This window comes from Balearica regulorum, chromosome 1 (genome assembly GCF_011004875.1).
Source record: "Balearica regulorum gibbericeps isolate bBalReg1 chromosome 1, bBalReg1.pri, whole genome shotgun sequence".
Taxonomy (NCBI): Eukaryota; Metazoa; Chordata; class Aves; order Gruiformes; family Gruidae; genus Balearica; species Balearica regulorum.
In genome coordinates, this window is record NC_046184.1 from 46,079,769 (window position 1) to 46,151,857 (window position 72,089).

Below are 72,089 nucleotides of genomic sequence, written 5' to 3' on the forward strand. Positions count from 1 at the left end.
TTTTCTTTTCTTTTCTTCTTTTCTTTTCTTTTCTTTTCTTTTCTTTTCTTTTCTTTTCTTTTCTTTTCTTTTCTTTTCTTTTCTTTTCTTTTCTTTTCTTTTCCTTTTCTTTTCTTTTCTGTTTTCTTTTCTTTTCTTTTCTTTTCTTTTCTTTTCTTTTCTTTTCTCTTTTCTTTTCTTTTCTTTTCTTTTCTTTTCTTTTCTTTTCTTTTCTTTTCTTTTCTTTTCTTTTCTTTTCTTTTCTTTTCTTTTCTTTTCTTTTCTTTTCTTTTCTTTTCTTTTCTTTTCTCATTTCATCTCCATTTCATTTCATTTCATTTCATTTCATTTTCTTTGCTTTCTTTTCTTTTTTTTTTTTTTTCTGCCTTGCCTTGCCTTTTTGTTTTAAGTAAGTACTTGGATTCTCTCTGTTTACTGTGCAGACAGAGTCTCTATGTCTATTTCCAACAAACTGCACTTTATACCTGTCTCTGAAGTTTCAAAACATTCTTCAGTGGGTTTACATTTACATTTTTGGTTTTTGCCATTGGCTCTCAATACCAATTGGGTAACGAGACTGTTGAGACCAACATGATCTTAGTCAATCTTTTCTTAGAAAACAGTTATATAGGTGTGCCAATGAGACAAATAGTGAGGCAGCCAAGAGAAGAATGTTGAAACTACTGTACTTTTCTGAGCAAATGTCCTTTCTGGAGCTGTGTACCCTGACTATGAAACTCAACAGGTTCCATTTGTAACCTATTGAGTTAATATACAGGAAGGCATTAATCTGTAAATAAGTTTTTGACAAAAAAACCCAACCCAACAACCCACCTTGATCATATAGATTTAAATTAATTTGGCAGAAATTAATTTGACTGAGTTCAATCCTTTGTTACACCTGTGCCAATCCAGGAGATTTCTTTTATTGTAAATACAGTAATCCACTGTACAAATTCTTTCCACTGTTCTTTCTTGTATCTTCTCCTAAAAGGCCTACTTACTTATCCTTTTTTTAATATAGCATTACCATGCCATAGATCATAGATCATAGAGCTTTGCCTGAAATACCAATGAACCTTAAGTACCTGAAAACACTGAATCATGGTGCAAAGATTAATGTCATTAACTCATATTTCTGTAGGCAGACCAGGTGGAAGTTCAGGTTTTTTGGTTCTCATTAAATGGTATGCTCAGTTTGCTGTGAGATTCCTCTTTCTTTTAGAAAGCAGAGGAAGAGGAATGATGACTGTTTTATGAGTTTACATGTGGCTGTACCTAATCACACCTGGCATATGCACTTCTTCAGTTAGCGTGATAGTAAAAGAAGATGAATTTTGATATGTTCACAGGTTAACAAATATTTTTAAAACACAGTTAGCTGGATGGATAAGCCAAACTTTCGTGAATGTAAAAATTTTATTAAGGTGAATTTGGTTATAAAGTTATTCTTAACATATTAGCTAATTATTTTTCAATATTGCATATATATATATACAGTTAATAAAGAAGCATGTTGGGGCTGGAATACAATGTTCATAATTTGAGCAGCAACACTGTCCTGGGACAGTCCTGCTAACTTCAGTGTAATTTCACAGAGAAGAAAACACCCTTATGCTCATGAATGGATGTCTTAGATTTCCGCTTACAGGCAACATGTGGCGAGTATCAAAAAGCTATTTCCTTCTAATTTTCAGCTTGAACATGGGAGATGTTAAATGATATAATACAGAAATCTGCAATATGAATATATTGGCTTGCATTATGGTGAAGTCATCAGGTCAATGAATGTTGAAATACATCTTCACAGAATAATTTTATTATTCTTAAAAATATTTTTTTGAGACAAGAAATAATAAATAATATCAGTAGACTTTGTAAGAAACTAAAATTTAGTAGTTTAAAAAGATGTTACAGTGAAAATCCAGTAGATCTAAAATTTGTATTTGATTTCCTCTGTAGAGAGATCATATTTCAAAAAAGAAAATTTCTTTTCACTCCTAAGGTAAAACCATAATTTTATTGGAATTAATGACATTTTTATCCTAGCCAAACAATTATTCAGTTGATATACTGCTAGACCATAGTCCTTGTAGTGTCTATAGCTAATAACCAAACTATAGCTTTTTACAAATACTCTGCCAACAGCATACAGAAAGAACAAATAGCACAGGATTTTTTTTTGCAGTGCCCGAGACACAGATTGTAACTCAGTCACAATCTACCTTCTGCCATCACCGCTGGGTAGAATAGACCATAATACAACAGCTCTATACTTCATGCAATTATATGGCCAGGTGCCATTGTGTTAGTGCAGTTACATTCTTGGGTAAAGAAATAATATCAAGGCTCAGCCTACTCTCTTCACACCATTATGGAAAGGGGAAGTAATGGCTCTGCAGAGGTTGCTTTCCCACCTCGTAAATGAAGGATGCTTTCCCACTGGTAATGCAGAAAAACCTGCATAACAGGCCAAAGGGAAGGTTGCTGAGGTAACATTAAGTAGAGCTGAGCAAAAATTGAAATTACTGTTCCATGGGAAAATTCAGCTATTTCAACGCTTGGTTTTTGTACCTAATTGAGTTGAAAAATTGGAACTTGTCAAAGAAGAGTAAAAAGCTGCTTTGGTTGTGAAGTAGCGACATTTCATTTTGTGTTAATACAGCATTAAACTGCATTTGTCTATTGTTCTATATTGCTATATACATCCCTCACATACTATATCTGTAGCTATATGTTCCCCATAATGCACTGTACACCTCCATCCCATATAAGATTGCAGTGGATCACGGATTTCAGAGGGTGCTTGACCAGTAGGCAAATACTTAAATTTTGATGGTAATAGTCTGCCAGTATCAGTAATAGGCATTCTATGAATGAATAAATGCAATGCATACAAACCATTTGCAAAAAGGTATTACTAGTACGCATGTGAACAAAACTTGATTAAAATAGTAAGGTAATAAATCTTCACATATAAACTCTAAAAAGACTCAATACATGATCCAACAAAAATCCTTTTCTACTTCTGCCACTTCCTTCCTCTATTTGGACTTAAAAATTGCTATTAAACATTCTAATATAAATATCTGGACTGTGCTTTGAGCCGTTGTTTCTTTGCAAGGAGGTGGAAAGAAACTACAATCTAGTCCTGACAGACAGTTGTACCATGAGTAGCACAATCATCAAAAAATATCACCATGCTTACAGTCGCTGTAGTTGTGCTGTAGAGAACTCTGAAGAGTTGTGTAGTAATAGGATAGCTTAGCTGCCTGTGAGTAAAAGATATCCAGTCAATTTTTTGTCTGCTAAATATTTTCCTAGAAAAAATCCATATGGCGCAGCAAAACCACAAGGGAAATTATACTTTTTTTAAAAAAAAAAAAGTTATTCCCACTAGAAAAATAGCAAGGCCTTCTGTTTAGCATTATATTTATGAGGTAACTTCAATGAAATCATAAAAGTATTATCTTATGAACTGCAGAAGCTTTCATTTATCTTTCTGCCAAATCACTAAGTGGCCCACTCTTTCAGGTGTATTGCAAAAATGGAGTCGAGTTCCTACAATGAAATTGGGTCAAAAGGAATGGGATACTTGAATGACATAGAGCTTCCTTTGTAGTGGGGGAAAAAAAAGATTGTTATATAGATAATTTCCAGCATTTTCTTTGAAACTTTTATGTGGGACATGTCATACAGTTAATGTACTCAATTCAAATTTCCCTTGTTATATGGTACATAGTGCTAAAGCATATGGACAGATTTTGGATTTACTTTAATGTCGCTATGTATATGAAAATAACAGCTAGATATTGCAGATGACATAGTTCGTACAAATATCAGTAGCAATTTTACTGCCTTCCTTTCCCGTCTCTTTCTCCCGCCAAAACAAGCACCTAATTTCAGAATGCCTTCCTGGGGACAATTTCTTTATTAAAAAAAGAAAAAGGAAAATAAAGGTGACATCCACAAAGCACTATGGAGTTTTGGAAAGTTAAATGAAAACATTAGGGTGTAATTTTAAAATAATTTGAATAATTTAAGAATATGAACCACCCTCACAGTCCTAGTTTTTATATTTGTGGCTCATTTTTATTTAAAATAGTCGATGAGTTATTGCATTTAGATGGCTGTGTTTTCAGATGAGAAGCTCCTGCTCTGAATATTGTCAATGAGGATTCCAGATGAATTAAGTATCTGTTGGTAAAGTGTAATTTCCTACTCAGAATGACTTTCCCACAGAAATAGTCAAACAGTCTTCTACGTACACTCACCAAGGAGAACTAAAGACGTAGGTTGTAATATCTTATCTGTATACATGGAAAGCTGACTAAGAAAAGTGATTTCTTTACTTCCTAGACAAGTGAGTTTTCCTTAAAATATTTTTGCAGAATGTTTTTTGCACTTACCATTGAACTCAGTTAAAAAAATTATAAAGATTTTGTGGGTTAGCTGCAGACCTCATTTTGTGGTGTTATGTCACTTGGCAGAGTCTGAAGACAACAAACTGGGGATAAAGGTAGAATTGCAATGCAAATAGAAGTAGAATAAATGGGAATACATAGCGAATATACGAATGTGGGAGCTAGGCTTTGTGTTGGACAATGAAGAATTGCAACATCTCTTTTATCGGAATGACTGGGCCCCTTAAGTGGAAAAAAGAAAAGTAGAAATACTGGAAATTGTGAAATACATGATTCCTGAAGGGTCAGATGTAGAAGAGCAGAATTTTAAATGTGAATGTTTAAAGCAGACCTAACCAGATCAAAGTTACCTATAAAATGCCTACTGCCTCTCATGAAAGGCTGTGCATTCAATACACAGAGTGAGCTACTCTGCTACATTTGAATACATTTACACTTTGGAAGAAACAGCTAGATGATGAACCACACATCAGTGCCTGAAAGAATATAAAGAAAAATGAAACTGTAGGATGGAATTCTTTCTTTCGTATTCTCCTCTTTCCCCTATGTAGATAGGGGGATAGATATGCAGGTATGTCACTCTATGTAGATAATAAGAGAAAAATAATTACTAACCTTAATCTTCCTTTAAGTTTTGCATGGGCAGTAGGGGGTGTCCTGAATGCCTGCGTCTTTAAACTTCTCTGAGGATGCCTCCCTACCAAAGAAAAGAGTTTGAAAATTCAGTTGTAACTGTATCTTCACAAGTTTCTCTGGTAACAATCAATCAACATCTGATAAAAATGAGTGAAGAATATCTTCACAGTTCTTCATTGAGACTTTGTTTAAAAAAAAAATAATCTGATTTTATTCAACTGTTTTGATAATTTATCAAAATTATATTAGAAATATCAAAAAGACATTTGTCACTGTATTCCTCTATTGTTTCCTTGGAAGGCTGAATGACTGACTATGTGACAAACTTTTCAATGACTAAACATAGGCTATATGAATTTGAAATGGAATTAATTCAATGCATGTTTGCAATATTTATCTATATATTTCTGTGTATAAGCGGGGTTCAAAAAAACCCTCAGAAATAGTCACATTTATTAAAAATGCCTACAAAGCCATAAACAGACAGTATGCAAACATATCCTGGAAAAAGAATGTATGTTAATTAATTCATTGCATCTGTAATAGCATTACCTCTTATTTAATTGCTACTTCATGGAGAATTCTGTCATTTTTTCCATGCAGAAAAAAATTACATACTGTTAGTATTGACAGCATTTATTTGGTAGACCATATCTGGAATGGTTAAATCCTCCCCTAAGCTAGAATCCTTGGTAATAATTCTCATTGTAGAAACTTTAAAGTTAAAGTCTCTCTCCATATCCAAATCAAAAGCATATAATATGATATTTTGTTTAAGACTTAAGGATCTTATGACTCTTCATTCTGCATTCTGAGAATCAGAAAAATTCTCATTGTAAATATATGTAATGTTCTACGGTTATGCAGGCAATAGTAGCAAAAAATTACAGCAGCAGTAATACTTTATTATTTTCTTGCATTCAGAATCAAATGTCAAAGTAGTAGAGATTTTTCCCATCATAAAGCTGGAAAATAAAATATCTATTCGGTGACTCAAAATGCCTTCTAAACCAATATCAAGTTAAATGAATAATTAATAATGAACAATTAAAACAGCTATTTTTTTCCAATTCTGAGACAATTATAAAATAGCTTTGTGAGACAAGCTTCAAGATTAGGTATCAAATGAATAGTACCAGATGTAACAAACAGAGAACTGTTCTGTAGTTATTCCTACATTTCATAATACAAACATGGAAGTAATCCCCATAGCTATTGAATTTTGGAAAAAAGTCAAGAATATTAGAGTGATTTGAAAAGAGAAAGAAAAGTAAGAGTAGGACAGAGTAGGTTTGGAAGGTTTTCTGTAAGCTGACAAAGAACATCTCATTTCTCTTGTTATACAACACGTAATAATAAGCAATATTTGTGTGGTAAACTGATTCATTACAAGTAAGAGTGAAATTCTAGCATCTCACTTTCTGTTAAATCTCTCTGTAATGCTAGGTTAGTGTGTGCATAAAAATGACTGAGAAAAAAACGATGGTACAGAAAGCCTTGACTAGCATTTTAGCACCATCCAAAGATGTAGCAGTATTTGGAATACTTGGAGTTCACATATGCTGTACACTCTCCTTTTAACACCCCCATCTGTTGTCTCCAAATAGGTAGTCATTTATTGCTTTATTATACGTTGAATAAATGAGCATCACTCCATCTCCTTCCTGTTGGCTCTGCAACAGTGAGTTGAATCCAAGATTCCTATTATCCATTCTTTCATGCCCAATTGCTTTTGAGGGTAAGTGAATGGGTAATTTCTTTCATTCCAATGTGTGTGGACTCAAAGTCTGTGTAGCAGGAATGTTAGAAGAAAATTCTTTCTGTCATCTGGTACATTGCTACTAGAAAGAAGCACTTATTTATAGTCCGGCAGGTTCCTTTAAAAGACCAGTGTGCAGTACTGGTATTGCTCAGACATTCTGGAGCAATGGACTTCAGGGTGGCCCAGATTCTGCAGAAGCACAATATGCTCATAGAAACTGTTTCCATGTGTAACACAATGCACATGTCTTTGCTGCTTATAGAGGATAACAAACAGATGGTGCTTCATGTTTTTAATTAATAATTTGGATGTTCTGTGATCCACCTTTATTTTTAATACATACAAACCCCAAATCTCTCAATTTTGTCTTATTTTATCAGATAGATACTGCAGTCACCCTTCTGCCTTCAGATTTTTATCAGTGGTTTTTTTGTGGGTTTTTTTGTTTTGTTTTGAACTTAAGGAACACAAAAATGTGACTTTCCCCTATTTTCTGCTTCTGCAGCAAAACTCAACATATTCTGTAGGCATACTACCTCTTAATTTTTGCTGATTATAGATATTGGCTGACAATGTGTATGTTCTGAAAGTTTGCATTCCATTGCAATTCATATATGTTTATCCAACACTACAGCAAGGCTCTGTAAATAAATTTGAATAAATTTCCAACAGAAACTGATATCAGCTGTTATTAGTGGTGTGTGGAACATCGTTTTTGCTTATAAAAAGCTTTTAAGAATATGAATGATTTCAATTATTCTGGGTTGCAAAGGTTGAGTTTTTAAGGGGAATCCCTATGGGGATTCTGTGTTGGATGTAATTCTTCTCTGCAACATGCAGAGAAAAATGCATTCCTTTGGGGATCCACCACTACTGAAAATACTGGGTTGCTAAGCTGAAATGATAGAAGTCTGAAAGAGTCTAGCATATCTATTTCTCTGTCTTTGGTACCCACTAAATTTATATATTGTGTTGATGAAAATATATGGATACAAAACTTCTTTTTCCATTAAGTGTAGCCATGTTATCCAAACTAAAGAAAAAGGAGGCAAGTGCACTATAAATAGAGAGAAATGAAGTTTCCATCTAAAAAGTTTAGGAAAGAAAGCTGGTTTCAGTGGGCCTTGAAACATGATTTTTTCGAGACCCATGAGACGATATTAAATAAGAAAACAAAATGACCTTTTTGTAAAGAAAACATATTTTCTAGTGCAAGGAGACAGCACATTTTATCTTTATACACTTGTTCTTTTATTTGTTCTTGAGGGAGTCAGTATAGGTCTTTATCTCTTCTCCTTTATGCCTTTTCTGCAGTAAATAGATCTAATACTTTTGTTTTCACAAGAATCTGGTTTCAAATTTTTATTTGTCTCTTTTCTCTCACATCTTCTTTAAATATTTCTGCTTTTCCCTTCTGAGGAGTCCAAATGTTTCTGTTTTCCTTGCTTGCTCTGTTTCAAAACACAGTCTTGTCCACTCCATCAGTTTCAGTTCAGATTGATGATATAATGTACTAGACATTACTCCAGATAAAATTACCAGCCTATCCATAATAGTGTTTGTCCAAACATGGGTATCAAATAAGTGCAAAACCTCAGCTGCTCCACATAGCTTTTCACTACTGTAAGCTCATTTTTCACATGTCTACCAGCCACTATCCTGGGAAGGATCCTGAAGTATGGACTTTTTCTCTTCCCCTTCCCCTTCTCCTTTCCCTTTTCCTTTACCTTCCCTTCCCTTCCTCTGAAGAAAACCAATATTTTTGACAATTACCAATGCTGAAGTATGTGGAAATTATTATGGCATTACATGTTCTTTTACATTCTCACTAAAAGCAAAGGGATTCACCATGATTGCTGCAGGTATACTGGATACCAAAGGATTTAATAACTGATAATCTTTTGTTATTCATTGGCAATACTTTTTTAAGTGGTAACCAATTATTAATTCCTTTATTATTCACTGAGAAACATCATGTTGAATTTAAGTTATCATGGACGTAGATAGAATAAGTAATCCCATGTCAGTGTCTCTGTAAAGTGATTAGGCTTGTATTACTATTCATGCCAACTTCCTTTTCGTTTCTTTTGATTAAAAATAAATTGAGCTGATGGTAAGTCTGGAGGAATTGTGTATATGTGTGGTGGTATGTGTGGGTGTGGGAATATGCCAGAATGTGGAAAAGGAATGGGTTCAGGATGGAGTCTGCCTGTGCTTGTATATGCCTGTATGTGTGGTCGCGAGAAAGTGGGTATGCGTGAGGATGTGAATAAAGGAAGAGAATGTAAGTAAAGACTATGTATGTGCACGAAGTAAAGAAGGATATAACATGAGGTAAAATCTAAGGATTACAGGATCTGATTATGCCAATACGTTTTTATATCAATTCACAAGGACATTGTCCTTGAGAGATTCTTTAATCTTCCCAATTGCTTCCTCAGCTAAGAATTATGCATTAGCAGCAAAACACTAGAAAGCCCTGAGACTGTGCTAAATTGTCTAGATCAGAAATGGTTTGAATGAAGGCGCCAATATTCCTGTTCTGCCTCAGCTGCATCCGTCTCTGCCAGAGACAGCAAAAGATGAATTTCATATATGTATGTGTGTATATGAAGAACACGCATCGTTACCTGATGTATTCTTCTAGAATGTTAGTAGCATGATGATCAGAAATTAATAACGCCTGTTATTTTTGATTTATGTATTTGGTACTACTTCTATGAAATGGGTACTTGCTTTAACAATAGTACTAGAAATTACTAGACACAAACTGTGGTCCTAAAATGTGAAAGAATTTTTTATTGCCTCAGAAGCCTATATCTTGCTTGAGAATTTAAACCATTCTTTAAATAGCAAATAGATTCTAAAAATAAAAGGAGATGTTGAAATGCCTGTAAAATGAAATATTCTGAACAAATTTAATTTATTATTTATCTGAGTAATAATAAACATAAAAAGAATAATGACTTTTGGATTATATCCACTTTCTTAAAAGAAAATTCAGTTACATCCATCATTGCTTTTTTATTTCACCTACATGTTAAAAGTCTTCCCCCCCCCCCCCCCCCCCCCGCTAAAATCATTTATATGCATGGTTGCTTGTTTCTTTGAAGGACAGGTGAATTTAAACTTAAGTGGCATAATAGGATCTCAAAGCAACAGCAGAAGAGTCTGAAGTTAGTTGAAGAATGTAAAGCAAGCATGTCTAAAGTTCACAAATTTATATATTCTTACCATTTGTCTTATTTAAGTGTGTCTCTACAGAGCTCATTAACATAGTATGAGTAACCAATGCACTTCATTTTACTTTCAGAGATTTCTGTTGGAGACAATAGAAATATTAATTAGGCAGGTCTAGTAACTCCATGACATACACTTTCTGATCCGTGAATATTACAGAGGAAAGGAAGTTTTGATGTCTGAAGTCTTAATTGATGCACATGAAAAGGGCATTGCAGAGAATCTTGGACTGCTGCTATGTTTACTATTTCTATTCTGCATTTACTGAAAATGATCCTTTGAGCCAAAAAAAAAAATTCAAAAACGAGAATGAGAAAATGGTTGCTACTTCACATTTCAGTCGTTGCTTTCTTATAAGCTTCTCCCTCTTTTCTTCCCTTTGGTCTGTTGTTAATAACAGGCTTTGATTCACCAATGTGCTGTCCATTTCTTAGCTGCACTGACAACCCAGTTTGCTGAACAGAATACTAAAAACATTTCTAGTACCTATTTGACATTTTCAGTGTGAAACAAGCATTGTGCTAAAGGCCATTGTTTTAAAATCACTTCACCTTCAGAAACCATTGAGTCTTGAAGGATTCTCAATCAAAAGCAAAAATTTGCCATCCTTAGGATTTTGAAGATATTTGGTGGCTTAACTTAAATAAATGTGCTATTCCATTTTCCTTGAAATTGTGCAGCATCAATATTGTCCTGCCAAAAATGCATGCATCTGTGAAATCTGTGAAGTGAGTAATATCACAGAATTCCAGCGCAGCTGAGGTTGGAAGGAATACCTGGAGATCATCTGGTCCAATGTCCCTGCACAATGCAGGTGCAATGAGAATGGGTTACTCAGAGCTGTGTCTAGTTAGGTTTTAAATATCTCCAGTATGGAGACTCCACAACCTCCCCGGTCAAGGTACTGGAGTTGCAATTGGTATTCATACCAGAGGATAATTTTACCACATGACAGTAGCTCTTATAACTGATGAATCTATGAGTGTGAGTTTGTTCTTGTGCTTCCATTGTAGGAAATGTGACTACGTAAAGGCAAAAGTAAAGTAAAGATGCTTTTAAATTTCTTGTCAGGGAGATCTGCCTTGGCTTAAAACTGGCAGAATCAGCTCTGCCTCCATCTAGACCTCACTGTCTACTCAGTTTGTGCTGTCAAGGGAAGGAGGGCTTTCAGGAGAGCAAGAAACTGCAACACGACTGAAGAGTTCCTTCAAATGTTTACTACACTGGTAATAGCTAGGAGATATCAAATTTCTTTATAATCCTCTGTGAAGAAGTCAGATATGTGACTATTACTGTCTTGCAAAATGAAGAAAGAAACAAGATAAAAGTTGCAATACGAGAAGAGAAAATGAAAATTCTGTTCATTCTTCATATGGCATATTAAATTTTGCTACAAAGCAATGTTGAAAGCCTGGACTGACATGGGACAACAATTTTATCCTCCTGTAAATGGAATGTGTTGTTAAAAAAAAAAAAGTTAGCAGCTATGGAGGGCTTAAAATTTGTATGTTTGGATAAATTTGCAAGTCACTTGGTGTTCATCTTTCTTACATTCTCTCCCATGATATTCTGTTCTTTTCAAAAGACAATACTATACTGAGTCGTTATTACTTAATGATGAAAGCACATACACTCTACATATTTATCTAATCACGTATAACTCATGATTCTGCAGAAGCGAAATAGCTATTTTGTGAGATGAAGTAATATCATAAATATATTTCCAGTACTTCTTGTTTCTCCTCAGAGCAGAAATACTCTATTACTGTGCTTTTTTACTGCTGAAAATGCAAAAGGTATGTACATAGAATATCAGCAATATTTTTGAGTTATATTAGCCTTATGTTTGATTTTTTTATAAATAATAAAATCCACACTTATATTTATCAATATGTCAACCTTTTTTAACATGCCCTTTTATGGCAAAGAGGATTAAACACAGAATGAAACAATTTTTACAAAAATACTGTTCACCAGATCTGTTTTCATCTTAGAAGCAAAATGTTACCAAATTAGTTTTGGAATTGACAAAGTGCTAAATTTTCTTTAATAATTTACAGCAATATATTACTCTTTGATAATTAGTTCAAGTATGAGATGTAACTATGTGTAACTGTTAATAGAGTAGTTTAGTTTCAGATGTAAATAGAACCAAGCATATGACTTTTATGTAATAATTGGCTGAAACAAGTTATGTAGAATCATAGAATATTCTGAGTTGGAAGGGATCCATAACGATCATTGAGTCCAACTCCTGACTCTATATAGGGCAACATAAAGCATACACCTGAGAGCGTTGTCCAAACACTTCTTGAACACCGACAGACTTGGGGTCATGACCACTTCCCTGGGGAGCTTGTTCCAGTGGTTGACCTTTCTCTGTGAAGAACTTTTTCCTAATATCCAATTGTTACCTTCCCCTGATGCAAGTTTAAGCCATTCCCTCACACCCTATGTCTGGATATCAGAGCGAAGAGATCAGCACCTCCATCTCTGCTCCCCATCATGAGGAAGCTGTAGACAGCAATGAGGTCATCCCTCAGTCTCCTCTAAGCCGAACAAACCTAGTAGCCTTAGCTGCTCTTCAGCTCCTCGTGTCATGCCCTCCAGTCCTTTCACTCCTTTGGACACATTCTAATATTTTTACATCCTTCTTATATTGTATATTGCAAACTGCACAAAGTACTTGCAGTGAGGTTACACCAATAATGAGTATAGTGGAATAATCACTTCATTCAACTGGTCAGCTATACTGTGCTTCATGTACCCCAGGATATGGTTGGCCCTTTTGGTTGTCAGGGCATATTGTTGGCTCGTATTAATCTTACCATCAAGCAAACCAATCTATGCATACATCCAGGATTACACTGTCCCAGGTGTAGAATCCATCATCTGTCCTCATTAAATTTCATATGGCTGATAATTGCCCAGCACTCTAATCTACCAAGATGTCCGTGTAAGGCCTTTCTGCTCTCAAGGGGATCAACAGCTCCTCTTAATTTAGTATCGTCAGCGAATTTACTAAGTGTGCACTCAGGTCCTGTGTCCAGGTCATTGATAAAAACATTGAAGAGAACTGTCCTTAAAATTGAGCCTGAAGAACACCACTAGTATCTGGCTGCCAGCCAGATGTTACCCCCACTTGCTACTGCTTTTTGTACCCAACCATTTAAGCAACTGTTCACCCATTGTATTGTGTATATGTCTAGCTGTATGATGGACATATTGTCCAGAAAGATACTGTGATAGACAACATCAAAGCTTTGTTAAAATAAAAACCCTCCGTGTCCAACCTTGTCATAAAAGGATATTAAGTTAGTAAGGTATGACTTACTAAGGCAGCTCTGCAGACAGTTTTCTTATTTTGTCTGTCCATACCCCTGGCTGGGATAGAGTTACGTTTTCTTACTAGTGGCTGCTATAGTGCTATGTTTTGGATTTAGGATGAGAATAATGTTGGTAAGAAACTAATATTTTAGTTGTTGCTAAGCAGTTGCTTTTCAGCTTCTCATACTGGCTTGCCATTGAGAAGGTGGAGGGGGTGTGCCCAAGAAACTGAGAAGGGACACAGCCAGGACTGCTGATGCAAACTGGCCAAAGGGATATTCCATACCATATAACATCATGCTCAGTATATAACTGGGGGTGTTGTCCAGAAGGCAGCATGGTTCAGGAACTAAGTGAACATTGGTTCCGAGTGTAAGTGCAATTGTACTGTGCATTGCTTATTTTGTATATTCTTTTATCATTACTATTATTCTCTTCCTTTTCTGTCCTATTAAACTGTCATTATCTCAACCCATGAGTTTTAGGGGAGTGAAGGAAGGGCTGTGTGGTTGTTTTAGCTGCCTGCCGGGTTAAACCTTTGGTTAAACATCACCAAAGATTTTAAACTCGACCCTTTCGTGATCACTGTGGCCAAGACAACCACCAATCATCACTTCACCCATGACATCATGTCTATTTGCAACCAACAGATCTAGGAGGGCACCTTGCCTAGTCCTCTCTCTTAGTACCTGTATAAAAAGTTATCATCTTCAACATGCTCCAGGAATTTCCCAGACTTGCGGGTGTTTGCTGTATCATAGTTCCATTTAACATCTGGAAGTTGAAGTCACCCATAAGGACAAGGGCAACTGATCTAGAGATTTCCCTTAATTCCTTGAGGAAGAATACACTGGAGTCATTGTCCTAGCTTGGTGATCTATAGCAGACCACCACAAAAATATCAACTTTATTAGCTCTTCCCCTAATCCTTACCCAGAAGCTCTCAACCATGTCATCCCTAATTGCAAGTACTCTGCACTCCAGCCCCTCTTATAGCACTACCCCTCCATCTCGCCTACCCTGCTTCTCTCTTCTGAAGAGCCCATAACCTTCCATCACAGGACTCCAGTCGCAGGACTCTTCCCACCAAGTCTCACTTATGCCACTGACGGCACAGCCAAAGCTTCTAGTTCCACTTGTTTACTCCTCACACTGTGTGCATTAGTATACAAACTTTTCAAATGCACTCCAGTGTACCCAGCACACCGTGGGGCTGAGTGAAAGCCCTCCATAGTACGTTGTCTCTCAAACATTGTCATGCTGTCCCGTAGCTTACCACTAGTATGCCTAATTTTATCACTTCCCCCCTTTGAATCTAGTTTAAAGCTCTCTAAATGTGTATGTTCACATTATTTCTTGTAGTTTTTTGTCGATTGGCACAAAATACAAAATATTGATCACTGACATTTTGATCTTTTCTTCCTTTTACTTGCTATTGAGGTTCTAAAAGGATTCAGCAGAATCATTCCCTTTCAGCAGCATGTATTAAAAACATTTAATATGATACTTACAAGTATCATGTCTATAAATACAAAAAAAAATTATTACACTAAAATTTAATACACTAAAAATTATACAGACTTTTTAAAGCAAAAAATGAAGCTTATTGAAAGCTAAAAATGAAGATAATTATTTTGGTTATCACATGAAAGTTGAACTGCTGTCTTTTTTACCATAAAAAAAAATCTAACTTCTTTGATATTGACAAGGTTTTATCCACATTGCAAATTTCTCTTTTACTTTCATATGTTAAAATGAAGTCAAGAAATTAATGCATTTTTGCTGGAAAAGAGCCAGTTAAAGTGTTTACAAGGCTAGAAGGTGAAGGGTCTCTGTGTAATGGGAAGGGATGATATTTCTGTCTCATGAACACAATGATTTAATTCTTTGACCTGCTGTTGGCAAGAGCTGATGTACGGTGAATACTTTTGGGTCTGACACATTCATTAAAATAAAACAACCCCCAAACCCCTCTCTTGGCAAAAGCCAAAGAGAAAGTTGAATGTTTAACTTGCACAAGATTCCCTTCCCCTCAGATGATCTATAATGTGACTTTGAAGGTTGACTTAACCAAATAAAAGGTAAGAAAAGGAGAATCTCTTTGCTTACCTTCCTTGTCTCACAGAGGCCATACAAAATAAAAAGATAAGGAAAATATTTTGAAAGGGTATAATGTAAACATGGGCAGCTGTTTTAGACATCGCCACATGTGCACAGTCAAACACACATCAGAAAATCCATGCTGAAATTCATTTTTGTGGCCCTAGAAGAAAGGTCAGAAGGTTTAGATGTTAAAAGTAAGTTAACTCTTTGCTTATTTGACCATTAAACTGTCAGCATGAAGCTATGTTTTAGACTTATGATGGTCTGAAATCTTAGTGGTAAATGAAATCTGAAGACCTATTAACCTGCCCAAGACGTGAACCAGAGGCTGGTTCAGCTTCATCGCTAACTGCACCAGGGCAAAGGAATGGGCAGTAAGAGGTGAGAAAAACATCTGAATCTTATCTTTGCTTGGCAAAGTTATGCGGCATAAATGTCAGTGCTAAGTTTAAATCAATAATGTATCTTTACTGACATTACTATGAGGCTAAGTTGATTTCACATGTTTAACTTTCAAATGCTTGCAATTTTCGTTTTATGGGTTCATACTAAATGTAAGTTATGAAAGGGCATTTAAGTAGTTAGCTCAGTTCAACCTATTTGCTTTTGAAAATTATTTCAAATTTTTACTGTCAGTTCATATCACCATAACTTTAGTTGCATGTATTACTTGAGGAAATTACAAATCTATTGATTAAAAATGTTACTGCAGAGTTTGGGTTTTTTTCCCCAACTTTTCACCTAGCATTGAAACAAATTGTTTGGAGGTAATGAAGGCCACAAAGAAACAAAGCAAAACACAGTTGTAATACAGCTATGTTATATAGTGTTGTATCTGACTTTCTCAGTGGTATGTGTTAAGTTGTAGTATATAATTTGTTTGGTTTGCTATTTAAAAAACTAGATGCAACATAACTATTAGAAATGAAGCACAACTGTATGTACTATTTTCTTGCAACTACTTAGAATATTAATCAGAAAACCTTAGCAAGATTATAAACACCAAAATACAATAAACATCAAAGCAGTCAAATAAAAAGCAATTACAATGATCTATAATTATTCTCAGCATGTAAAAAGATGGAAACAGATTATTTTTTTAAATGCATAAGATAAAGATACAATTATGATAAATAAACCAAGCTCACATTAAGAAAATCTGCATCACCTTTGTGTACAAGAGCTTCTGAAATCCCTGTTTTAAACATACTTGTCACGGTTAGTTCCTTTTGTCCTTTCCTTAAGTTCCTTTGGTCACAGCATAGGTAGGCTGTCAGCTTGCCCTGAAGCATAGCCTATACTGTGCATTAAGTTTTTACTCTCACTAGCAGGACACGGACGCAGACGTCTCAACTGAGTCTCACATAGCACAGCATTGGACTACCAGCCAGGTTGTGCTCCTGGTTTAAACTCTGTACTCTCAAGTGGCTTCAGTGACTTCAGGAGCTCAACATGGATGTATATCAGGATGACAGAGAAAGGAATCTTATCCCTTATAATTACCCTAATCCTGCTTTAGACTATGACTATCTAATAATTTCTGAGTTTTGGGTATTTTTTGGTATCCTTTCTTAAATGCTCTAAAGGACATTAAACTGACAGAAGTCACCACTTGCCATGAAGAAAAATAAAATGTTTTCCTTAGGAAATATCAGGAATGGAAGGAATGAGAGGCTCTATAAACAGTGTAACTTACTTTTCAGTCAAATATTAATTCTCCTGGCTTGACAAAACCCAGAGGGGTCTATGCGGCTTGTGAGATGAGTATGAAAAATATCATACTTAGGATCAAGGATTCATTTTCCTGTGACATGCACCACTTCCCAGTACTGAGTTAAATCAACCCCCGGACTGAGGAAGCACAAAAACTTCCCTCTCTCTCTTAATAGCACAGTTTCCTTTTTTTCTCAATATACACCTCATTTCCAGCTAAGATGTTCTCCCTTTCAAACACAAAATATGCCATAAAGCAACTACATAAATTGCACCACCTTCAGAAACTTCACAAATAGAGGGACAAATTTAGCTGCTTAATTAACAAATTGCATATATCTGAGACTGATGTCTGTCATAGCATTATAGAATCACAGAATGGTTTGGGTTGGAAGGGACCTCAAAGATCACCTAGTTCCAACCCCCCTGCTGTGGGCAGGGACGCCCTCCACTAGAGGGTCACTGTCATCACAGACAGGCAAACATCCATATCATAAAGGTCTCTTCCCTGTAAAACATGAAACTGCCTGCTGGGAATAGTTAGTCCCTGACCCATACTAACCCTTGAGCTGTGCCTGGGAACTGCATTAAAGCTGGGTATGGGCTAAAACTGGTTTAGGAGCTGTTTTAGCAATTTAATCGAGATGACAATCAAGTTTCAGAGCCTGGAACATTCTCTGACATTGCTTAACTTATTAGTATTGACATTGCCTTCAGGATTGGTGCCTATAGCACTTTAGTTTGCCGTAGACATTGGCTATATCTATGCTAATGAAAATCATGATGATAATAATAAGAAGAATTAAAATGTTAGACCTCACTCTGGGAGAAGCTATGTAAAAACAAGCTCTCTGACTTCCTCAACCAGAGTAACTGTAACCAAGATGCTCTTTGGGGATCATCACTGACACTTCTTATCTTCCCAAATGTGCAGAGACACAATACAACAACTGGGCACCAGTCTATAACTGTTTGAGAGATTACTCAAGTAGTTTAATATTATGGATGATTGCTTACCTGTATAGGTATCTATATTAGTAAACTAGAGAGGGACAGGGAATAGTTCTGGATTATTGGAGAGTTTAGATGTGACCGCTTTGTTTTGGATAAGATAAGAGCTAAAGAATGGTCCTGGGCTCATTTTATTTGGTACTGTAGCTGCACCTGCAATATCTAATGTCTACGTGATAATGTCTTTAGGTGGTTAAAGATCAGATTTTCTTTCAGAATAAGGCTCAAGTACACCCATCTGTGGCCCAGATCTGTTATCATCCTGCATCCTGTTAACCTGACTTAGAAGCAACCTACCCACTGCTTACAGGAGCAAGATCTTGCTCACTGGAGCTCCAACTGAGCCCCATGTGCTGAAGTAGCTCTTCGTGAGTTGCAAGGTGTCTTTGTTTCTAGGCCTACTGAATTCAGAAGAGATCTTGCCTCAGCAACTAGGCAGCTCCTGCACTTGCTAGCTTCTCATTGCAGGAAGCTGGAAGGCTGTCTCTCTAACACATGCATTTCACATGTCTGCGAGACGGATCCGCTGTTGGGATCACTAGCTCCTACTCAGAAGCAGCCTGAAAACTCTCCTCCTATGAAGAAAGATTTTTCCTCAAGATGAGAGTTTCTGGTTTTCAGCTCTCAGTGAGTTCAGAATTTCTTTAAGTTCATTGCCTCTTGCAGGTCAAAATCTTAGTTTTAAAAAACTAAGTTTTAAAACTTAGCTCCTCTAAGGTCCTAGTTCAGGGGAAGCCAAAAACGGTGTCACTTATGAAAGAAAGATAGCTTGATGACAAGCACAAACTCATAATGTAATCCAACTTTCCTCATGAGGAAAACCAGGAAAATTAGTGAATTATATTTTGGTGTAGTACCACAGTTATGCCATGCAGCATGAGTATTTTAGCTCTGATTCAGTCTCTGTTAGTGTTACAGCTTCCACCCTGGAACCTCAGCTAGGTAAAAAATAAACTCTTTTCCATATTGAAACAAGGCCTGTTAAGAGTACTTATGTTGTCTGTGTAGACATATCTAATACAACCAGTAATTTCTGTAGACATATTAGCCTTTGTGGTTTTGGTGATGACACTAATAACACCTCTCAGTTTAAAAATATGGCTTTCATTGATTTTTTTAAACCACCTGAATTAATATAACATCTTAAATAAATTAATTAAATAACAAATGATTCCTGTTTTTATTTCTATTCTGTCACATTTTTTTCCCCTCTTGCCCACAGTGCTTTCTTATGTGAAACACATACACCATAAACATCTCTTTTCCAGATAGTGTTCAACAGCAAGTGCAAGTGCAGCAGTGGAATGTCAGTGATCTGTTTCTAAGTATTGCAAATACAGTCTTGCTTCTTCAGGTGACAACAAAGAGATGGGGGAAGGCTGTGAAAGAACTACCTAAATCTACGTAAATATTCCTTACCTTTCAACTGTGTTTATCTTGCTTTAATAGAATATCCAATAAACAAATAGAATTTACGATCAGTGAAAAGCATAAAATTTTAGAAAAATCACACAAATAAACAAACAAATACCACCTCAATTTCCTATCCTGAATACAGAATTTGGCATTTTTTTATTCATTATAATTCATTAATGTTGATTATTGCCATATGGAATAAGTTGTTACTGTATTAAAAGAACTTGAAGTGTTACCAGATATACTCTATTAACCTCTACTTTACCTGAAGATAAAATTCAGTGATTCAATTTTATTTGACTGTGCTAAAGTAAATTAAACATTTGATTTGAAAAATAAATTCTTTTGAAACTTTTTACATCTTTAAATAAACATCTAAAAAGACTAAAAGCTTTTACAACATTGAGTCTTTCTGTAAACGTGACCCCCCAAACAAACATAATAGATCTTTAGAAGACTGTTATGCTGTCTGTAGTGTTGATACAATACCTCAAGGCCCTGTTTGCACACTATTTTATATTTTCACTTAATCCAGATCTGTTTTATTTCAGAGTGTAATCCTACAAAAAGGTGGCTCATAGCAACAAGGCTGACACTGAGTCTTAAAGTAATTGCCACACAGCAAAAAGAAATGTTTACACACTACACAGAGAGACTTTGTACACAAAGGAGATAAAAATGAAATGCATAATGAAATCTATTGACAAAGGATGAAAAAAAATTCTTTTGCCTCGGTGACCAGTTCAGAAAATGAGTGAAGTTTATAATCAGGACAAAAATGTATTCATACTAAAACTTAGGATTTTTACTACGAACAGGAGAAACATGTATGCAACATTACTATGGAATTATTTATTTATATGTCCTCGTATTATCTTTTTTTGGGGGGAATTTATGTTTTTATTCACTGTAAAAACTTGATAACTATCCCAGAAATAGTGACTTTTCTCATCCTTTAGGTGTGAAATAGTTAGTTCTGTGTGATAGGAGAGTCTCTACACCTGGCCTTTGTATAGCACACCATTTTTTTCTTATTATCTTTCTTCTTTCAATACCTAGTGTATTTTGGTGTTTAGATGGAAGCAAGACTCATAACATACTTATTTTCTTTCTTCTGTAATTTAAAAATACAGTTGATATCTGGACATAAAGAAATTTTCTCAATGCAATTTATCAGAGTTCCTGGAAAGTGTTTATATAATTGAAATAACCTTCAGTTATATGGAAAGAAGTTGAAATATCCTTCAGTTCTAAAGAAAAGGAATTGTTTAATGGACATGTATTGACATCATAATTCCACTTTGTCAAGGTACAAGTTTTTCTTCCTCTCTCATACTTTTAAATGACTCCTATCTTGGTGGATTGTGTAACAGAAATATGGAAGTCTTAAAATTGGATTCACAAGTTTTCCTTTAACTGGAAGACTTATAATCTACCCTGTGTGGTATCAGTTAGGACAAACATTCACAGTTAAGAAGGATATTCTCTGAATATTATGGCTTTAGTTATATGATTCAATACTAGTAAGTTATGAAAGCTTGAATTTGTATGGGAGCTTACTAGACTGAATATTTTCATGTGGGTGTTCACATTTGGTCTCCATGCATTTTGAGTCCACTTTCATAAATATTTAAATCAGTGTGCTATTTAATTCAAGCAGTGTTGTTAGTATACTTAGGAAATGTACTGAGATGAAACAAATAAGAAAGTGAAAAATAAAGATATTGATTTTAAGCATACGTATTTTGTACTTAGACTGATAAGAGACATTGAAAATGTTCCCAAATAACTTTTTGCAATCTGACGGCTATTTATCAGTATAATAATTGTGAACAATACATAATTGTTTTTCGAATTTCTTTGGAGAAATAAAATTTTACCCAAGGTATGCAAAAACATTAGAAACAGGTTGAAAATTTCAGAATTACTGGAATGGTAGAATTTAGGATCCTAATGTCTATTTTCTTTCAATGGGCTTAAATACTTTTAATATACTACCCAAAACCACTATTGTATCCTTTAGAACTGTACTATGTTTTTCTTTTTTTCCTAGCAGGCTTTTGGTAGTCTTAAAGGTTTGTGTTTAAAAGTCTTGGATATTGTATTTATCTTAATCTGCTTACTGTTCCACTGCATTTTGGAAATTAAATGATTGGGGGTTTGGCTTTCTTTTCCCTAAAAATAAGATCTTTTGCTTATGCTGCATACTTCACAATATTCATGTTCAGCTCAGTTAAGCTATTTTGTAACCCTTCTTTTCAAGATAGTTCTTACCCTTTTAGACATATTTATGATCTTTAGTATTATTTTCCTTTGCTATGCCTTTCTTCCTCATTACATATACCTCTGACTATCTTATCACTCTTCACTGAATTTTTTTTCTGGCAATGTAGAGAGAGAAGGAAACAGGGCATTAGTCAATGAATCCATCAGCTGGGCAGAACAACTGGCCAGGACTCCCATAAACACGCTGAATGGTCATTCACTCTCTTGTAGCCGCTATAAAAAAATTCAAAATTCTGTTATCAGATGTTTGCATAGAAATTCCATTGACTTTATGAGAAGTTTGAGCACAAATGAAAGAGTGAACTTGGCTCATTTAACACAATATTTAGAACACTTCTGATGAAAATTTGCTGCTGAATATGCAGCAAACTTTGCAAAGTTAAATATCTCATCCATATTGTGTATTGCTTTACTGCCAAATCTTATTCTTTAACTAGAATGAAATTACCAAAGTACCATCTGCAGATCTAAATATTTGGATACCTCTCAAGCACATTTTGGATTCAGTGTTGCCAACGGCAGCGATCATTTTGACAAAACTGGCATTTAACTAATAAGTGTACTGGATCTGAAGCACAATTCCACTGATAAAGAGCAATACAGTTACAGTCAGAGGGTTGTCATAAATTTTCTAAAACTGCATAACACAACAGGTGCCAAATTTTTAATCATCTTTTAACTATCTTAAAAGTTTTGCCAGGGGTATTTATCACATTTGCAGAACAGATAGGCTTTGCTAAGGAAAAATATTGCAATATTCATCTTAACTATAAAGATATTTGTTCTTCAGAGAGGCAAAGTTGGTTGGAAGAGATAAGATCTTTTATTGGACAAGAAAGTGTAGTGGAAAAAGGCAAGATTTTACTCTCTGAAGACCGCCTTTAGGTGTTCTGACTTCTTGTTTGCTCTTGTCACTTTGTGTAAAAACATTAGGTTATTTAAAAGTATCTCACAGTATTTACATATAGATTTTAATTGGTTTTCTTTTAATCAAATTAATATGTCACATTTTTAAAGAGAATATATTATAATCTAAGATGAGAAAATAGAAGCAATAAATGCTGCAGGTTTGAGCTCTGGCTCAATAAATGGTCTTTTTCCTATCTTCTACATCTCTACAGTGTATATTCTGCTCTACAGATGTTTTGGTACAATATAATTTGATAAGGCATGTATGTCACATGTATATCTTATACCTGTTGGAGACAATATAATTTTCTCCATTGGATCTAGACAAGTAATCTATACAGTAAGAGATTTGTTCTGGCTATTTATCATAGAATCATAGAATCATAGAATGTTTTGGGTTGGAAGGGACCTTAATCATCTAGTTCCCACCCCCCTGCTGCGGGCAGGGACACCCTCCACTAGACCACGTTGCCCAAAGGCCCATCCAACCTGGCCTTGAACACTTCCAGGGATGGGGACTCCACAACCTCTCTGGGCAACCTGTTCCAGTGCCTCACCACCCTCACAGTAAAGAATTTCTTTCTAACATCTAATCTAAATCGACCCTCCTTCAGCTTAAACCCATTACCCCTTGTCCTGTCACTACACTCCCTGATAAACAGTCCCTCATCATCTTTCCTGTAGGCCCCCTTCAGGTACTGGTAAGCCGCAATTAGATGTCCCCGGAGCCGCCTTTTCTGCAGGCTGAACAATCCCAACTCTCTCAGCCTGTCTCCATAGCAGAAGTGCTCCATCCCTCTGACCATCTTCGTGGCCCTCCTCTGGACTCGCTCCAACAGCTCAATGCCTCTCCTGTACTGGGGCCCCCAGAGCTGGATGCAGTACTCCAGGTGGGGTCTCACAAGGGCAGAGTAGAGGGGCAGAATCACCTCCCTCGACCTGCTGGTCGCATTATTAGTTATATCTCATTGTTTTGCTAAATTATTCTTGTGAGAAAAATTATTTTCTTACTTTCTATTAATAACAGTACATAATATCCTGCGTAATTTAAAATTAAGTATCAAAAGGCATGAGCCAAGGAAACCATTTTGAAATATATGAGGGACAAGGAGGTCATTGGAAGCGGTCAGCATGGATTATGAAGGGGAAATCATGTATAGCCAACCTGATTGCCTTCTATGATGAGATGACTGGCTCAGTGGATGAAGGAAGAGCAGTGGATGATGATTTCCTTGACTTTACTAAGGTCTTTGACCTGGGTCCCATAAACTTCCTCATTGACAAATTGATGAAGTACGTACTAGACACTGAGGCACCATAGATAGTGAGGTGGATTGAAAGCCTGTTGAACTGAATGTAAGAAAATTCTTTTTGCTGGTGAGCATGATCAAATACTGGAACAGGTTGCCCACAGAGGTTGTGGAGTCTCCATACTGGAGATATTTAAAACCTGACTGGACACAGCTCTAAGCAACCTGCTCTAGTTGCTCCTGCTTTCACAGGGGCATTGGGGCAGATGATCTCCAGGTGTCCCTTCCAATCTCAGCTATTCTATGATTCTGTGACTGTGCGAAGGACTTATTTTTCATACGTTGCCTACATAGTCTTGAATACAGAAATTCGTAAGGAAATTTTTATTTAGTTAGTCTTACTGAACTTGCTGTTTTGTTGTCAGTAGTAATACTTAAACATTTGCTCTACTGCCTGGCTGAAATGCCTCCAAAGGTTGTGTACAAGACGGTCAGGAGAGGCTGGTGGAGTTTTTAATGAGAATATCATGACAGAGCAAAGAGATAGTAAATTAGAGGCAACAATGTTTTCCACATTTGTCTAGGATTAGAAGAAAATCCTTGTTTCTCTGACTTTATACCATTGTCATGTAATATACATAATGTGATATTACTTCTGTTTCCTCACTAGTTGAGTGCACAAATGATTCTGGCATGAATACTTTGTATGTACTTTTAAAATTGCTTTCCAAAACATCTACAACTCTGAAAATTACTTTTCTGCAATTGTTGAACTAGCAAATTTGATAACAAGACTGCTCAAGAAAAGCAAATACAAAGGTTGGTGAGTATATCTGAAATGCATTAACTTTGAGTGAATTTTGGCATACAATGCTCCGTTCTTCATTCTGCTCTAATAAATTTGATAATTATATTAGCTAGCCAGATTTTCATAATTATATATTGTGCAAAATTACTTCTCTGCTTCATACTTGGTCCTTGAATAGTTTTACCAAATCTTCTTGCAGATAAAACTGTCTAGGTGGGATATTTACTGACACAAATTCCAGGAGAAATTAAAGTCTGACTTCAGACTTTAATTTCTGACAGTTCTTACAATAGGACTTTCCAGCATATATTGGATAGTGGGTTTGGAGCTACACTGATTTAAATTTAAAAAGCCCAAAACAACTAAATAAATAAATCTGTATTGTCATAATTTAAACTTCTTGAGACAGAATGTTTTGCTAATGGCAGAGATTTTTCTTTCTCACTTAGTCTGGAAAATCTATATGGCCTGACCATGCTTCATCACTAGAGCTAAGTTGATTAGCTGAGGTTTGTGCCCTGAAATGTTAGCTTCTTTGTGCTCTTTTCAACAAATGCAATGACAGGTGATTTTAAGCTTTGATCTTGCAGATCTGGTGGTCTATTCCACTAAAATAAGCAGATGTGTACCCAAGTAAACTGAAAGATCACTCCCATTTGTAATGGCATTCATAAGTAAAATCATCAGATTCACTGAGTAACCATTGTCCTGGAATTTGTGTAGATGTCTGATGAGTTTGGAGCATATTCTTCAATGAAAATCAAGCTTTTCATTCAGACTTTGCAAGTATACCAAAAGCTATGGAACTTGTAATGATGTCCCCAAATAAATGTTCTTCAGTGCACAAAACTTCAGCAATTGTGAGAAAAGAAATACAAAATAGGTTGTGCTTCTCGTGTTACTTTTGCTTATGAAAGGTCATATAGTGCTGCCTTTTTAAAGATTTATTTTATTATATCTTTTTCCAAGTACATAAGAATTATCTTATCACCTTAGTGTTTAGTCAGCACTGTAGAGTAAAGCAGATTCTCCTAAATGACTCCAGTGAGGATAAACTGTTTAAAGCTGGGAGCTCACTCATTGTTTAGACTACTGGAATTACATTTACCAGATCTCTCATTTACTTCTGAATATGAACTACAGTTGCCAGGCACTACACCTCCTAAAGGAAACACACTTGACCCATCTTCTGTGCAAAGTGTTAGTTTTCTGATATTGCCAATACAGAGAAATTGCTTAATTTCAAAGTGAATCTTCAGATGTGCTATATGATCTTCCTGATCATTTTAAAGAGGAAAAGGAACAGCTATTTATTGTATGAAAGAATGCAAAAATACTGTACATAAAGCATGAGTTCAGTTACCATCTTTTTCAAATTAACTCAATGAAGGAATGATAAATATTCATTTTCTCCTTTTCCACTGGCACCAAAATGTAAATACAGCTAATTATGGCCTTCTAAATGCAATTATTAATCAGTTTTGTAGCAACATGTTATTTATACCCAGATGTATGCAAATGTTCAGGTTTGTTTCCCAGATGGGTTCATTAAGTTACAGCAATCACAGAAGTTGAACAAAGGACTGATCTGTGCTCTGTTATCAATACACAAATACACAAAATTCCCAACAAAAAAAGCAAACAAGTAAAGAAAACACACACACATGCATATGCATATATAGACACATACACATATACGAAATACCCAGTCAACTTGTATTAAAATAATATCCAGGAGCCGGTATAGAGCAGCCAGACTAATAATGCTCTAGGAGATTTTATTTATCTATTCTATGAAAATATTATCTGTAGTATCTTCTAAGTAATTTGTGACAAGAGGAACTGCAAAAGCAAGACCATCGCAGAACACACGTGTGATGCATGACTTAGGGCCTGCTCACCAGCTGCCAAGGGGGTCTTCAGGCGCCCTCTCAATTTTCATGCTAGACCTTGGCTTCTTAGGGTGTGGAAGAAGCCCCAGCTTTGCCTCAGTAAGAACTCCACTGTTCTAATGCGGATCTTGTGAACATCGATTTCAGCAGTGAATCCTGAAGCTTTGGAGAAATCGATTTTAATACATCTGTTCCTTTGGCTTTCCTTTTCCCTCTTTAATGACTCTTGTGCTTATCTCCAGGCAGATATAATCTTGTCAGATTTTAGACTGTTCCGCATAAATTTGACCTACTGTACCAAATTACTTTTTAAAGGGCTGTGGGGTTTTTTCCCTCTACAAGACTCAATGTTTAACAACATAGGTATGAATGGTAGTAATTAGACATCCTTTCTTTCATTGAGGCATTAGGCTTTCCAGATTAAAAGAAGTTGAAATTCTAGTGGACAGCAGGTCAAATTATATTTTTTCAACTGAACAAAGTACATGTTCGTTGTTAATTCTGAACATAGCTTTCCACTCTAGCATGCTATACCTCAATTGTTTAAAGAAATATAAAATAGAATATTTTGTTAAATGCTGTATTTTTTGTTATACTTTGTTAAAGCCTTTGACAGGCTCTTACTTGGGCAGAACAATACCCAAGTGTATATACCTTATGTACCAGTCATTCATCATAAGCCTTTTTACCAACACTCCTTACTGAGTGTCTCAAGATGATAGTGACAGATTTCTAATGGAGTTTATGGACACTTTTTTCTCCTTGATTTCACAGTTCTGTTTATGGTAATTTGAGGAGTTACCTAAGTTCTATGAGTATTCTTTCCATTAAGTGATACACACCATGTATTTATCTTAAGCCTTAATACCATAGAATGTTTTTAAAATGTAATTAAATAAAGGAAAATCTTAATTCCTCATGTGGTCATATTAAAGCTACTATCCTGCCAGGCATGAATATTTACAAACTGTTTGGTTGTTGACACTTTATGATAGATTTCATAAATCACAGGTGCTTTTCTTATATTGAGGCTATTAACTCAGTCTTGATATTTTTCTGTTATTTGGTGAATCACATAAAGCAGCTGTTAGGTAAGACTGTAATCTCTTTGATAATGATCAGCATGTAAAGCTTATCTTCTAAAGCTCCCTTTATTGTAACAAGTATAGAACCAAGGAACCTAACTGGATACTTCACAGCAAAGATTAAAAGAGTTAGGACCAGTTAAAAATAGTTCTTTGGAAGTACAAAGTTGAAAGTCTGGGAACCAACACTGTGAAAAAAGCTCATAATCTTAAAGAAAACAAACAAGTTGACCTTTAAGGAAAACATGAAGTTTTTCAATAAATTTCTTTTTTGTGGGGGAGGCAGTGTCTTTAGATACTGTGATTATTGTTTCGTCTTATTCTTCATGGACTATTTAGATAAGGATCCATGTTCTCATAAAATATTTTAAAATAATGTTCTATATTAAAATAATGCACTTGCACCACACAATCAAGAAAATCCTCTGTGCAGGTCAAATGAATTATGGTGTATTTACATGGAACTTCTCTAAACTCACCTAACATATTTTATACCCATGAAATTAAAGCATCTTAAACTTCTCATCTTCACAAGTTTTCCTTCAGCTGTATCCATGCAAGCCTACTGACTGTGGTAGTATAAGATAAGATTAAGGGAAGAATTTGGTCTGACATTTTTATCATTTGTTTTATTTTAAAAAGATATATATGAATACACTCCTTTTAAATATTTTGCAACTTCTTTGACTCCAACCAGTGAAAAGCTACCTAATGGAACTGGTCACATTACACTCCAAAACTCCTTTAAAAAGTGCAGCCACTGTGGTAGATCAGAGACAGTTACTACCTCTTCTGGTAAGCTTCTATAACAAGCTCTCAATTTATCACTATCTATTGGTTTCTAATTTCTACATCATTAGAGAACCAACTGTCCATAGTATTAAGCAGTTAGCTTGAGTTAACAGTATCTTAAAACTCTCTGCATGAAGGTGGCAGTCTGTCAAAAATTTTGCATTATTGTGATGACTGAAATCTCACTTAGGGTGAAATAATGTAAAGTTGTCCAGCAGCTGCAGTCTTAAAACTGTTACATTATACAACTACTTTAGGTGCTCAATATAGCTGAGATGATTTATCCAAAAAGAAATGAAAACAGAGTTCATATTTAGCTTAAGGTGAAATAATCCATTGTCAGAAAAAAATAACCATAATATATTTATTTGCTCTCCTCTGCAAGCAAGAGAGTTTCGGACACATTTACTCTATCAATAACTATAAATTAATTGATGGATATTTTGGCAAATAGTTCTTTAAATTTGCTTAGCTTCAAGGAATTATTTTTGTATTTAAAGTTTGTAGGAAATTGGTCTCTAACCATGTATTTCAAGTGCTAAAAAAACATTTAAAATCCAATTGCCGACAAGGGATGACTAAGATCTTGTTGCCAGCTCTTAGCACACGAAATGTTTTCGCACAAGAGAAGAAATGAGTCAAAGGTTAGGAAAACTTATTACCCTTCATAGAAACCCAACAGGTTTTTTTACAACTTTTAATCAAAGCCAAAATAATGGACCAGATATAAATACAATAGAAGTGGTGTGACAGTACAAAGAACTGGTGGGTAGTCTCCACTAAGACTTCATTCCCTGGGATGAATCTCAGCTACACAAGAATTCATAGATGAGTACTGAAATTTATCATCTACTTTTTTTTTTTTTTTTTTTAATCATAACAAAGAAAACAAAAGAAACACTCTGGAAGCTACATAGTGAAAGATGAAATGAATAGAGATTAGAATTTTGTCCAAACCAAATCTTGTAGTTGGCCACCCCAAAGTGAGAATTTCCGACTCACTTCCCAGTGACAGCTCTGTCCCTGTCTCCAGCTTCTTAGTGTGTCCTAACAGCCTGCTGGTACCTGTGGAGTTATCGCTCACTGGACATTTCTCAGTAGACTTGCTTTTACTTCCCAGGAGGTAACCCCTCACATTTCTTGTGCATTTGTGTTGTACCATGGTAGGACCTATCTCTTGCTATGTGACCTCATGTGCCAGCCACTGCTCACTGGGGACATCCCACAGAGAAGGTATAGCTCTGCACCGTAGGTGAAGGATGTGCTTGCTCATAGGCACCTGGTCCCATGCGACTGGCTGTGGGACATGCTTCCTTTGTTGTCATTTGTCATTGGCATTTGCTGCCATTTATCTCGTGTTGAGAAAAATGAAACTGGGAAGGTCTATGCTTCAATGCATGTTGCCTATGAAACTGGCACTTGGAGTCAATGAAAGGAATCAAGTATTATAAAAATGACTAAATCGTTAAGAAATGGCATCAAGAGACAGATCCATTTTTCCTCTTTTCTAATTTTTTCTTATGGTAGAAACAGTAACTCTGGCTAGGACTCTAGTCCTAGGACAAAACATACTGATTTATACTTGCTTTGGGTCTGCTCCAACTCTCAGGGAACTCATTGGGAACTTCAATATTTTAGTGCTGTAAGAACACACCACTTCCTAAAAAGGTTCACATGAGCAGCCTGCTGAAGTTTGCTTTAGGATGCTTGTGCCTGGATAGAACGGCTATATAAAAATCTGCTTTGTAAAGTTACATTTTTCTGGAAAAAATGAGTGTTGGCTAATCAGCTTCCAATTCTGAGCTTATAAAAGAGTTTTGGAGTTTGAGGTGCAACTCTTGTTTTTAATTTCTTAACCTTAGCTTTCAAGCATCTTTTGCTCCAATGCAATCTATTCTCACATGCCACTTTTTTGTTACTGCAATAGAGCTATTTTTAAACTCTTCAGTCATCACCATCTGTAACACTAGTTCCATTTCCTAAGAAATTGCTGACATCTGTTTAAACAGTGATACTTCTCCATCTACATGGATATTTAACTCAAGTTTGTTATTGTGTCAAAGATACTAAGTCTTGAAAAGATACCAGCTTTAAAGCTTAATTACAACTTTTTAAACACTGATGCATTAGCATGAGAAGGAAGCGTTTGTCCTCATACAGGAAGTAGGGCTGAAGTTCGTTGAGATTGCTAGAAAAAAAGATGCAGCTGTCTAAGGTTCACAAGGTGCCTGCAACTCCAAAGAAGGAATACATGGACTGAATAGACTCAAAGCTTTATTTTGTTTGTAAATTTTGTGGGGCACTGCTGGGGACATCAATCAGAGCTCACCAGAGTTAATGGCAATTAATCTATTTATTTCAATGGATTTTTGGTTAGGTCTTTGGACAGCTGAAATATTAAAATTCCCAGCAGTAGCCTTTGACAAAGGAAAATTATCTTCTACCACTCATGACTTAGGTATCACCTTCAAGCAATAGCAGATGCCTGAAGCTATTTCAGAAGTTCCCAAGATAAGGTATTGAATGTGTTACCTTTTTTTGTTTCTCATACTGAATTCTTTAAAAAAAAAAATAAAGATAAGAATTGTAAAATAAATCCTCTCTTGGATAACTGACAGTAAAAGTGTGAGAATTCTATATGTTTAATGTGTTTTTTCTGACTAGACTTGAACGATCCTCTGTTCAGAGCTGATATTTGCAGTATCTGTGTCTTATGTTTGCATGACACTGTATTTCTAAGTTCAAAAAGAAAGTTTAAAAAGAAAATATTTCTATTCATTGTTTCTGTGAAGTAGTTCTCATTAGCAATTCATACAGTACACATATGTGCCCGTTTCTGATCTGATGAAAATAGAAAAAGACAAGACAAAGACATCTAAACTTTTACACATATGCTAAGTAAAGAATCTACCGGTTTTACGTTTCTTAACTAACTATAAACTGAAGTTACTGCCTTACGAATTAGACATTGTAATTAATTGTGTAAGCACTACTTGTCTGTATCAATACAGAATCAGTTCAGATTAAGCCAATACTATAGGCAATCAGACTTAATCTCTTAGCAGTGAAGTGGTGTAGGAAGGTTCAAAAGATTTAAAGATTTAAAGCATCTGCACTGTGAGGTCTCTATTCAGCAGCTGAAAGGAAGTGAACAAGGTCATCACTTATTGAACAATTTTCAGTTTGATTCACAGAGCTTGTCTGTAGATCTTTTTTTAATTTAAGTAATTTTCTGTCCACATGACACAAAAAAACTCCCCGTTAGCACATATACAAAACAAGGCCATGAAGTACTTTTAGAAATGGCACTCCTATTTCTGTTAAGCTGATACAGAATCACACAGAAACATAGAATCACAGAATGGTTTGGATTGGAAGGGACCTCAAAGATCATCTAGTTTCAACCCCCCTGCTGCGGGCAGGGACACCCTCCACTAGACCACGTTGCCCAAAGGCCCATCCAACCTGGCCTTGAACACTTCCAGGGATGGGGCATTCACAGCTTCTCTGAGCAACCTGTTCCAGTGCCTCACCACCCTCACAGTGAAGAATTTCTTTCTAACATCTAATCTAAATCGACCCTCCTTCAGCTTAAATCCATTATCCCTTGTCCTGTCACTACACTCCCTGATAAACAGTCCCTCACCATCTCTCCTGTAGGCCCCTTCAGGTACTGGAAGGCCACAATCAGATCTCCCCAGAGCCTTCTCTTCTCCAGGCTGAACAACCCCAGCTCTCTCAGCCTGTCCTCACAGGAGAGGTGCTCCATCCCTCTGACCATCTTCGTGGCCCTCCTCTGGACTCGCTCCAACAGCTCCATGTCTCTCCTGTACTGGGGCCCCCAGAGCTGGATGCAGTACTCCAGATGGGGTCTCACAAGAGCAGAATAGAGGGGCAGAATCACCTCCCTCGACCTGCTGGTCACACTTGTTTTGATGCAGTCCAGGACACAGTTGGCTTTCTGGGCTGCGAGTGCACACTGCTGGCTCATGTTCAGCTTCTCATCAGTCAATAGCCCCAAGTCCTTCTCCTCAGGGCTGCTTTCAATCCATTCCTTGCCCAGCCTATAGTCGTGCTTGGATTGAGCCGACCCACGTGCAGGACCTTGCACTTGGCTTTGTTGAACTTCATGTGGTTCGCACGGGCCCACCTCTCCAGCCTGTCAAGGTCCCTCTGGATGGCAAATCATTGATACATCACACAGCGACCACATGCTTGAGGTCATATCATGTGTAATCTAGTATAGCTAACTTAAATTCCAGCTTAGCAGAAGCCATTTTTACTCTGATCTTCTTGCATAGCATAAGTCACCGGTTACCTGTCACCCAGTACCTAGCCTTGTGAGGTCCCTACATTTTCTCCCATTTTCTGTTTCTCATCCATCTCCTAATTCTTTCCTCTGAATTTCATCACATCTTACTCTGAGAATTTCACAATATAGTTTCTTTGCAAAGAAATTGAAGTTGAAAATGTACGCAAAGGATTTAACTTGGATAATGAGAAGTGAAACAAAAAGCATGATGCACTTGTGAAATTTTTAGCAAAAAAGATGAATCTCTTTTTCTCCTATTCAAAGAGTACTCCTGAGCCACTACCATTCAACTCTAGAATCCTTTTCAGTGTCTACTTTTTTAACAAAAAACTTTTGAACTTGAACCTACTTGACAGCAGCTCTTAATCATGTAGGCAATTAGAGCTTTTCTCTGTAGACTATAATTGTTAATCAAAATTAAGACTCATTTGATGGATCACTTCACCCTGATATCATCCAGTCTTCAGTCTTCAGCATCATTACTTCTGTTTTGGTGCTACATTTAGAAACATGGCATGCTGAAGTGAAAGCTGGGAGAAGATTTTAAGTGTTTTAGCATTATAATACACATACATTCATTCTCTCGTTTCCACATTTTTACTTGTTCTTTCTGCAAATCATTTATGCTCTTTGTGTTCATAACTGTTTTCACCCCTTATGGTGATTCTAGAGCCTGACTTTTCAGCCTCCTAGAAATAAAAATTACTAGCTAGTTTATATTTTCCAAGTTGTCAAAGAACTGATATATAATCTTTATAATATATTTATTCTTAAAGTGCTGGTTGGTGAAAATCCAATGTAAATTGATTAATTAAGTATCATACAGTCACTGAAATCAGGGACAGACTGGAACACAAGCCAGCATGAGATTAGTGGCACCATAAGCAAAATGCTCTGTCTGTGCTTTTGCCATTTCTGCTTGTACTTAGTTGGTCCTGCATTTCCCAAGACAGAGTTGTAACCTCTTTTTAACATCTAGGAAGCTCACAAAATCAAGAAATGTTCAGATACAAAACAAGATGTCAGTAATCATAGAATCGTAGAATCATAGAATCATAGAATGGTTTGGGTTGGAAGGGACCTTAAGGATCATCTAGTTCTAACCCCCCCTGCTGCGGGCAGGGACACCCTCCACTAGACCACGTTGCCCAAAGGCCCATCCAACCTGGCCATGAACACTTCCAGGGATGGGGCATCCACAGTTTCTCTGGGCAGCCTGTTCCAGTGCCTCAATACCCTCACAGTGAAGAATTTCTTTCTAACATCTAATCTAAATCGACCCTCCTTCAACTTAAACCCATTACCCCTTGTCCTGTCACTACCCTCCCTGATAAACAGTCCCTCACCATCTTTCCTGTAGGCGCCTTCAGGTACTGGTAAGCTGCAATTGCTTTCTGGTCTCAGATTTATTTTTCCATCTAGTGTAATTTCAAATAACTAAATTGGAAGCAGAATTTAGAGCAGTCCTGAAAGCCAAAAGCTTTTTTCTTTTAGATTTTCTTTCCATATGATTCTCAACTGCCTTCTTGTAGAAGGCACCACTTCAATTGCTGTAATTAGTGTTACTCTATTGCCAATCCTGAAGGATCTTACTGCTTGGTCAGGTAAGATTTTTATCTCCATACTTAAGCAAGACTTGATGACTGAATCTTGAAAACACCCTTACCATAGTTTCAGTTTCTCTGCTGTGGAATTCACTTTTGTGTCAGCCAGAGGTCAGAGAATTTTTTCTGACCTTTTTTTTTATTGTTGTTCTGTCCAAAATTGTTGTGGTTTTGAAAATCTCATTGGCTTAAATTAGGGGACTATTGTGTGTCTTAAATCTCATCACTGTTTCTTGGATTTTTTTTTCTTACTAGGAAAGTGGAACTACAGTGGCAGCAACATCCCAGGTGACAAACTAGCTGGTGTTTGGGAACCTCTTCAGCACTTGTGAATAAAATCTGACGATGTGAAAACATCATCATGTATTTACTCTCTGCAAAACTAAATCTTGTCTGTCTATCTGTTTCTGGTATATTTAGTAAGGCCTTATACTGTTTTGATAACTTAGGAAAGTCTGGTCTTATTTTACTACACACAAGTTTTAGATGTCTAAGGGGTATATCAATAAAGAAGTGAAATGTGACCAGTCACGCTTTAGTAAATGTTATTACTAAGTTAATTTAACTTTTATGACTGTATCAATGGATTTCTTATTATAAGAAAAGAAGAAATAAGAAAAAAATTCCCTTCTTGGGAATCACACATTCCTTCTATTTTTCTTTTGCTCACATTTCTCTTTTATTTACTGCCACCTGTTCCTAAAAATCCTGTTGTTTCATGTTACTTGGTGATTTTGTCACCATGGAGTCCAAAGCTAATAGCCATCTTACTCTACATGTAATATTGAACTGAAAATGTCTAGAAAACAGTTTTCCCTGCAACCTTCCAGCATTTTTTATTACAGGAGACAGAAATAGCACAGAACAAACTTTGTAAATTTTCAATAATTTCTAGCATTTGGATTAGAACATTGCTGGGAGTACTAACACATGACCACACACATGAAATGGAAGAGGACTTAAATTTGCTGATTTTTTGGAAAGTTTTGAAACATTTCACACATCAGAATTTGTGGTTTAATATTTGTAACAAATTGTATTTGGTTTCATAATTTATAAAATTATTTCTAATCACAGACCTAAACCTGCAAAAGTAGGGTTTTACCTGTGCCGTACTTGAATAGATGCATTAATGGTATCTGATCTATAGGTGTTTTTTTTTCTCCCCCACAACTAAGAAAAGTATTTCCAAAAATTCTGAGCATAAACATAAATTTTGTTTTGTTTGAATGAATTTCTGATCAAGTTAGGCATTGCTAAAATACAAATCATGGTAATAACAACAGCAATATAAATAGTAAAATTCTTAAGTAACTAATATACTTAAGTGTATTTCTATACAAAATGCTTAGATGAGATCTTCAACTCCCTAAGCTCTCTGGATTCGAACTAGGCTTGGATAAAAACTTTATAGCTGTGTTATCACAAAACCAGGAGTTAATCAAAATCCCTACTACTGAGCCCTGAAATGAAAGATAAAGTACAACACTATGCTAATGCAGCTGTACAGGAAGAGATTAGTTTTATCTGTATACGTATGAGTAGCCATGCACTCAGTAATGGTAAAGAATACATGTTCACAACATTAGTCTTTAGACTCTCAGTTAATGTATATTGCAACCTTCACCTACAGGTGGGTTTATACTGCTAACTCAATTGCTGAGCAGTGCTAGATTTTGGCTCTGGGATTTGGAAATTGGCCCTAGAAACTGTGTTACACAGCTGTTTATTTTACGTAAAATGGTAGAGGCATTTCATTGCAGAACATAAAGAGCTCTGCATTTTCCAAACCAGATCTGTTTCTATTCTTTCTTTACCTCAATTATAATAACATTGCTTAAAAAGGTTTTGTTTCTGTGATTATCTACATAATACAATTAATGCACCTATAAAAAGCATGGTGTATTTTTACTTATTACTATAGTACATTTCAGAGACAGCATTTTCTCATGATAAAATTTACTTTAAAACCTTTCCATTTTCCCAGTTTTATTCTGCTTTAAATCACAGAAAATTGCCCATAGTACTTGGAAGTACAGGTGGCTGGTAAACTATCAGTCTCTGGATGTAATAACAAACTATGAAGGAAAAATCTATTTCCGTATGATTACTGTAATTCAGATAGTTTCACCGTGTGGGCAAGAATTGTGAATCCATACCACATAGATAGTTTACTTAGCAGCAATCATCCTTCCTAGTAAATTTTCTTCAAGTTAATGTTTTGTGTCCGATATAGTGCAATAGAAGAAGATAGCAGGTGCAAAGAATTTTTGTGATTAGGCCCACACATCTTTGGATTGGGCTCTAATTGAGTTTCCTGGAAAAAGAAAATAGCTTCCAAGGATCTGCAAGTTCAGCCTGTGAGATATCAAGAAACACAACCACGCTCAAATAACCCAGATACATGAAACTAATCTTATAGTTTACAGTTTCTACAGAGAATTCCTGTTGGCTTATGAAAGAGTGTATTTGTAATAGCAAAATGATTTCTATTATAAATTCATCTTCCCAGCTTCACATGATCAAATTTTAATAATTGCAAGGCTATAAGTGGCTATTTCAATCTTTTCTAGTAGTTCCTAGGCTACATAATTTCCCTAACAATATTGTTTTTCAAACCCTTTCATTGTAGTTCTAAGTCACCTTTAAATTTCACATAATTTAAAATTTAAGTAAATGTATTTTTTTCTTTTTTTTTTTTTTAAGGCAGGCAGCCTTGACTTTTTTTTAAAATGCATTTTGAGAAGATAAGGCTACAATTACCCTGATTATACACATGGAAAGTAAAGACAGACTAGCCTTCTAATGGAACTTTTGAAGGCTTACTCATCAGCTACATATAACAAAGCACATACATCTTCCAAGTACTGTCTTGGCTCAAGTCTGTTTAGTTTGTGAAATTTGAGAGATCACAGCAGGTGTTAATTGCAGGCCATTCTGGGATGTTTACCTTGTATTACCATTCAGAATAAATGGAAGAAACATAACCATGCTAGAAATTTCCAGTGCAGCAGGCCAAAATTCAGACCATTTACCTGAAGTTCTGTGGCTTTACAGCATATTAAGAGCCCTCTCTGAGGTTAGATTTACATGTAAAAGTTCTCATCTTTTATACAGCCATCACAGCTAATTTAAGAAAATTTAATGCTGTGAGCTCTTTTGAAGCAATATCTTTTATATTCTTGAAATTATAACCCATGAAATTACTGTTTTCTTTTGTTCTGTGATTGTAGTGTTTTCAAGGCAAGTTAAATGTGTTACATGCTAAGTCATTTGTTATTGGTGTCATGTCACACCACAGGAAAAATAAACAGAATTTATGTTTTTATAGGGGATTTATAATCCGCTTCCATTAAATAGAAGCTCTTTGTTTTCATTTTCATTTAATTTATTTGATTTCCTACATTTTAACAAAATCTCATATTGTCCTTTCCTTAGAAATAATAAAGCAGTCTTTAGATGTTCTGACATGTGCTCAGTAGTACTCAAGGCTATACTGTCTGCCCAGAAAACTTAATTTTAAGTTAGCATGGAACTAAGGAAGAATATAGCAATTTGAGCTTTGCTCCTTTAAAGAGAGGATATAAAGACCCTAAATAATTTCAGAAGTATTTGAATATTTCCACAGTCTCTTTTCCTCTCTCAGGAACATGTGCTGCAAAGACTTTCCCTTAAGGAATTCCATACAGAGCAGCTCTGTTAAATACACTCCAGAGGAGACACTGAACGACAGGATGACTGTTTCCTATATTCTTGAATATAGTCTGTCATTTAATTACAAAGTAATTCCTCTTCTCTTGCAGTACTTTTATTTATGTCTTTACTGCCCCAGAAAAAAAAAATAATAAAAAAAAAATATGGGAGACTCCAGTTCTGAAGTGATGCAGTTTTGCCCTGTGACATTCCCTTTCCTGCTATACCAGACCACTATTACTGGTAAAGTGCTACACAATACAGGTTTACAAACCTTTTGGCTTAAAATCATTCCTTTCTTCTGCTGTCAGTGAACTTAAGGACTCAGCTGCTGAAAGATGTTCAGCAGATGCAGCTCCCGTGAAGTCAGCACTCTACATTTTAGAGGAATAAGATGTACCAGAGGACAACAGCTTCCTTTTCTTGAATCTAACCCTGGTGACTGCAGAAAGCCTCACATATTATGCCTAAATGCAGGATGGGTTACATTCCCACTGTTTTTCTTTGAGCTTTCAGTGTCATGCCCTCCATTTCTCCATATGCCACTAAAGTCACTTCACCTGGAAGCTGAGAATAGAAGGGGTAAAAACATTTCTGAACAAAATCCCATCGTGTTATTCTTCTGTTACTAGTGGTATCCTTATGTTACCTCAGTATTTCTTGTACAAAATGTGAGACTTTTAATTGTCAGTATCTTATTCAGGGCCTCAAAAGTGGTGAAAAGGCTTCTGGAGACACAGAAAGAATAAGAAACTAAAGGTTTCAGGAAGACTAGAGCTGTGATTTTCTGTCCACTGGTGAAGTCTGTCCTAGATGCCCTTGTTGGCCCTTTGGAAATCTACTCTGTCCTGAATAACAAAATTTTCTAAAAACTTTGATTCTACCCTGATAGGAAGTATGGATTTCCTGTATTTCTTAACCTACAGCTTTATGGTTATTCTTAGGATATCTACTTGATGAAATATGCTCCTAAAAAAAGATAAAGGCATAAGTGTCTTAATTTGATCCTGGAGCCAGCAGGCTTTAACGGGCAAGACAGAACAGCAGGAAGCTTCTCTCCCCAGCGCTGGAAGCAAATGGATTCGGTTACTTAACAGATCATCTGGGGTCCATTTGGGATGCCCTTGGAATTACGCTCTTTTCCCTCCTCAAGGAGACTGATGACATTGAAAAAGCTTTGTTGGCCCAATGCAAAACATATCTTCCACTGACAAAATTTTACATTTGTTTCATTTTGCCTTTTTTTGAGAATCTAGAGTTTCATCTATATTTCATGTACCCAAGAGTTATGTTGTACTTGAGTCCCAACAGGATTTTAGAATTTCAATGAATCTCTTTCCAGACAGAAATTTTGCAGAATAGTATTTAAAAGCAAAGGTAATTTTAGCCTGTCTGAAGAAGAGTGTATTTCACAGCCTCTGAAATAAATAGCAACCCTTTCTTAAGCAATGTATGTTACATATGTTTGAAAGAATATTTACAAAACACAAGAAACTAATTTACTCTTTAAAGTAACTAAGAAGGTCATATAAAGAGAACAAAGGAGATATTTAATGCCTATGAGCTTTAATGAAATCATACCTCCTTCCCACTCCTGTGAATTGTCCAAAAGCTTTCTAGTGATGCTATCCCTACCCCAGTTCCACTTGTACTGTCTTTGGAGAGATAGTAAAACAACTAAAGATTCAGTAACCCATGAATTTTTTTAACATTCTATTAGTTTCCTAATATACAAGATCTTAGGACATTAAAATTAATTTGACAGGAAGATGTCTAAGAAGACTTCAAAAATCTCTCCTGAACTTGATTTTGGCCCTCATTCTTCTCTTTTGATGCAAATGCCTCAGGTATAGGCTAGTCAAAGAATACAACCTTTACAAGGCTTCCAGAAAAAAAACCAGTTAGAAGTAATAATGTATTTTTTTTATCTAAATAGCTATTGGGTAAAGACTAATAAGAATGTTATGTGGAGATAGTTATGCTGAGGAAACTACACTGTTTGCTGCTGTGCAGAGATCCTGACTGGAGATGTCTCTGCTGGGAGAGACTTTTGTACAGATTTCTCAGATGGTGCTGGTAGCTTTGTTCTGGGGATCAGGAAGACACTGTAGACAGAGTCTACTAGTTCTAGCTCCTATCAGTTCAGTAGGTTTTGCATTGAACTACTTTTCATTTGTGAAATGTAAACCAGCAGGACAAGTTTTAATAAAAGCTCAATAAATAATAGAAATTAAAAGAGGGGAAAAAACCAGGATGCTGCATGTGAGAGTGTTTGTGTTGGTCCAATTAACATTCCTGAACATAAAAGCAAAGTTAAATCATTAGGCAATATTAATTCCTCCAATTCCTCTTCCATATGCTCTTTCAGCTTTCAAACATTGGATGTGACAGTCTGTTCAGACATAGCATACGGTTCAGTATAAATACAGTGCTTGAAGCAAAGCTTTAAACTCACAATTTCTCTTTGAAGTAAACAATATGTTCATAAGTGAATCAGATACATGTTCTGTAAGAGTTTCTGAGCAACCCTCCATATTTAGATCCAAAGTCAACATTCCCACAAAGCTTCATCATTCTATCAGAGAGGGAAACTGCGTGCACTTCAGTCATCTAGATCGTGTCATCATGTTCTGGGATCAAACCACTGAATGAACCTATCTGTATGACACTTCAGGAGAATCTTGGCCTTGCTAAAGATAATGGCAAATTCCCAATGATGTTTAATTTTTGATTTTATAAAGCCTCGTTTGCTGAATTTTATATTCTAAAATTCTAGGGCTGTATTTATTCCTCCCCAAACACCTCCCCCCGCCAGGATCCTCATGATGGTGCACTCTAGACAAACAAACAAATATGTTGTAACATGAACAATATAGTATGATCATGCTTAAACAGAAATAAAACAAAATAGGAACAAACCAGAAAAGGCAGAGAAATGCGCCTCTGTATTCTAACAGTCTTTCTACTCTTTTATTTGTTATTCATTTTAAGGAATGAGGCCTTTGGGAAGGAGCTTTTTTCTCATTTTATGTACCACATAATGTACCATATTATATGGCCCAAGTATGTTGGCCATCAGGCACTCCTGAGATGAAACTAATAATGAATAATGAGCTAAAATTTCTGTATATTTACAAAAATAGAAGTCATGCATGCTAAAACAAAAGGAGCCCTTTTTCAGGCCCCAGTAAAACTGTGAATTGTTCAGGATTCTATATTTTGCTTTAGTTTTCCCACCATAGTAGGATAAAATGTCCAGGGATACAGATTAGTACGCATGTGGAAGCACTGAAATATAATTTATTTGTAAGGCAACTACCTTAGTTTTTGTAATTCACTTAGGAATCTGTGTAAAGGTTTTGCATGCATTAAATTATTTTTTCACATTTCATTCAACCCACAGTGGGACAATCAGCTTTGGGTTTCAGCTGTGATTCAGCCTTGATCACAGCACATTATTATACCCACACAACCGTCATTTGCTTTTCTTTCTCCAGCTAGAGATGATTGTGTTGCTTGCAGTTTTCTTAATTAAAAATCTGCTTATTTTCACTGGACTTTTTTTTTTTTTTACTTAGGTTAAGAAGATTAAAGGATATGGCAAATACACAATTTGTGACTGAAATGGAAAGTTTTCTGGGAAGTAAAATAGAAGTGAAGTGTTAAGATTAGAGGTTAGTCTTCCCCTCTGCAAGCGTAGCCTGGTACAGCACAGGCCATATTTTCAGTGGAGATTTTATTGTTAGCTGTAGCCACCCACCTTTTCATTTGCACAGCATGATGACCATTTTCAAGGAATTATATGTGCAGATAAGCAGGCTAGAAAATAGCATGGATACCGAGAGACCAGTTGTACACTTGAGCAGCAGATTTTGTGAAGCAGCTTCTGTATACAACTTAGTTACAGAGTCAGCTCAACTTGACTTTACCAACAGCTGACATTTTACAATCTCATCCTCCCGGTTTTATAAGAAGTTAGTTTATACAGTAGTGGGTTAACACCCAAATATCTGTTCTGTTCTGCAAATTGCACATGCTCTAGACAGCATGCCTTCTATGCAAACAGAGGGAATACATAGTTTGTAATTCCCTTCAAAAAAAGGGAAGTCATGAATGGGCATGTATTTTATTTGGCATACCTTGTGTCTCCACAGGAACAGAGGACGAAACATAGCAAATCACTAATAAGACTCTGAACATGCAAATGCATGGGGTGGCTAGTATTGGTCCTCTCTGAAGCCGCATGGAAAGATCACATGAAGACAATGAAGAGGTTATGTCATGCTTCCCCTTTTAAAGTACTTCTTGTGCAGTTAAAGAACTTTATGTATGGGACATGTGAATACATACCTCTCTTCTGCTAAGAAATATTGAATCTGATGAAAGCACTCAACAGAACTTATTCAATGTCCTAGAGTAACTCAGAGATGGATTGTCTTCACTTGTTCTCTGTCCTTCCTGTCAGCACTGCAGTAGTGTATATGAACTCTTAAATATTTCTTACAGATAAAAAGTTTTGTGTGTTGGACAGTTTATTCTTTTTGAATCTATTCTCAACTACAGCCAGGAAAAAGCAGAGTTGGACTTGGGATGCAAAATTACTAGATACTTAAGATAGTCAAGATAACTGAAAGGGGCTGTAACTGCCTCAACTTTTCCGCCTGATGCTTATGTCACAATTTAAGAAAGTTGCTTTTGGCACTTGCTCCCCCCCCCCTTAAATATGTGGGAATTAAATTGAAATGGTTTTGGTGCTGAAGGAAAATATGCCTCTAATTGATATGGAAACTTGCTTGTTGAATTTTTTTTTTCCCCAGGAACAGAAGGAATATAAAATAAATGGTGACCTAGAGAGTAAGAGGGAATGCATATCTAAAAAAGGTACTACCTTGGATCAGAGATCTTGGATAATCAACAGCTGTGAATCAGTCATTTAATAAAACAAGTGGTAAAAAAGCTGTTGATCTTGACTAGCAAGCATAGAATGGTCTTTTCAGCTGCAGATACCAGGTTTTGGACTTCCATCATTGCATCATTGACTATGCTGTTATGACAACAGCTGCTACAGTGTGAGATACTGGACTGGGGACAAGTGGGGCCACCCTCCTTTTTTTGTTCTGTCTCTGTGTGTGTGTGCATGCTGGTAGCTCCCAGCTTCTGTCAGTGAAAAGTCACACTTGATTTCTGGATTTTATGTGCTTTGTTTTTTTCTATCTCCCTTTGCATTTGAGTAATGAGACAGATGGAATTGTGTCCAATTGTTTAGTGGTTGGACTTGATGATCTTAAAGGTGTTTTCCAACCTAAATGATTCTATGATTCTATGAATCACTAGTGGGCTTGCATTGACCTACATCTACAGCGCTAAACAGAAAGTGCTAGAAATGTTTGAAGACTTCAGCATACTTGATGTGCTATAAAACTGGTGACATTAATTAAGAAGGAAAACTGGTAAGAACTAAGAGGAAAACTGTATTTTTCACTGAAGAGATACAAATGTAATATTGCAACCTCTAAGCTAAATCTACATAGCAAACAGAAATAGTATAGAAAGAGTTTATTTGAAGAAAACAGATCATTGAAGGTGGTATCTTTTTCATTCAAATTATTCATAGCACAATTTTGTATTTATTTTTATGTTTTAGTATGTTTTCTAGGTACAGCAAATATTTATTTTGCTATGAAGACCCAGGGTATTCTCCCTATGAGAATTCTGCTGGCAACAACTGAAACATTCTGCAAGGCAGTTTAGATTTATACAGTTTATATTTTTAAGCTGTCTTCCAAAAAGATGCAGTTCCATTCTTAAAATTTTTAAAATGCCTCTACAATGCCAGCAGTTCTTAGAAGCAGCACTGCAGACAGCACTGTAGATATGGTGGTTAAATTCCAGCAGCAAGACTGATGAGACAACATCAGAGCCCACAGGTGATATAACACATGCAAGCATTCTATGAATGTTTCTAAAAGTCAAAAGAGTATTTGTGGAGACCCATGTGCTGCTTCAACTCCTCTTAATCTTGAGGTGCAAGAAAAAAAGATTGCTATAAATGAGTTTCTGTTGTTTACATTTGGCAGATTATTTTGAGCTTTGGGACTTCATAGATACTAAGTGTTCCAGATCATTACATCAGTCGGAAATATCCTTCTCATTATATTGAAGTTTTACTTATTTAAGAATCTCCCACACAAGGAAATACAATATTATCCACAGAAAAAGAAACTACAAGCTACGTGAGCAGAAGGGCCTCCAGGACAATGAATTGCCAAGTGTCTTCTGGTTTTTGTTGATTTTAGCCAGTAAATGGATTATGCTTTGTTGTACTCTGAAAAAAAAAAAAAAGTTAAGATAATGATGGATTTAAGTGTACCTCAGCATCATGCTTCCTTTTAAAAAAAATGTCAGTATAAAAACTTTATATCATGAGTTTGCTACTCTCAGGCTGATGATGAATGAACTCATGCAGCACTGCTGAAGGTGGTTCATCTCATCTGTAAATGTACGTATATAACAACATCTGGGTAACCCATTACTATGTCACACACAGAATATCAAGTTAGAGGGAAGTGGCCGAAAATTTGAAAAGCAAAGGAATGGATTTATTCACTTTATGAAAGGCTAAAGATTTGAAAGCTAATTCTTTTAAAAATATATTAAATATTCTTTAATTCCTAGCAGGGGAAATAAACTACACTTCAATTTTAATCTTTCTGTTTGTTTCACATCAGGCTTCCCAATGAGAAACAATTTTATGTCAAAATTTCAGCCTATCATATGAAAATTTCAAGTCTATAGGAAAACCGTTTTTCTCTAAAAAACCTCAAAACCAATCTGATAAGACCAGGCCTAATGATCTGTATATTCAGTTATTGAAAATCTCTCACATACCATAACTGTAAAGTTAAATGAGGACTTTAAAACCTATTTTAAATTGAAAACTATTTATTTTAAATTGTTTGCATCTAGCTGTCCTAATGTTATCCTGCTATAAAGTGATGTTTAAAGCTGTAATTTTCGTAACTTTTAAGGGATGTACAAATGCAGTTCTGATAATTTTTAAATTTTTTCCTGTGGATTTCACTATTTTACAAAATTGTGATAACGAAAATAGCAAATATATGGAGATTGTAAAGTAAGCACATTTTGTGAGATTTAAAAAATCATACCTAAACTGCTGACGCACTTCTTATTTTCTTCAACCTCGACTACCTAAATGCCTTTAAAAATGTCTCTCCAAATCCTTTAGGCAGTTTTCAACATTTAATTCCCCATTTCTCTGTTTCACATCACAATTCAATCTTTTAAGAAATAACAAATATGTAAAGCAATCCCAACCCTAACAGAAAAATAAAAAAAATATCCTAAAAGCCTTCAGAAAATCCTCTCCCTGTACTTCAGAGCAATCACAGCAGTTTATATCCTTTCTGTAATCACAACATCATGCTTTAATATTAACAAAGTGGAGTTGTACCACAGATTCAATCTTTATTTTGAAAATCTTTGCAATATTCTGGTATGTCATCCAAATTAATATAATTGGAATAATAGCTAATATTCCCAATGTAATAGAAGAAATAATTTCCTTATGAATCTATAGCATATCTCAAATCAGTTTTCCCGGTCAGCTTTGAGTATGGTTTCTAGGAATTCCTGTATCTGACCACAAAAAAAATTAACATATAACAGGAGTCAAATTATAGGCTATATATCAAAAATGTCAATGGATAAATATGTTTTTGAAAGAGCTGTTCTACAAAATTAAGACACAGTGTGTTATGTTTCCTGGAAGCATATGTTTATGTTTTCTTCCAGCACTGGCAGAAAAGTTTGGGAGATTCAGATAACAGCTCTTTCTTCTCTTGTAATGCATGGTTGAATCATTTTTTGATGTCATGTTTTTTCCACGCCTGTTCACTCAGAAAATTTTGCTGCTTGCAACAATATATAAGAGAGGCTTTGTGGCTGACTGCCACAAATTCTTTTACTTTATCATAATATTAGCATGGGCAAAATTAATGGTCCTTTATTTCAAGCTCCAAGACAAACAGCCTTGTAATGGCAAGGATTTAAATAAAAAAAATGATAGATTACACTTCTGTTGTAATTCTTTGAAGGGAATTAAAACTTTATTTGGAAAAAGGCCACAGATTTTGACAAGTGCCTGTAAGCAATTACTCCTACAGTGTCACAAACTTCCATTTCATGGAAAAGTGTTCTGTAAAAGATGCTTCACTGATAAATTTTTAACTTCTCTGGATATTTTAGTCTTCTTAACATAATTTTGATTGTGTCTTAGAATGTAAGATATTCCATATCTATTTGATAATAAAATAGGTATTGTTAGTCACATAACGAAAACTTTAGCCAGCTTTGCTTCTTTACTTGGTTACTTTGTGTTTTATTCAGATTATCTTCCTATAACAGGGATAAAAAAAGGATATATGTGACCTTCTTCAGTTCTTACCACTTACAGTCTGGTGTATTATTTTAAAGCAAAATGGATGGCAGGTTTTTTTTAGTTACAGCAGTCAGAAAACTGCTGAATACTTGATTTATCCACCTGTTTTATGAGCATTACCACCGGTATCAGGATAAATATTAGCTGATGGTAGTAACACCTTAAACAGTTATCATTAATACAAGTTTGAGAAGATGTTTATAAGAAATACAAAGTTCATCAGAGTTTTAAGGTATAAGTCTACTTATACTTTTTCTTCTGGTATGTTATTCACACTGATGATACTTTGACAATTTTTTGGGAATCCCATACACTTTTGATTTCTATGGAACCTGGTTACTCCTTTTTCCCAAACTCACCTTTGCATTATCTTTTAAAAAATCTATCTCGTATTTATTATTCCTGAGTTTATCTTATCTGATTTTAAATCCCTCAAAGATGTAGGCAGAACTTTGAACTAGTTTCTAGGTTCCCATTTTAGACCAAGGGGAGATAATAGGCACTCTGAAAGGGATGTGTCTGAGTCATAGGAAACTAGATAGATAGATAGGACTGTGGACATATGGGTGACAAATGCCTTTGTGGGAGGCAGTTGAAAACTATGGTAGATATGAAAGGTTATCTCAAATGGCATTAGATAAATATCTGGGGCAAAAGATTTGAGCCCAGACTCCCTAGCTTAATGGTTATGGAACATTGAGAAGATTCTGCAGTCTTCTCATGGCTCTGTCTCAGTATTTAACGTTATTCTCTTTAAAAAAAAACCAAACAAACCACAAACAAACTAACTAAACCCCTTCAATTTGCTTTATTTTGTATAGTGGAGTTCAGGGAGAATGAAAAGTTAGGTCTGAATTCTCTCAAAATGGGGAGAGAACAGAAATGAAGAATGCCATGTTTTGAACAAACGCTCTAAACCATAGGAATGGATGACAATGAAGTGAAAAGAGAGGAGACAGCCCACAGTAATTTTTTGTTTACACCTTGCAAAGACCCACATCCCAAAGATGTTCTTCAAAACTGCTGGATCTAGCAGCAGTTTGTCAGGGAATATAACAGTTTGTCAGACAGAACCACAGGTATGATTTCAGGATACTTTTAGGTAGGTAGGAAGGGAGGGAGAGAGACAGAAAGAGGGAGATGCCTAGTTGTGTATCTAGATGGTTTTTGCAAGCAAACACCACTTGCCTTGCCTGTCTCTGAGTACCACAGCTGCCAGTTGGCTCCAAAATGATTACATTGAGGAGAATCCTGAGCCTGTATGAGAAATCCCTCCTCTCCACCTTTTGTTTTTAAATACATATTTTCCAGTACCTTTTATAATGTATTGGGTTTAGTTATTGTTAGTGCAAAGAATGAACTAAATCTCAAGTTAGCAGAGAGAACATGTACTGTCTTAGTTGGCCTCATGTAGTCACCGTAACTACACAGCAAACTAGTAATTATTCTTAAGAATGTATGTATTCAGATATTACTTCAGGATAGTTTCATGTATTATGCAATTATGCAGACATATTTGGATCTAAATGGATAGGAATTAGAAAATGAATACATTTCCACAATGTATTAGCAACCAATGTCAACCCTGTGTCTTGGTTTTCTTGGACGTTTTCTTTTTCTGCTTAGACACGTTGCCTGACAACTCTCCTTTTCCTTCCCCACCAGGAATTCAGCCATTTGGTTAGGGTTTTTGAATGCCAGGGCATGGCAGCAGAAGCAGATGAAGCAGCTTTGATTGCGCTCGCTGATCTGTGGCCGTTTCATGACCCAGATCATCTGCACAGCTCACGTGCTGTATCTGCCACATCAGGAATAATTGTTCATCTGCTGTAGGGTAAGTAAAAATACACAGGAGGCCTGACAGTAAAACACAATGCCCTCTGAATGTATTATAATGAATTATCAGTCTTTTTTAAGTGTTCTGGATGTGTTGGATCATTATGAATGTACTACACAATGAGTGAGCTCATATTTCTATTCAAAGACAGAAATATTGGCAACTTAAAAACATTGACTGCTTGGTTTAATATTGTGTACATGTCTAGATATGTATGTGTATGCATGTGGACCACATGTAAAGCATATGACCTATGTTGTCCCTTAGTCCAGTTTCATGGAGCTGCATTCCAGGTTGTTACATTGAGATTTGAGTTACTGGAGGTCTGTGTACACAAAGTTTTTTTAAATTGTCATTGTTTGCTACACTATGTTTGCTTTCCTTTTTAAAATTGTATTTAAAGAAGTTCTAGTTGTCACTCATGATTGTGGTCATTAAAGCCTTTTCAGTATCTCCCTATGGCTTCATTTTCCATAATAATTTCATATTCATGTCTAAGTAACATATAAATTAAATATAAAAATACTAATTTACTTAAGAACATTTTGCTAGCTTTGTGGGGTTTTTTTCTTATTTTTAAACCTCAGCAAATATTTGTTGATAAATAATTTCACAGATTTGGGTGTTTGTTTGTTTGTTTTGTTTGTTTGTTTGTTTTTCTTCTAGAGGAAAAATCATATTATATTGATCCCAGAAAAAAAGGAGAACAAAAAAGAGGTAGATGTTGCACTCACCTTGTTCTATTCATATGATTGCTATTTTGAAGAAAATATGTTTTTGGTTTTGTTTTTTAAAGATAGATAAAAACAAAGAAGGAAAACCTCCCCAATTCAAACATGCCATTACAAATTTTAATTTTGCCTGGAGTTTCTACATTGTGAGTACAGGAAAGATAAGGCAAAAGGCAGAGATGAACGGAAACTCTTTTTTTCTAAATGATGAGCCAGGACAGTAGAAAAAGCATATAAGTGCACTTATTTTTATTGGATTTTACTTCTCCAGTTCCAAAAAATATTTCCTTTCTAAAATCTAATTACTTGTTTTGTTGGGGTTTTTTTTCCCCACCTGGTTCAAAAATATATATTTACATTGTTTCATTTTACTAGGCCTAAAATATCCCTAATTTGAATGAACTTCATTACTCATTGAAGAGGTCATCTGTCAGACAGAAGTTTGTGACAGAGCTGACTGTTCAATGCTGCTGGGATGCTGGTATTTCATTTTTTATTTTTTTTTTTAAGAAAATGAAGTTTCACATCTGTAGATGTTCATGTGGAAAGTACTTCCTTTTAGCATGAATTTGGATTCCCAGATCTGTTAATGGGGCAAGAAGCAGGGTTAAGATTCTTCTAGGATTTATTCTCTTTGCTATCCTTCTATGTGATTTTTACTGACTGTTTAGTTGCCATCTCTTGTAATTGCATTCTCAAGATACTAGGTCTGGTCACAAACTCAGTTTAAAACATAAGTTCTTCCTTCAGAACTATGTATTTTACCAGGAACTAGGGAGGGTAATATAAGAAGCCTGTTTATTTATAAAACAATAAAGCCTTTTGTTGCCTTACCTTTTGAGTCTTCTTAAATGAAGGGCAACTACTTTGATGCATAAAGATAGACATAATTTTAAATGCTCTGTCATAACAGGGTGTTAATAATGATGCCTAATCTCTGCCATGATAGCCTGTCACTGCTAAAGTCAGCAAGTATTTTGTCATGGGTCATTGAAGTCAGGACTTCAAGACTCATCTCTCACCCCTTCGCCTAGCTTTCAGGGACTCACACAGGAATACAATTAGATTCATGACAGCAGGACAACTTCTTTGTAAAAAACATGTGAAACTGGAGATGACAGTCTCTGATTTTGTTCAAACGCCCTAGACCATACTAAAGTAAACTGGTAAAACTGGTAAGTGTGCAAACAACTTCTCACTGACCATTGAAGGAGATGTATAGAACAGTGAGGTCCTGTTTTGCTCATCCTTTATTGGTTACCTAGCCAAACTTGGGAGTACAGCTACTTTACCAGCCCAGAACAGCAGGACACAGCCATGGTGTCTGGGAATAAGACTGCTGCTCATCTTTCCTTGAAAACATGAGTGCAGGAAAAGAAGAAAGAATAAAGATTTATTTAAAAATGTTTTGCATAGATTGTTGACCACTTAACAGTTTGAAATCCCATTTAGTTCCTGTTGTTTTCCTCTCTCCTCTTCTGCTTAATTATGGCCAAAGGCTTTAGACTTTGTTCAGTTCAAAATGTTGTCTTCAATTTTTAGACTTCCTCAGGGTACCTCCTTTAACATAATTATATTTTTATATTGAAATGTTTTTAATAGAAACCCCATTTTTCAAGGATTTATTTAGTCAGCTGCAATTTAATTTGTATTAGAGTTTATCCTGGTATAAATGCTTGTTTACCTATTACTAATAATCTATGTGTCTATATCTACAAATCCAGAACAAGTTTGTATAGCATTGAAAAGGAGTGTATATTTATGAAATAAACATACACAAAAATATTTGAAGTATCACAGTTTTGATAATTGTTTTAAATATATCAGAGTAGATTTCCCCTCAAGCCTAGTGACATTACTTTGTACATGACTTTTTAACTGAATAAATAGGAACTATAAGGTTAAAAACTATGAAGTCTGTAGGAAAAGTGGCTTAACCCCTTTCTGGAAAATGTGTTTTATTAATACAAGAGATGTCCTAAAAATATGAGAGGAAATTAGAGTGAATTCTACTTGATTTATATTTAGGCAACTACTATAGACAGAATAGACCCTTATTTTCTACTCCTTCTTTTTTCTCATTTGTGAATAGGCCAGTTGGTTCAAATAATTTAATAAGCCTTCATGAGAAAATGTGAAAAACTGACAGTTGAATCTTATCTTGATGAATTTTTCAGTTAATTTCCAGCAGATTTCCAATTATGTCCAGTAGCAATATTGGAGGCATCGTCCCCTCAAATTGGATGAGAATGAGGAATGTGAATTTATAAATAAAGGTCTGTACTACAGCTTATGCTGAAAGGTAAGGAGCCCAAAATATGTCTTTAAGGACATATAAAACAGCCCCCAGGAAGTGAAATTAATATTAACTGAAGCATAGATGTATAGATACAGCAGGCCTGCTCACAATGTGTTTACTTATGTGGGTGCAGGCATCCAGTTCCTGTGCGTGCTTTCTGAGCTGGCTGGATTTGCATCTAGGAGCCCCTTAGGCATGACCTTCAAAAAGACATAGGAGCTTGGTTAACCCACCTACATGGCATCCAGAAATGTCTGGGGGTTTCTCCAGGTTGCTTGGAGGCAGCAAGAACAGCCTGAGTCTTCCTGCATAAACATGAACATAGACGAGCAAATTCATTCAAAAGGCTATCTTGGATTTTCATCTTCTCTGTAGAAGTCATTCTTTGTTAGTTTATTTCGGTATCTCATAATTATATGAGATAACCAGCCCGTCAAAAGAGGCAATTATCCTGCTGTATTCAGCGTTGGTGTGGCCTCACCTGGAGTACTGTGTGCTGTTCTGGGCCCCACAATTTAAGCAAGATGGCAAGGTCCTTGAGTGCGTCCAGAGGAGGGCAACAAAGCTGGTGAGAGGGCTGGAAGGAACGTCCTCTGAGGAGAGGCTAAGGACTTTGGGCTTGTCCAGTTTGGAGAAAAGGAGGCTGAGGGGCGGCCTCATTGCTCTCTGCAGCTTCCTGAGGAGAGGAAGTGGAGAGGGAGGTGCTGAGCTCTTCTCCCTGGGATCAGGTGACAGGACACGTGGGAATGGTTCAAAGCTGTGTCAGAGGAGGTTTAGACTGGATGTTAAGAAGCATTTCTTTACCAAGAGGGTGGTCACACACTGGAACAGGCTTCCTAGAGAGTTGGTTGATGCCCCAAGCCTGTCAGTGTTTAAGAGACATTTGGACAAGGCTCTTAATAATGTGCTGTAACTTTTGGTCAGCCCTAATTTGGTCAGGCAGTTGGACTACATGTTTGTTCTAGGTCCCTTCCAGTTGAAATTATTCTATTCTATTCTATTCTATTCTATTCTATTCTATTCTATTCTATTCTATTCTATTCTATTCTATTCTGTTCCGTTCCGTTCCGTTCCATTCCACTCTACTCTACTCTACTCTACCCTACTCTAATTGAGATACTAGGATTGTGGCATAGTTTTTGCCTTCTGTTTATCTATTATTACTCCTTGACAAAATAAACATACGCTATAAAAACAATGCAAATGAGGTTAGTTTAAACTTGTTACAAAGTCATGTCCTCCACAATCTCTAACTGTAATTATGGATACAAATTTTAGAACCCATCTCCACTGGACTTTTTACAAACTTAACTGTGCTATTGTGATTTTTTTCTTTTTTCTTCCTCCTGTGCAAAACAAAATGATTGATTTAGTTCAAATTAAAATCCTCTGATGATAGATATATGAGTTTTTGTGTGGAAGTCATAGAATCGTAGAATGGTTTGGGTTGGAATGGACCTTAAAGATCATCTATCTTCAAGTTAATGTTTATTAAAGAGATATTGTTTTAACAGTGATACTCCACTGTGTAACTGTCAGTAAGAGATGTGCAAACTTTATCTTTTATCATTTCAGAGAGTCTGTGGCATATTTCGCCTTATTTTAAGCTTGTTTCAACAATCTTATATAAATATATAATTGTAATATCAATTTCAGTTGAAACTGTAGTTTTATTTGTTTTATATGTAATAATTTGAGGTCTTAGTTCAGTGGGACTTAACCAATATCAGGAATTCCAAAGATGAGAATCAATTCAATATTAGATATCTTAATTTAGATGCCTATGTGCATTATATCCCCACATATGTTTCTAGTATCATTTAGGATGTGCTAAATTATTTGAGATATCTGCATGAAACTGGTAGGTAGGGCATAGGCTCGATGAGAAATATACATTCTTTGGAATGTCAAATTTCAGTATGTTGTAGGCATCTGACTGAAATCAGTCAATACCAGTAACAACTTGAAAAGCTACACATCTGAGCAGCTATGAGATTTCTAATGTATGGTGAGCAAGATCACTCCCTTCACTCCACTGCCTGCATTTGTTAGATTTCCATTGTCTCTACCGGGAGTTTAGACGCTCAAGTACCTCCTAATAGATGCCCTCCCATAGCCACATAGTTTTAAGTATCTTCATGAGGAGCTGAATTTCACTACAGGGTTCAGCTTTCTAAAATGGGTGCTTAGTGTTATTTTATGTTCTGCAGTGAGATCCCGCCTAAGTGCAGGAACATCATAAATCTTGATTCATATTTTCCAGCCCCATTTGCCAGACCTCAGAGACCCAGGACCAACTTAGATAGGACTAGATGTCCATGTTTAGGTTACTGAATCATGCCCCAGGTATCTATAATCTCAACCACTGATGAAAAATTTTGTTGTATAAGGAATCTGCTGAACCTGACGCCTGAAGAATGCTGTTTGTGTGGCTTTCATGAAAAATTATAGCTCAGTCCTTCATCACTTCTTACTGATGTCTCAACTTCTCAGCAGCAGTGGAACAAATGAAGTCTTACACAGACGTGTTCATGTGTCTTGGTGTTCACCAACTAGTAGGCTGTGATACCTTAGTTTATTTTTATATTGCAGGAGATTTTTAGGTGGTTTCCAGAGCAGCTTAGCATTCAGGATCAAACAAGAACAGAAGCATCATCCTGGCACAAATCAGACTGAACTGATTCAAAAGGATAGCAAACTTCTTGGCAAACCCAGTTTTGTTTTTCTGTTAGCAGTACAAACTTCTCGTGAGATTTGTGCAGGTTGAGGCTCCAGTGCAAACTTTTTCCACAGTAGCATCAAAACTAGCTCTGTAAGAAACAAAAAAGGGTCAATCATTCAGTTATGGAAGCAAAAGGAGATGAGGGACAATTGCTTCAGAATGTGAATGTGTGGGGTTTTTTTTGGTTTGGTTTTTTTTTTTTTTCCATTTTTTTATAGATTTAATAGATTATTAATATACTCCCAGATTCAAATCCTCCCCAGATATTCCTTCATTCATATGCCTGTGCATATCAGTCTATGCAAGAAAGACACACACATTCCAAATAGTGAACTGGAAATGTAGGGATGGACTGCATAGAGAGTCTGCATGAATTACCCGATGTGTGGGCAGACAAGGAGACGACAGCAGGTTAGAGCCAACAATTTTAAGAGTACCTTATGGACTTAATTACTGAAGTTCAAAAAGTCTTCAAAAGCCAATTAGAACTGCTATTTGTAATAGCTAAAGCAATTAATATGGAAATATAGCAAGAATGAGCCTTTTAGTTTGAGAACCCTGAGGAATTCTTTGTTACAGGTCTTTCAAATCACTTTCAGAAATTTGGAAAGAAAATTGAATGGGGATTTCCTGCTGTTGTGTAAGATAAACAGAACATTTTTCTGCATGGGTAACACATTGCAGTTGCAACACTCCATAGTGAAATCTCGATTCTGAGTGAAACAAAAAGTTGCAGGAAAGGTATAACTGAAGACTACTAACATTAGTCATTAGCTAACAGCACATTTGAGAATCATTTACACTGGGAGATGATTATTGTCTATTAATAACCTTATTAAGGTACTACCAGACAGACAAGGGATCCTAAAGTGGGAAAAATAGAACATTTAATTCCATCTATTTGGAAACTAGATTTAGTAGAGGTAATAACAGAAGTAGTTTTGCTGTATCTAAGCAGTAACACAAAGTATTACTTTGTCCACAGCAAGATCATTTAAAAAAAAAAAAAAATTCTGATAAAGAATTTCATTATTGTCTTTGTAACCTCTATTCCAGACTTGATGTCTGTTACACCATCAGGTACTGTGGCAGCAGAAATAGAACACTATTAACAGAAATGCATGTAAGTTAATTTCAGAAAAGGGCAGAGGTCTCTCCATAGCTATTTCCATCTTTCTTTTCAGATTAAAGTTAAATACATTCTTTGAAGAACTCTGTGAAAGACCTTCCAGCACTCTAATGCAGAATGAAGACATGAGGCATGCCACAGTATGTATTTTTTCAGGTATCTCTTTCAGTGAATCTATTGGATGTGTTGTTTGAATAAAATACATCAGCCTCTGTCTAATCTATGGAAGCAAAGGCAAATTGTAACTTTCACTCTAGTCAGCTATTATTTTCAGTATGATCCATAGGTTTCATCATTTACTGAGGTCTACATGAGATTACAATGGCACATGCATATATCCAAAGGAACACTTACAAGAAAACTCCAAAAGAGATTAAAAAGTCCATCCTTCCTGACAAAATCCAAGATGTCATCCACAGTTAATTGGATTCAGTGCATACCTCAGATATCTGTTAACTTGAGTATATTTGGGCAAATGTCCTTAGTTTATCTAACTTAGCACAATACTTTTGCATAAAAATGATCCACATCCTAGTAAAATTTTCTGTACTTGTCTTGTTATTTTTTGAAAATCCCCTCTTTTAAGGTTTCAGTATGTACCTAGTCATGGAGATGTAGTTTATACTTCAGATATTTGGCCTGCATGAACAGTTTTCTGTCTTTGTATGACCTTCAGAATGAGTCAGTGACTGTTGTAACAAGAAGATTACCTCTTTTGAGCACTGAAAAACATATGAAATATGCTTGTAAAACAATTAAATGTTTTGCCATAAATATGGACATATGCATGTTTGCATGGTGTCAGATCATGTTTGAGAACTCACAAATAAAATTTGTATCTAAAACCTAATTTCCTTGGAAACTGTGTTGAAAATGTAGGCAAACCCTATATTAAATCTTTCCCTCATTTTTCAGCATATGCCCTAATGTTCTGTTTAGTATTTTTATGAGAACAATATATATTGAGACAGATCCTGAGCTGGCCAATACAGCCATTAGCATTTATATCAGCTGAAGATTTGGCCCATTTTTCTGTGTTCTTGCTGTGTTTCATTGATTGCTTTAGCAGTGTTTCCACTGACCACCTTTGTTTAACCATCACCATTCAAAGCATACAGATGATAATATGAAGGTCCCATAATAATAATAATTTAAAAAAAAATAAAAATCCCTTAGCTTCCCAAGTTCTTGATCTGTCCAGTTCGGTGTTCTCAATTTTGATGTGGAACTTCATGACAGCTTTATTAGCTCTGTTCTCTGCTGGTAGAATAATCAAGTGTTGATTGGACCAAAAGTACTAAGTGTGACCTGAGAGTCTGTTGTTTAAGGTGCATGCCTGGGATAAGAAATCCTTGCTGCACTGAACTATTTTTTCACCCTGTGTTAAGTACGGGGATTGGAAGTTCCAGCATAAATCACATTCTTCTAGGGATACTCTTTTCATGGGAGATGTGCATTTGAATCCCCTGATCCTGAAGAAGGAAACCCACTGCAAAAGAAAAATACCTAACCACTGAATTACTAGATAAAAACAAAGTATATTGCATTTCATTTGGAAGTTTTCTGTGAAGAGAATCAACTGACTCCTTGTTCAGTTTTGAAAAGAGCGAGCTTAGGAGCCCAACTAAAAAGGATTCAGTTGTTTCTATGCCATATGGAGGCAAGATTTAAATTAGGTACAAATATCTTTCGTATTCCTCTCAACATTTTTTATTAGTTTCCTTGTGACGTTTACCCAGTATGCTGGTACTAATGTATTCCATCCATTTTGATTACCTAACTCTATTTACTACATAGCTAGGTTAGCTGTCTTCCTCAGGGATATGAATTCTTCCAACTGCTCTTGTCCTGTTGTCAATCTGTTTTCAATATGGAACCCATGTTTACTTCTCTAATACCAATGAGAACAGGAACAAGATCTCAGGATGTTCAAAAATACAGTGATTTCTGACAGTGAAATAAGATCTTTCCTCACCTTTTCTAAGCTGTCTCTGTACTAGCATTCAGTGGTCCTACATATCTGCTGTAAATATAAAACAGATGCTGGTTTATATTTAAAATTAAAATAAATCTCAAAAAAAGGGTTATTTTTAGTAGGATTAGCTCCATGAACTGCTATAGTGGTGTGAAAGTGATGGCAAACTACAGGCCCCAGTAAGAATAGAGAGCCAAGGGGAAGGAAAGAGGTGGGAACTTTTCACCTGTCTTTGCAGCCAAAGTCAATATTTGACAGAACTTTGGTGCCAATCTCTTTCTCTGCAATGGATGGGTGCTACAGAAAAATGTCCATATAAAAGATATTTAATCTATGATCCTTGTCCTTCACTGGTGATGTTCTAATATACATCTACCGAAGATTTTGATGTAGTTAAATCCTCTACTTGTGTTGTCATGCACCAAGTCCAATTCCTTTTAAGATGAATTGTACTTCTCTTTCATTCTGGATGTCATCTCTAAGCATGTGGAAGAAAAGAAGGTTATCAGGAGTGGTCAACATGGATTCACCAAGGGGAAATCATGCCTGACCAATCTGATAGCCTTCTATGATAGCATTACTGACTGGGTAGATGAGGGGAGAGCAGTGGATGTTGTTTACCTCGATGTCAGCAAGGCTTTTGACACTGTCTCCCACAACACCCTCATAGGAAGTGTGGGTTAGATGAATGGACAGTGAGGTGGACTGAGAACTGGCTGAATGGCAGAGCTCAGAGGGTTGTGATAAACTGTGCAGAGTCTAGTTGGAGGCCTGTATCTAGTGGTGTGCCCCAGGGGTCAGTACTGGGTCCAGTCTTCTTCAGCATATTCATCAATGACTGAGAGGAGTGGCTGATACACCAGAAGGCTGTGCTGCCATTCAGCGAGACCTGGACAAGGCTAGACAGCTGGGCGGAGAGGCACCTAATGAAGTTTAACAAGGGCAAGTGTAGGATCCTGCACCTAGGGAAGAATAACCCCATGCACCAGTACAGGTTAGGGGTTGACCTGCTGGGAAGCAGCACTGCAGAGAAGGACCTGGGAGTCCTGGTGGACAATAAGTTATTCAAGAGCCAGCAATGTGCCCTTGCGGCCAAGAAGGCCAATGGTATCCTGGGGTGCATTAAGAAGACTGTGGGCAGCAGGTCAAGGGAGGTTTTCCTCCCCCTCTACTCTGCCCCACTGAGGCCACATCTGGAGTTCTGTGTCCAGTTCTGGGCTCCTCAGTTCAAGAAAGACAGGGAACTACTGGAGAGACTCCAGTGGAGGGCTACAAGGATGATGAGGGGACTGGAGCATCTCTTGTATGAGGAAAGGCTGTTTAGCCTGGAGAAGGGAAGACTGAGAGGGGATCTCATCAACATTTATAAATATCTAAAGAGTGGGTGTCAAGAAGATGGGGCCAGACTCTTTTCAGTGGTGCCCAGCAATAAGACAAGGGGTGACGGGCACAAACAGGAAACAAACAAACAAAAAAAAAACCCAAAAACCAGGAAGTTCCATCTCAATGTGAGAAAAAAACTTTACTCTGAGGGTGACAGAGCACATGGACAGGCTGCCCAGAGAGGTTGTGGAGTCTCCTTCTCTGGAGATACTTAAAACCCACCTGGACACGATCCTGTGCAACCTGCTGTAGCTGACCCGGCTTTTGCAGGAGGGTTGGACTAGATGATCTTCAGAGGTCCCTTCCAACCCCTGCCATTCTGTGATTCTGTGATTCTTTTACAAACATTTCAGATGTATACTGAAGCTTTTTGTCAGCTCCGAGGATTTACTTGATTCAGCTGTCAGCATGTGGAAATAAAGGATTCAGCAGTTGTGGACATTTGTCATTACTCTTCCAATGTCTTTTATAAAAATGAAATCTTGTCATTCTAGCTAAATTCTAGGAGATGGTCACATAGTTTGCAAATCTTAAACACTTTTTTTTAAATTACATAATGCTGAAAATCTCATTGCATTGTTCTAAATCATTGTAGCAAATAATTGGCTGAAATTATTGCATGCACATAATTAAACAGGAAGAATAAGCTAACAAAGTTTTTGATATAGATTTCTGCACTGTAGTCCTATATTATACTGTTCTCAGCATAAGAACATCTGGACCATCCCATCTCATATCCTATCATTATACAGTTTATATTTGACCTATATTTGGCTCAACTTTAATTCCTGGCACTTCTGGTCTTGGTTATAGAATACAGGATGTTGTCAGAATATGGTAAGAGCTTACAACAAAAGTTGTACCTGGGGTTTCAAGAAATCTCAATAGTGGGTATTATAACATAGTTTTATGTGTATAAACTGTAACTCAATCTAATGTTTCTAGATGAGAGCAACTAGAATATGCCAGGAATACTTTATCGAAGGAATGAAAACAGCTTAAGCTGATTGCCTTCCAGAACAAAGTCACATTATAGGTTTTCCCACCATATTTGTTTATCTTTATTGCTAAATTAACCTTGTCTCCTTTGAATCATCTCTAGTAATCTGTCTGAAGGCCATGATCTCTGATGAGATGGTGTAGCAGGTTAGTCATAATGCCTCCAGTGGGAGAATACAGCTAAAAAGTCACATTGGGAACACACAGATTTTTTCACATTTTGAAGACAAGGAAAAAACTCTTCTGCTTCCTGCACAAGTCACAGGAAACATCATTCTGAAAAGAATTTTCCACCTGTATTTACAAAGAAATATGAAAAGTGAAAGTCTAGCCAAGCTGCCAAAATGTGTATACAGCAGAGGGATAAGCCAATTTTTATGAAATTCATTGCATCTAATTTACAGTGATTTTGTGTTATAATATTAAAACAAAATTTCCTCATTTCATGAATAGTCTTAGAACAGTGAATATGCATTATCCTGCACAACATTACCTGTGGAAAAATCCAATCATAAAATTTGTTGAGATGCAAAAAAGACGATAATTTCTACACTATTTATTCATGTTTTCTATAAAATAATCCCCTTTATAATAAATGAGTTCATGTCATCTCAGCTTTGTTGAATTTTGCAAATTTATTTATATATAACTTTAATAGCTCAGATCCTGATCATAGCTTTATAAGGAAGATGGAAAAACTTGAGACAACTGTTTTTTTTTTTTTTTTCCAAAGTGTTGAGAACATTTAAAAGTTATTTAACACTTTTTCTGGTAAACAGTATCTTTCCTAAAGATTAAAAATATCTGCTTCATTATTTGCCTTCTGGAATGGAAGAAAACAATAACTGTGGATATAAAAAATCATCAGACATGAAGAAAAACTCTAATAAGGTATTCTGCAGTCTCCAAGCCACAGAAGAAATCTATACAAACTGCAATGAAGTCATTCATCAACTCAATAAGCTCCCAGCTCCCAATCTTTAAATTAGCATGCATGTAGTCAAAACGCAAAACAAAGCATGTGGACTACAGGGGTTGCTTCCTTTTATATTGTTTCTGTGACTTAGTGACCACTACCTCATATTTTGAAATAAATCAATTGTCCTCTTTCAGAGGGCACTTAAATAAATTTGGAGTAATATGAAATGAAAAGATGGATTATTCTCTAATCCTCATGAGCAATCAGTTTAAGCCTTGAAGCCTGAAATGTGATTACTCACATCATTGTCTAAGCCTGCATAGCAACAAATTTTAATAATGGTTGTAAAGCTATCCAGTCATTTGTTAAATCTGGCCACCTAGATGACCTCCTGTGGAAAGTTTTCTCCACATGTTGATTACACTCTGGGTTAGAAAAGATCGCCTTTTATTTCTATTAAATTTATAGCTGTTTAATTTTATCACATATCCCCTTCTTTCCGATGATAAACTCAAATTTGCTCTCATTAAAGTTAATGGAAGTTCTGCCTTAGAGAGTGTAATTTGTAAAGATTATGCATTTATTTCCAACTGCTTATTCTGAAATCACATATAAAGCTGTCTAGTACAAAGAAAGTTCATTTCTCTGAGCTTGATTCACAGGCTATTGAAAGCGGGCCTGGATTATATCCTTTTTCAAGGAATATTCAAGAAAGCTTCACATAAACATACTTATCTATCCTTTTTCCATCTCAGCGAAGAAGGCATACTGGGGAGTTATGAATTTAAAACTGCAGCTTCACAATTCAGATACTCAGATACAGTGAAAATGTGATTTTCTCTTTTCTGAAAACAGTCAAAAATAAAGAAAAGAGGGGAAAGTTATTGAACCAGTTCATGGATGTGAATGAGGTAAAAAATGTCCAATATGGTTGTGAGGCCATTTGATGTCTCAGTTCTGTGCTTCACAGAACAAATTGTAATAGTTTATCCTGCTTAGTATGCCCAGTAACTTCCACCATGTGAAGCCCATTTCTGTCCTTACTTGAAGAAAAGGAAATTGTCAGATCCTGTTAGTCACCAAACTAAAACCAAGCTGAGCATGACCGAGTGCCTCCGCAGTGCACCAGAGAGTGGTGTGACAAAACACAGTTAAATCATTCAGATACTCTTTATTTCTCTCTTTATGAATGACATTTATTTCAGGGACATGGGGAATAAAATTAGTTTTCTAGTTAAAAAGGGCTGACATGAGCTAGTAGAACCAAAATCTAGATCAACAGCTGGATAGAAACTGGACCTGTGAATGAGAATTTCCACCGAATTTGGTAGGATCCTGTCGGTGTAAAGAAAGTACATTTTACAAAATAAGCCTTCTGTGTTGGTGCTGAGCTTTAAATGATTCTTTATGGAGAAGATTTGCAGAAATAACTGTTGAAGCAAGAGCTCGATTCCTACCAGTTCAATTGCTGTCTAAAAGTGACTGTCCCAGTGCATACTGTTAGTTTGTGGCAATTAAACTACAATGTGATTCAATTTAACTCTCTTTCACTAAAGAAAACTAATTTTCATTACCTTGAAACTGCTGACTGCTAAGCTGTAAAGTCCTAGTAACCTCTTCATATCTTTGAGACATAATTTTTAAACAAATGACCTAAATTATAAGGTACAGAACCAAAGTAAGTAATTTTTTTCTTATTCTCTTCCATATTGTCTTAATTTCCATCAACGTATTTAGTTCTCCCTCTTATTTAAATATAGCCACACCTGGACTGAGCAGTGGGTCGTTGCTGCAGTTGATGCCAGGCTCTTGGGCCCTTGGTTGGGCAGGTTAGATCCCTGTGAAGCTTGCTCTGTGGTTGTTCACTGGACTGCGAGACAGTCACCTCCTGTGAGGGAAAACTGTCCCACCTCAACATGGGATTGGGACAAATCTGACACACATATCCAGACCAAGGAACTCAAAATTAAGAAACCTATTGGATATAACAGCTTGCTTAAGAAGTCTTCAAGTGTCTAGACATAAGTTAAGGACAATATAATGAGTTGTTTTTACCTACACGTTTGAAATATTTTTTCTAGTATTCAAATGGCAACATTTTATTATGAAAAATACCATAGCTGTCTTGTAAGTACATGAAAATAATTCTGAGCTTAAAGAGGGCTGAAGAAATGAAATGAAGGTTTCTAATTGTTCTGGAAAAGGTTTGGTTTGAAGTCAATGATTCCTTGTCAAAAACCTTTCTGTTTCATAAAAGTTATTGTTCAGGAAATAACATGCCCAGGCTGACTAGGATGCTTGATGAAACCTGTGATACTTGACAGTGCTTTGCATCCTGATTCTAGTAAAGAATCATTATAAATAGATTTCTAAACCTTGATTTAACAAAGGAAGTAGTATGAGAGAAAACATGAGTTTCCAACAAATATGTTTTCTTTTTTATTTCAAAATATTCTTACTAATATTTTTTTCTCCCAGACTCACACATGCTCTTTTTCTTTCAGTCTACAGAATGAATTTAATAAAATACACAATAAACTAAATTCTTCACCTTTTTAAGGGCAGAAATGGATGATACTCTTTCACATATTGCCCTGAGAAGCACGTGAGGGAGTAGCTCAGTACTTCAGTCCTGGAGGCTCTAATAGAGTCTACTTTTATTAGCAGAAGTTCTCATTCATGTTCTGTAACCTCTAGTTATGCTTAATTTTCCAAGCAACGAACTGAGAGCAAACATGTTGACCTGCCATTTAGATGCTGAATCTTCAGAATTTTTCTCTATGAGTATCATAGTCTGGAAAATTGTATTGCAAGACCACATCAGCAAGTTTAGCCAGCCAAAATTGAAAGTGCAATGAGCTAATAGCATTGGTTCACCTACGGACTAGTTTGCTTTGTTTGCTTTCTGTTCTGATAATTAACTGCAGGCATTCAGAATTTGTTTCTCACAAAATGCAGTGAATCTGAATTACCTTGAAGTATCTTTTCTTTATTTATTTAAGAAACATTTAAAAGAAGGCAGTGATCAAAATAAAGAATATCATAGAATCATAGAATCATAGAATGGTTTGGGTTGGAAGGGACCTTAAAGATCATCTAGTTCCAACCCCCTTGCTGCGGGCAGGGACACCCTCCACTAGACCACGTTGCCCAAAGCCTCATCCAACACTTCCAGAGATGGGCATCCACAACCTCTCTGGGCTACCTGAAAATCTTGATTATATTTCTCTCTCTCTTATTTTATTTCTTATTTAGTTTTTATTTATTTATGTATGCATTTCTATTATATATATTTATGTTATTTGGTCTTCAACATACAGATAGTAGATTATGGAGTATTTCAGGAAGAACTCAATATGTTTTCAATGGTTTAAGTTGTCCATTTAGTTCTATTGAAAAATATGATACTAATGTTATATAGTTTAGAATGATTAACTATAAAACAGAAATTCAGTTAAGTAGTTCTTATAAAATAGTATCCATATTCTTACTTTCCAAAATCTATTCATTTTTCTTTCCTATTATTGACAAGCTGTCATAACATGAGGCAATAGACCCAGTCAGTATTCTGTTGAAAATTAATCACTTCTGGGAAGTCATGCTTGCTCAAAGACCATAGCATTAGTTTTAGCAAGCCCAAATTCAAAATTCAGCACCCATGGTATTTTCCAGTACATTTGACTGAATCCTTTATGTTTTGACACACTATCTTTTAAACCAAGGTCTGCATGTATATGAGAGTTTCAAAGCCATCCTTCAGGCTTTAGTTACCTATTCCAAAGGCTTAAAACCCCTGGGCACTGATTGAACAAATAGTCTTTAGTATTCTAATGATTTCTCACTGATTAAATAGATAAAGCTAAGTCTACCACCCTCCTGAGTTTGGAAGCGCACTTTATACTTTCATAACCTTGTGGGTCCACAGCTCAATAAAACATGAATATATGATATTCTGGTACACACATTATTCAGGGTAGCCTGAGCAGTACAGAAATTGAGAAGAGTAAATGGGCAAGTATATTCATAAAGTTGAAGTGCAATTTGACTCCTGAAAGGTCATGTAAGTAGCTTCATGGGGTTCCACACTTTCTGTGTCTCAATGATTTCCAGATTTTTATGAAGATGGTTTAGACTGTATATAAAGTGAAATCTTGCTACATTCAGTTTTGTTTTACCTTGGATACTTCTAAAATATTGCATAAAAATATGATACACACTTCAATCTTTGGTAATAGATTCATAATCTATATGATGTTGAATTGACAAGCAGAAGACAGCTGAATGATAACGATCGCGGTTGCAAGTTTAATAATAAAATGTGGAAAAGAACTGAAAAAAACTACTTCTTCCATCAAAATTCTGCCTCCAGAAAAATGAAAATCTTCAAAGAGCAAAGTCAGTGTTAAAATGTTAATAGAATGAATGCTGCTGAATCCTTTTCAGATTTCACAGAAAAACACCAACCACAAACTGAAAGATCAGTTTTACTGCATTTTAAGTGCCATGTGGTGTTAGGAAGATTATCAGTCTATTGTTAACCATCTTGAGAATACAGTCTATGATTTTCAGGGGAAAAAACATCACAGCTATGTGATAAATTCCATCTTTGTAATTATTCATACTGGACTGACATAAATAAACAAGATTTAGCCTTTTTTCTTGTTTCTAATTGGAGGAGGACAAATCCTTCTCACATTATTCCATATCAGGAAAAGACATTTTGTTTTCCAGTGAAGGAGGTTTCAAATACAGTGTCAGAATGAGACAAGTTAGAACATATGAAGTATACTTGCAATATTCAGTCAATCTACCCAGGGATCACAAGATTCAAATGCTCTATTACTCAGATCCTGTTGAAATCAATGAAAAATCATATCTTAATAATATATCTATAGATCTGAAGCAAGAAAAATTATAGGCAAACTCTAGACAGCAAGCTTTGGCCCAAATGATATCCTTACACAGATGACATTCCCAAAATACTTGAAATCAGTTCTTGCAAGCAGGCAAGTGACAGATTATTATTTGAACAAAGGGAAGTGCAAAGTCCTGCACCTTGGGAGGAACAACCCCAGGCACCAGTACATCTGGAAAGCAAGTTGGCAGAAGAGGACCTGAGGGTTCTGATGGACACCAAGTTGACCAACATGAGTCAGCAATGTGTCCTTGCAGCAAAAAAGGCTAACAGCGTCCCAAGCTGCATGAGACAAAGCATTACCGGCAGGTCAAGGGAGGGGATCATTTCCCTCTATTCAGCACTGGTGAGGCCACAACTGGAGCACTGTGTCCAGTCCTGGGCTCCCCAGTACAAGAGAGATACAGAGCTACTAGAGAAAGTCCAGCGAAGGGTCACAAAGATGATTAAGGGACTGGAGCATCTCTCCTATGACGAAAGGCTGAGACAGCTGGGACTGTTCAGTTTAGAGAATAGAAGGCTCAGGGGAGATCTATCAATGCATATAAATACCTGATAGAGGATGCAAAGAAGACGAGCCAGTGGTGCCCACTGACAGGACCAGAGGCCAGGGCATAAACTGAAACACAGGAAGTTCCCTCTGAACTTCAGGAAACACTTTTTAAATGTGAGGGTGACTGAACACTGGCACGGGCTGCCCTGGGCAGTTCTGGAGTCTCCATCCTTGGAGATATTCAAAAGCTATCTGGACATGGTCCTGGGCAACTGGCCCTAGGTGGCCTTGCTTGAGCAGGGGGATTATACAAGACACCCTCCAGAGGTCCCTTCCAACCTCAATCGTTCTGTGATTCTTTAAGACCACGCTGTTACTTTAGCTCTTTATGGTAACTTCCAAAAGGGCTTATCTAAAATGCCTCTAATATCTAATCAGGTACAAACTGCAATTTTTCTCTCTGTTCATGTTTAATGTAGTTCAAATAATGTGCTTTCCTTTCATATGTCTCATCCTTTACAGACTAATTATGGATGTAGCTAGGAGTAAGGTTTACAATTCTGTTACTCATGTAAGTTATCCTTGTGGAAAATACAATATTACACAAGTGTTTAGCCCTTGAGAAGCCATTCAAAAGTCTTCTATTAAGTTTATGAGAGCCACAGATAAAAGCTTTCTATGCAGTATCTATCTGTGTACTTTTCATCAAGACAGCGGCTGCAGAATCCTTTTTTCTTCTATTTTAGTTTGCTATAGTAAGTTTTTCAGACATCTGCTAGCCTACTGCAAGGATCTTCCCCGTGACCTGGCTATAATTGCTGACAGTTTGAAAAAAAAGGTAATACTTTTTTTTAAACACCTAGCTGTAATAAAGAAAAAAAAGTTATTTCCCTAAATGAGATGTTGTGAAAATAATGGCTTAATTATTTCCAGCTTTTCACATTTGGAAACTATAAAAATGAACACTCATCTGTTTTAAATATATAAGCCTTAAATATTAAGCAGCAGAAGAAATTCTTACAACAACCAAACTTTTGTTACATTCTGGCTTTTCCAAAATTCCAGACATAAAGTATCTTATTTTCTCATGTTATTGTTGAAATGGATTTGAAGCTCTTTTTTTTTTTTTTCTCTCTCTCCTTATATTTTCCACTTTCAGCATGTGAACCATTTGTATATTGTTAGCAATGCAGCAACAGCCCTCAGCATTAAGCCAGTATTTTTGAAAGACAAGAGTAGTTGGCAAAGAATCGCTCAAAAGACTAAATTATTTGAGACTGTGCTGTTCAAACCTTTTCTATATATGATGGAAGTCCATCATTGTAATTGCACCTGTTTTCTTCCAGGATAGTTTTGCACGGTTTCTTATCATGAAATCCTTCTGATTTCACACTTTGTTTACAAATTAAGGAAACTGGAAGAACATAAAAAAGCAAATTCTAGGGGTGATATCTAAGAACTGAAGGAGATTATTTAGGCATGGGGTTTTTTTTGTCTTGGTTTTCTTTTTCTGCTCCTCCCACCATCAATTTATTTAATGCATCCTTTAGCTGAATCCACTGATTAACCACTGGCTAATTAATATCACTATTTAATTAGTGTATTTCATTACCCCATATGTGAGAATGTACATTGTCTGCTTTTCAAAGATTATAACCACACACCCCTCATTTGCTTTAAAAAGCATCTTGATCTTCTAAATGGACTGAACAATGTCTTTATTTCCATCAATATAAAGTTTTGACACTATCTTATGACATAGAGCGTTATTGTTAATGCCCCATTTCTTTATGATGTTGCTTATCTTTCCATTTGAGAAGAACCATGAAACATTCAGATTGCATTTATTGTCAATATGAAAGCCTGCTTTACAATCAAGAGGAAGAATAACTCTTTTGACTTTAAAGAGAAATTTAGATCCTGGTCAGCACAAAGCAATTCCTTCAAAAATTATAATTCCATGGTTACTGAGTGCGAAGTGACCTTGTTAGTGGCTTTTGCAGGATTTGCCTACGCTGATGCATGTGCGTTTGTCTTTTCAGTCAAGACAGTTATTATCATCATAATATTTTTCACATTTAGCTAATTGAATAAGGATTTGGAAAACTGAAAAGTGTTTTTACAGTGCTACCCCGTCCTGTGGTTCCTAGAACAGTTTTGTGTATCTTTCAAAGTATGTCTGACCAACAATAGACCAATGTTAGGTCACAAAAACAGGACGATGGGATGCTGACCATACAGATGTTGAACTGAACAAACACATGTTTTATCCTATAGGAAGGAGAGGGACTTATTTTCTAAACCAATGTCAAGTGACCAAGAAAACAAAACTTGGACTTAGAATTTATTGTATTGTTGAAAGGTATTCCATTTCTCAAATGGTAAGTACATAGCGGGTCTTTGCCAAGTGCAGTAGCAAAGGGGAAGAGTCAAGACTTCATGGAAATCTAATGGGACTCATGACAATATATTCTACTGAAATCTAGAGAAGTCCCAAGTATTATACCCAGCAACACAGCAGGTTAATTTAATAAGCAGAATGATTGATATCATTGAAGGACACAGCCTGTGCAATGAAATATTTGTAACTGGATTCAATATGAAACATTTACTGAATTGCACAATGACCACAGACTTGCAAAAAATCATGAAGGTTGGCACATGTATCAGAGAAAAAAAGAAATATTATATTTGTTCACGGAATTCAGGTTGAACAGTGAGTGATTCCTAAAAGTGAAATCTTTGCACCACAAATTTAGTGTGTAAAACTAGAAGATGAACAGATTTGCAGTCACATTTGGACTAATACAAATCACACTCTATTCTCGTATTCATGCCTGAGGTATGAAACAGCTCCTATTTTAGAAATTGAACAATTTCTTCTTTGCTTTGGGTTTTATTTGTTTATTTTATTTTGTCTTTCTGCGTATTGCAAGCCAGTTTCTTGTTTGTTATCTTTTATTTCTGTAAACTGTCCACCATACCGCTTTCATTCTAGAATTCTACTGAGACATTGGATTTGTCACTCTTAACAAAATGTGTCTAAAGTTTTTGTTGAATAGCTCTCTTCCCATAAATTCAGTTGCTCTACAGTATTAAAAGAAATGAAAACTGCTAGTGACACATTTCTCTTTACTATACAAAGGCAATGCAATGCACAGAGATATATTTCTTGGTTTTTTTCTTTTTTTAATTTTATTTTATTTTCTCCTGGATTTGCTTAACTGGAGATTGAAATGGTCTGGTTTTCACTTAAAGCCATTTTTATCTTATTATACTTATAAGTGGACTAAGAAGTCCAACATTCTTTTCCTATTTAAATACTTACACATTATGATTAGATCTCTTCTTACTGTTAGGATAAATAGATTTAGCTCCTGAAGTCTTTCACTGTAATGCACATTTTCCAGTCTTTTAATCAATCTCATGCTTCTGCTATGAACTTTCTCCAACCAATCAACATCTTTCTAGACCTCGAAAAAGTGGATAAAGTTTGCAATTGCAGTTGCATGATTGCCAAATACAAAGGTAATGTATCCTTCCTAATTGATAGTCCTCTGTTTAAACGTCAAGGATTTCCTTTTGGCTATAGATCTGTAGTGAGAGCTCATGTTTGGCTCATTATCTCCCATGACCTTTCTAATCCCTGCCAGAACCCTTCTCTGCCTGGGTAGATTTTTTGCTTTCCAGCTCATCACACAAAGACAGGAGTTGTATATTTGTGCCCATGCTATCAAGCTGTCTGAATGACTCTGGGGTTTTTTTTGTTTGTTTGTTTGTTTTTCCTCTTTACTTGCTTCTTTTGTAATCCATTTGTCATCTACTAATTTCAGCAGCAAGAATATATCAGGTTTTGCTCCAGTAAAGGAATCAAACAAGAGAGTATATAAATGGATCCCTTTAGGACTCACAGGGAGTGCACCTGTTTCAGGATGATTCCCTATTAACAATTAATTTTTGAAACATATTAGCTATTTTTTAATCCTTTTATTATACACCATGTTGGTTTTGTATCAAATGACAAAGTTATGGGAAAAGCACAGGATATGAGTTATATAGGAAGGAGAATGTGAATGTATTGTTGTTTTGGTTTGGTTTGGTTTTTTTGCCACACATACAGCATTTGTTACTCTTTATCAATTAGTGAAAGAAGCACCTGGGAAAAATCACCCAAAGTCACACCATGTGTGGCAGACAGATTTCTTCTCCTAGTTCATTTCTGGCTAAAAGATTTGTGATAGCAGTTTTACATGACCCAGGGTGAACCCCCATTAACTGATTTCCTGGAGGAGTAATTAAAAGGAAATGATTTGCTTTTCTGGTCTCTGCTTGGAGTTTACTTTAAGTCTCAAAGGTGAAATGAATAAAAGTGGAGGAAAAATATGCAAAGCTACAAAAAACACAAAGTCACACATTTTCTTTAGTGTTTGGTGTGTATGTAATTTTATGTGATGGAATTATGCAGTACTATAGTTAAACTGATTCAAACCCCATTGCAATATTTGGTGAAGAGCACAAAAAAGTTCCTAAGCCTAGTATATCTTTTTTTTTTTTCCCCCCATATCTTGACCTTCCAACTTAACATGAAGAGTGCTATTGTATCAGAGTAAAATACTGCTATGACTTTAAAGTTACCTCTCTTTATGGCACCTTCACTCAAACAGAACTTATTCTTATTTTCAGAAGCAGTTCAATTGAATTGCTGGTTTGTAGACTTTTCATTAGATTCTGGGAGATTATCTTTATTTGCTTTCATTTAGTCAGTGCACATCACTTGCTACATCTGCTTCTATATGAGGACAATTGTACTCTATTTGAGTATATGGGCATGTACACGTGTGTTTCCCTTCTCCCATATTCTGAGCTCTGACTGCGGTCTATTATCTGGAGGGAAACTTTAGAAGCTATATCATAGTTCAGGAAGCAGGAACTGGCTTTTGATAAAAGGCTTCCTTTTTCTCCTCCACAATACATCTGGGGCCTTTCACAGTTGATTACTGTAATATCAGCTTAATGCAGCATTGACACACAACTGAGAAATTTAACAACATTTTAACGCTGGAAAGAAAAAAATTGCTAGCAGCAGGGATATTAATTAGCAAAAGGTGGCCTGCTTTGGCTAATCACTAATCCAAAAGTCCCCTAAGCTTGTCACTCTGTATCAACTTTTTGGAGATTTGCTTAGAAAATGGTTTAAAAGCCAGAAAAGCAGCTTGCCAGAAAGACATGCTGCTGCTGCAGACTGATTTTTGCCTGAAACTCCAGATGGATCATATGGGCACAAATTCCACAGGACTGAAGAGTCCTTTCATATTTATTTTTCCACCAAAACGTGAATATATTTACAAGAGAAGGTTCAAACTGCTGATTTTAATCACTTGATTTGAGCAAGAAAATTTTTTATTCACTAATAATACATACAGTCCCTTAGAGTAAAATAAAACTGGAAAAGTATGATGTCCAGAAAAGAGAGAAAGAAGAAAGAAAACGTACTTTTTTTCCTTTAATTCTTACAATGTCTTTGTATTTTCACTTTTTCCTGAAAAGCTAGAAGTATGGGGTTTTTCTTAGTTTATACATATCCCCATCATTTTGGCAAAACTGAAGAAAATGTCCTTATTAAAAAAAATCTTTATCAATAAAAAAAAATCTTATAAAATAAAGGGAATCTGAGATTCCTGCAAACAATTTGTGATCAACTTAATAGCCTTCTTGTTGCTGTTTGAGATTATGCCATTTAAATTCATTTTGAAATATGTGCAAATCTGTGGAGATTTCTGTGTATCACTCTCATTCAGGATTAAAAATTATATGCTAAATCATACAAGTCAGTTGCCAGTCCCTGGGATTAGGAAACTAATATGGTTGATTTTTTTACCTGTAATTGGATATATAAGCATAAGGATGTTTTGGAACCTGGAAAAAAAAAAAAATCATGCTTGAATTAATCACTGAATAATTTAAATACATCCAGGTAAGCATTACTA